Source organism: Rosa chinensis, chromosome 3, assembly GCF_002994745.2.
Source record: "Rosa chinensis cultivar Old Blush chromosome 3, RchiOBHm-V2, whole genome shotgun sequence".
Lineage (NCBI taxonomy): Eukaryota > Viridiplantae > Streptophyta > Magnoliopsida > Rosales > Rosaceae > Rosa > Rosa chinensis.
The window spans coordinates 26,220,227-26,292,315 of record NC_037090.1 but is presented as its reverse complement, the minus strand read 5'-3'; the positions used below and the strand labels follow the sequence as shown (position 1 = coordinate 26,292,315).

General features: G+C 39.1%; 5 protein-coding genes and 1 non-coding gene across 6 annotated transcripts; 4 read left to right on the top strand and 2 right to left on the bottom strand.

Moving 5' to 3' along the window:
- Positions 1–11,472: 11,472 nt before the first annotated feature.
- On the top strand, positions 11,473–11,579 carry LOC112195580. Its single transcript, XR_002934634.1, has one exon. It is a non-coding gene; the product is annotated as a small nucleolar RNA R71 (small nucleolar RNA).
- Positions 11,580–16,442: 4,863 nt separating this feature from the next.
- Positions 16,443–18,520, top strand: LOC112191494 (cytochrome P450 93A2). The gene is made up of 2 exons (XM_024330841.2): positions 16,443–17,426; positions 17,521–18,520. The coding sequence occupies exons 1-2, from the start codon at positions 16,515–16,517 to the stop codon at positions 18,148–18,150; spliced, it is 1,542 nt and encodes a 513-aa protein (XP_024186609.1). The 5' UTR covers positions 16,443–16,514; the 3' UTR covers positions 18,151–18,520.
- A 13,599-nt stretch (positions 18,521–32,119) lies between these two features.
- On the top strand, positions 32,120–34,527 carry LOC112191616 (cytochrome P450 93A3). Its single transcript, XM_024330999.2, has 2 exons — positions 32,120–33,227; positions 33,734–34,527. The coding sequence occupies exons 1-2, from the start codon at positions 32,313–32,315 to the stop codon at positions 34,364–34,366; spliced, it is 1,548 nt and encodes a 515-aa protein (XP_024186767.1). The 5' UTR covers positions 32,120–32,312; the 3' UTR covers positions 34,367–34,527.
- A 2,289-nt stretch (positions 34,528–36,816) lies between these two features.
- Positions 36,817–41,475, top strand: LOC112192604 (protein ABHD18). The gene is made up of 5 exons (XM_024332404.2): positions 36,817–37,538; positions 38,472–38,556; positions 38,658–38,827; positions 39,060–39,322; positions 40,065–41,475. The coding sequence occupies exons 1-5, from the start codon at positions 37,166–37,168 to the stop codon at positions 40,239–40,241; spliced, it is 1,068 nt and encodes a 355-aa protein (XP_024188172.1). The 5' UTR covers positions 36,817–37,165; the 3' UTR covers positions 40,242–41,475.
- Positions 41,476–41,642: 167 nt separating this feature from the next.
- On the bottom strand, positions 41,643–42,969 carry LOC112192605 (polygalacturonase inhibitor). Its single transcript, XM_024332406.2, has 2 exons — positions 42,388–42,969; positions 41,643–42,300 (listed from the first exon to the last, which is right to left on the bottom strand). The coding sequence occupies exons 1-2, from the start codon at positions 42,932–42,934 to the stop codon at positions 41,849–41,851; spliced, it is 999 nt and encodes a 332-aa protein (XP_024188174.1). The 5' UTR covers positions 42,935–42,969; the 3' UTR covers positions 41,643–41,848.
- A 12,079-nt stretch (positions 42,970–55,048) lies between these two features.
- Positions 55,049–56,691, bottom strand: LOC112194779 (polygalacturonase inhibitor). The gene is made up of 2 exons (XM_024335011.2): positions 56,102–56,691; positions 55,049–55,864 (listed from the first exon to the last, which is right to left on the bottom strand). The coding sequence occupies exons 1-2, from the start codon at positions 56,646–56,648 to the stop codon at positions 55,413–55,415; spliced, it is 999 nt and encodes a 332-aa protein (XP_024190779.1). The 5' UTR covers positions 56,649–56,691; the 3' UTR covers positions 55,049–55,412.
- Positions 56,692–72,089: the final 15,398 nt, after the last annotated feature.

The window sequence follows — 72,089 nt, the reverse complement described above, 5'->3', positions numbered from 1 at the left end:
CATGCCAAATTGAGCCCTCGATTTTTCAACGTCGGAAATTGAGACTCCCAATGTCATGGCCGATTCCACTATCACACGGATTCTGGTGGTCGCATTCTCCCTAACACCGACACCGACGCGGCACTAGATCTTATCCTCCGAGATATCAGCCAATTCTGGGAGGAGGCTTGCAAAAGCCATGAGGAAGTCGTGGCTGCCTACAATAGATACAAGGAGCTGGAGACCGAGAATACTTTTCTATGAACAACGTTGCAACGCCGCATCGACCATAACACCATATTGGATCAGGCAGCAGTCAGCCTGGGGGCATTGATATCGGGCGGTAGTCACCCTGGGGGGCTGGGGGCATCTATATTGGGTGTCTCCATGCCAGAAAACTTCGGCCCTACTCTGGGATCCTCTTCTTTCGGCAGAGCAGCGATTACTGTTACCACAACTAATATTGCTCCCCAACCCCTATCGTCAAGCCGTACCCCCTCCACTTTGGCCCAAGGTATAATTTACATGAACACGGAGCTATAGATCCACCAATTCACTGCGCATCCTACCCCCACCCTCGATGCCCACACAAGCAGAACAGACAACCAATGTACACACTGGTAACACTTCATAATCCCACTAAGATTTGAACACATAACTGCTACTCCAACTAAGTCGAACCATAGTGGGACTCCAATCTCGCATCGAGATGGCCGAGAGCAAGACCCCACTGGGGCTCACTCTCGGCTGCTTTTGAAGACAAACCTGGACTCTTCACACCAATAGTCCTGGTGCAGAAATGGCCACAGGATTCCAAGCCATTTAAAATTGACCGTTATAACGACACCGCTAATCCATACCATCATTTGGAAGTTTTCCAGTCTCATCTTCACGGCACATATATACTACAGTGACACCAAAAAAGAACATACGGAAACTAGATGAAAGCGACAACTTTATTTGAAAAATTACCTCGAAAAGAAGCTTGTCATAAGTTGGCTGGAAAATTACTGTTGCTGGCCGATCGTCTGCTGGAGTGTGGCCTAGGTTGGCCGGTGTTGGCTGGCTTCTGGCCGCTGGTGGTAGGCATGCTGGCGGGTTTTTGGCCGAGATGCTAGCCGACAAAGCTAGGGTTCTGAGATTTTTTTTTTTTCTTTCTAGGATTTTGGCTATCGAATTAAGGTTAGGGTTTCATGCTGATAACGTGTTGCAGAGAATCTCTATGATTATGTGCTTTAATTGATGATAAGGGAATCTTTATAGAGAGGATTACAAGTACATAAATCTGATCGTACAAGGAAACCTAATCAAACATTGATTAGGATATCTAGAATATTGTACCCTATTACAACTGCAACAAGTAATCGTTATTTAAGCCAGACACATATTTGTGTATCCTTCAACAAATTCTAATGTGTGTGTATGTATTTATATATTAAATAGGATAAAAAAAAAAGTCTTGGATTATCTATATAACCACTAAGCCACATTTTGAGGAAAAAAATGATTTATTTTTGTTAAACAAAATAAAGCTCATTTCGGCCTTATCGATCTAGAAGGCCGGCCCGGCCCTAATGGGTGGGTAAGATGTTAGTGCAATGTTTATTTGATTGGCATTTCCTAAGCGCAACAACCAAGAGTCATGTTTTCATGTAATAGCTTTCTACTCTTTGATCCTTAGAAGAATGGAATGCTTCAAGCTTCATGCACAAATCTCATCAATCAGGTATGTCTTGTATACATGTGCATGCTTGTAAAGTAGTTAGAACTGAACTTGTCTTTAAATCCTATTGTAGGATGCGAAAATCTTTTCAATCCTAATGTACCGATATGCGAATTTTTGGAAGGTTTTATCCAAAGCATTCAAACTTTCTTAAATTGGTTTATGGGCTTTTCCTTTCAAACGTCTGATTTTAATTCATGGATAAAAACCTCTTTTGAAAAGCCTTTCCGTAATAGAAACCCTAGAAGACCCTAGTTCATTCATATCTTATATATATGTGTGTGTGTGTGTGTGTGTGTGTGTGTGTGTGTGTGTGAGTGTGTGTTTTTCACGTTGTTAGGGTTTGTACACCAGAAGAGAAAAGATAGCACTGCTACGTTTATAAAGAGCTTTCTAATCTTTCATCCTTAGAAAGTATTGAGCCAAAATTATTGTTGAGAATTCTTCATGAGCTGTTCCATGTTTAGCTCTTGAAAGACTATCAAATCCCAAAACTTTTTCTGTCAAAAAGTTTTCTGGTTTTATGCTTCATGTGTGTTGGTGGTTCATGCATGATTTGTGCCTTGAGGTGATTGACAACCGAGGTGAGAGTTGTGCCATCCCAAGATTGACAAAGGATAATAAGTTCACTGATATGGAAGTAGCAAAGATGAGAAGACACCGCTGCCCACTAGATTGGTTCTAGTATATTTGTTGTGTAAGATCTTTATGTACTTTCCTATTCATATAGTGGATTGTTCACCGACATAATGCCCGTAGTTGTTTACCTCTTTGGAGGGTTTTACTACGTCAACAGATCTTGTGTCATGTGTGATGATTTTATTTTGGATGGTTTGGCTAATTGAATAAATCATAACATCATCAAAGATCTGCAGTTTCAATTATGATTCAAGTTATATTGCAATCCTGTATTAGGATGTGAACAGGCCTGCACTCCTAAGACTGATTTCTAAATTTGTTGACATATTGATCAGTTGCATTAGTTGGGAAACACACACACACACACACACACATATATATATATATATATATATTCTATAATTACATAAGGGTTAGTATATTTAAGCCCTAGCCTGACCCTAAATTTTCCTAAATTTTGTTGACTTTAATTAGGCCCGCCCGGACCCAACCCTAAGCCCTAAAAGTTAGGGTAGGGCCGGCCCTAGCCTGACCCATGGTGATCCCTAGTTATATTAGATAAGGATGTCCAACCTCATCCAATTTCCCGTAACAAACATGCCCTGAGTAGCTACCATGCATTAATATTGGTGTACCTTGTTATTTGCTCAACCACCTTTTGCTTTTTATTTATTTATTTTTATAAATGAAAACAAGGTGTCATTTTATACTCATAGAGAAATAACAACTCAAGTGGCCAGCTCTCGAGTCGAAACCCTAAGCCTAGGGTGACGTGCAAAACGGCGGTCATCCGCTCCGATCGCGTCCAGCACCGGCCACAGCTTGGTGAGACTGTTCTCAGTTGGTGGAGGAAAGCCTTGTGCGGTGTCGGAGGGGTTGTGTGAGGCGCGACAAGCGGTGGTCGTGTTGGTTGGGAAAAGCAGATCTTTGCGTCTGCTGTTGGCGAAGTATAGAGTACTCTGTCTTGTTTGGAGGCGAGGCAGTTCTCGGCGGCGGGATTAGATAGGCGGCGGTCCAGGGAGACAGAGCGTTAGGGGGCCGACATGGTGGATCCTGGTCAGATTACTGGGTTGTCAAGGAGGCTTTGCACCGGGTTGCGTCTCCTGATTTTCGACTTCATTTGAGAGGCACATCGGGTTTGACATGCCGCTGAGTATTGATGCAGTAGAGGATAGGCTGGCCGCCTGAGGGCCTAACTGCGGAGGGGGCGGCATGGCAGCAGTGGCCTACGGTTTCTGCCCTATTGGCTTGATTTTGGGCTTGGGCCCTTGGGTCTGGGTTCAAGCTTGGGTTGTTGGGCTTAAATTTGTGGGTTCAATTATGTGGGCTGATTTGGTGCTTAAATGCAACTTACGCGCAATAAGGGCACGGTCATCAAAGAAATGGGAAATATTTGGACCTGAAATTATCGTACCATGGGGATTGAAAAGCTAACTACAATCCTTGGTTATGCCGATTACTAAGTCACTAACAATTTAACAAACAAAACCTAGAAAAATAGCACCAAGCTATTTACATGCCCGGCTCGGAACAACCAAGCCTAAAATGGGTCAAGAGAACCACAAATAAATGCGGAATCTCACAACCAAATGGTATGGACAATGAAAGTGGTTTGTGAAATTTGATTTTTTTAATTGCGAAGAAAATAAAATTGACGATTGATAATTAAAATTAAAATTAAAAATAAAGATAATAGAAACTAATCAAGATATGGAAATTAGGTCACTAGGGTATCCTCCTAGCCAAATTTAATGCACAAATATGCTCCGACAATGGTCACTCAATTCATAATGGCATCAAGAACCGTACCCAAGGCTTTTCAAGGCTCATGGGTCTTTAGATTCCTTAAAGGGTATTCCTACTCCAGATCAAGGGTCGTAGAAACTCAATTGGGACAATCTAGAGTCTTGTTAGGGCCTCTAGTTGCACCAAAAGGCGAAGAGTCCTAGAATCAAGGTTCCCAAGCTAGCCAATACAGCAATCGAAATTGGTATTGTAACTAACCATGTTCTAAACAAGTGTCCTAGCCATAAATTAGAGAAGTGATTGGGTCCCCTAACTTGTTCTAGACATGCTCATCTACACATTCAAGAGTTAATCAAGCTCCTAAGCATGCATCTAAGCCAAATATTATAGAATAGAACATATGCCAAACATGAAATTGAAAACCATTAAATCAAAACATATTTATTACATTAAATTCATGCTAGGGCTCAAACCCTAGCTTCCTAAATAGACTACTCACAACCCATCCACAAATCAACAACAATATTCATCAATTAAATAGGTAAAGGTGAAGAAGAGTGAGAAGTAACAAGAACAAGTCACAAATTGCTATGGAGCAATTATAACAAGCCTTGATTGATGGCTTCCCACTATACCCAATCTCAAATCTTGATGCCTCTTGAAATCCCTTGACAAATTGATGAGGATTTGATGGAATTTTGGTGAGGTGAATCTTGTTGAGGTGATGGTGGATCTTGGTGAGGAGGAAAATAAATCTTAGTGAGGAAAATGGATCTTGGTGAGGTGGAGTGGATCTTGGTGAGGAGGAGAATGAATCTTGGTAAGGAGAAAGAAATGGTGTGGAGAGGTGGTTTTGGGTGTAGGGTTTCTGGTGGTTCATGCGGCAGAAGGGGTCTGCGGCAACTGTAGGGTTGAAGGTCTATATATATTCAAGAGGATGATGGCCTTGGAATTAATATGTGGAACATGGCTGTTGTGGTGTGCGGTCTTGAGAGAGAGAAAGGATTATGGCCACGTGGCAGCCCAATATAGGAAGAGAGGAAAATAAGGAAAGAAAAGAAAATAAAAAGAAAAAAAAGGAAAAGAAGATGAAGGACGTGCACGTGGGAGAGGAAGGGGAAGGATTCTGATGCTGACATCATCATGACGTCAGCAAAGTAATTATTATTATATATATATATATATTTTCTTCTTCTCTTTTTCTTTTCTTCTTTCTTCTTTTTTTGCTTTCTTCTTCTCTCTTCTCAATGCACTTCCGCATATGTTATCGGAGACAATTGGATTTCATTTCCTTGATGGCTTTGACCATGGTTGACCCGCATTGACAATTTCATCCTTTTGTCGGAAACTTCATTTTGCTCAATTTCCCACCATTTTCTCTTGGTTTCTGCAATTCCGCTTATTTCCTACACAACAAATAAAAATGGATTAATTACATAATAATTTACTTAAGGATTAACTTATTCCTAGTGTTTTAGATACAATTACATGCATATAAATGCGTGTAATCACACCCCCACGCTTGAACTTTGCTTGTCCCCAAGCAAACTAAATGAAATTAAATTTGAAAATCTAATAACTCATAAACATAAAGATAGTGTAGTATTAGCCTTTCCAACCATAACCCCTCAGAGAACTAATTATGTATATGACCATGAAGTTGACAAAGCACAACATAGGATTTTTGAATTTCTAAGGCAATTGAGATGCACATGTGAGAAATGCTCAAGTATATGCATGTGTTGACCATGTGTCAAATCAATCCACCACAATCAAATAGGAATATAGAAGACCCGACATAACCCACTAAACTCACATAGGTTCACTAAATATTACCGCTCAAGTGTTTAGGAGTTATATGTGTTTCACTCAAAAGCAATTTCACAACACGCGCCGCCATATGCTTGCTCTTCGATCTCATCTCCGCTAGGTAACCCACAACATTCAAGATCAAGAGGTCTTTTATTTGGTTGTAATGGGGCTAAGGGCAAGTGGCTAAAAGAAATGAAGGATAAGGAAATACAAAGTCCATAGAAGTCGATGAAGCAACTCTCTCTTGTAGAGATATATGACTTTGCTTTCAAATGCTAACTCACTCACTCTAATCCCAATGTACAATCCACACTATACTACATAATACTTTTTTTTTCTTTTCTTTTCTTCACACAACTTACTTCTTCTTCTTTTTTTCTCTTTTTTTTTTCTTTTTTATTTATTTATTTTTCTTTTCCTTGAACTTTGTTTCTATTTTCACAAACTTTCTTCTCTTCTTCTTCTTCCTTTTTTTTTTTTTTTTGAGAACTTTCTTTTCTATACAAATCACTCAACCCCACACTTATTCTTTTGTAACCTCACACTTTTGACTTATCTCTTCTTTTGAAGCACTCAAACATAAAGTCATTCTCTCGAATCGCTTCACCAACTACCACAGAAAGGTAGGATAAAAGTGTTTAGGCTAGGTAGGGATTTGTGGTGCAAATGAATAAAAAGGCTAAATAAATAAATAGGCTCAAAGTGGCAATCTAGTGGTAAATATTTTTGGGCACATGCTTCTTTGGCCATGGTGGTATTAAACCTAATGCCTCCATCCTTTCTATCATGTCGCAAGCTAAAAGTAGCCTCGAGAGGTCTCAAGCAAGTTCTAGATACGTAATGTCATGAAATTGTACACACATGAAAGAAAAAGTGAATGAACAATGCATACACTATGGATATTAGGCTCAAAAGCTCACAAATAAGGCATGCAAGTTAATCAAATAATCTATATGCTTCTCTAACTATGATGAACGAACCTAACATAGGCTATATGCACACATATAATCAAGCATAGATCACATATACACTCAATCACAAAACAAATTCAAAGGCCTAGATCATGCTTAATCTATCCACAATCATAACAAGTTAAGTCCATGTTTCGTCATTGGGGTTGGAAAAGGCATTAACCACTAAAATATAATTACATAAAGCTAACTAAAAAGGAAAACTTTTTTTTTTTTTTTTTTAGGCACCCGAGCCCTCACCCCCACACTTAAAACCAACATTGTCCTCAATGTTGTAAAGTGAGCTTGAAAGCTAAAATCTGTGTCGGATTTAGGCATGAGAGTGAAGTCCGGGCGAAGGCACACAAATTAACTATGAAAATAAAAATCTAAATGCGGAGAAAAGTTACGGAAAACCCCCTTTGTAGAACCTTCATTGCTCACGACCTTCGGAGAAGACTAATATAAGACACCAACCTCAAGGCGTAAGGCCTTGACTTCCTTAACATATGCTCCAAGGTAGCTCTAGGTGCTCATGAAAGATCGACTCCATTGAGAAATATATAGTGTCCAAAGAGCAATGCGTCACAAATAGGCCACCAAAGAATAAGGACCAGGTCCTTCATTAAGCACATGGCCTTGATCACCTCCAACACACCTCACAACGGCCCTACAATGGCCTCCATTGAAGAGTTGAAGTGCAAGAAGTCCAACCACCCCGAGTGAACAAAAACTAGTGAGTGCAGAAAACTTCCAGCAATGACCTTTATATATTCAAATACCCATATCTCAAACTCAGAAAGAGATAACTAAGTGAGACCACTTGGAATGGAAAGTAGACTCAGATAGCTTTCTATCCATATAAAGTAAGCCAACTATCTCCAACTGAGATGAAAACGAAAGCTGGTCAAAATTGCCAATCTGTCCTGAAGACTTCTGCTGACCCTCGGTCACCAAAACAGAAATATCTGAAGATCCAGAGGTGAAAATAGGGTGAGACCAACTGGATATAACACTATACTCATGAAGATACCGTTGGTTAAAATTTCACTTGAAAATCAATTATGAGTCAAAAATTGTTGGCCTCCAAACTCACTGATCTGTTCTGCAGTTTCTGCTTTGCCCTGTTTCTGACCTCTGTCACTTGGAACACAATATCTGAAGCTAGGAAGGTTCAAATCAAAAACTATTTTCTTCTGTATATAAAGGACATGTGAAGATACATCTCTGAAAAATTTTAGCTCCAAATAGCGTGATATGTAGAGGGTGTAGCTTCTCAAAGTCACTCTACAGTAGCTGTCTCTGTTCTGACCTCCATGCATTGACCATTAAATAACTTGAGTTCCAGTGACTGAAAGTGGTTCAAATTTTGGCACAAGACAGTAGACACCCAGGGATATATTTTCAGAAAATTTTAGCTGAAATTCGCATGTTTATTGGAAGTTATAGTCAACCAAATTCAACTGAACTTTCTGGACAGAAACTACTCACCACTACATTCTTGCTTTCTTCACACTTCCAACTCCAAACACCTCCCATCCTCCCAAAAAGATGGCTAAATAGCCTTATTGATGCAAAATGAACAAGTAAATTTCAAAACTACCTAGGGTTGCCTCCCTAGAAGCGCTTGTTTTTAAAGACCCCAAGCCGGTCTTCTTCACTCTTCGTCCTCAAGGTGGCTCAAAGGATGTCTTTTTACCACCCACAACAATTGTGCTAGCATCACTATCATTTCCAAAACATCTAGCAATTGAAGAAGCAAGTTTGTAGCTTGAACGTGGAGGCCAATCATACCTCTTAGATCCTTCCTTCTTCTTGACAACTCCACAAACCTCCCTTAACTTCTTGTTGGACTCCTTTTGTGCCTCACTCAATGGTGGACTCTTCTTCTCGTGTTGCTCATAAGTCTCAAGAATAGGGGTTGTTAGCTTTTCAAGCTCGATAGTAGGCTCCAAAGTAGAAGTAGGAACTACATCATCATGCTTCAATGGTGGCTCATTGTCATAACCCCAAATAGGTGAGAAATGATTTTGTGCACGGATTGTAGGCTTGGAGGAATTCAAAGGTCCAAAGATCCGCTCACTCTTGGCTTCATTACCCTTCACTAAATTGATAGAGAGCACACTCTTCACTATTTCCGGAGGATATATGGGTTCAAGACTCTTAAGTAATACCTTTTCTCCCAATACCTTCATTTTGATGGTGCCCTTTTGAACATTAATTTTTATTCCCGCGGTTGCCATAAAAGGTCTACCAAGAATGATAGGTATGTCTTTGTCACTATGAGGCCCATCATCCATATCTAATACCACCAAATCCGCCGGCAAGTAGAACTTATCAACCTTGATTAACACATCTTCAACAACACCCATGGGTCTCTTAATACTCCGAACCGCAAGTTGCAAGAATATAGGAGTAGCTTTAATAGGGCCAAGGTCAAGTTTCCGGAAAGTCTCAAAAGAAATAATGTTAACACTTGAACCAAGGTCCATCAAAGCTCTATCAAAGACTTTCTCACCAATAGTGCAAGAGATATTGAAGCTCCCCGGATCTTTGAGTTTTGGGGGAATCCGTCTTTGCAAGATAGCACTAACCTCCTCACAAATCTCGAACTGCTCATCATTCTATATCCTCCTCTTATGGGTGCACAAGTCCTTTAGAAATTTTGCATAAACTGGCATTTGTCGAAGGAGCTCAATCAAAGGTATATTGACATTGACCTTCTTCAAAATATCATGCACTTCGGACATTAAGCCAATTTTTTTCTTCTTCCCACCCTTCTTCACATTTTCCTTTCTTGGCACATTAAGGTAAGGAAGTTGAGGTTCCGGTGTGCTCAAATCAAGAGATGGATCAAAGGTGAGACTCCCGGTGGTGCCCCTAAGGGTAGTCACGGTCCCACTAGGGTTCTTAGCCCTCAAGGCCTCGCCTAGTGATGAGTAGATCTGACTACTCCTATCCCTAGAGCTACCGTGGACATGTAGGTCTTCCTCCTTATTTCTCCCCTCTTTTTCTCTAGAAGTAGATGGCTCAAAGTCATGAGTGGTGGGTCTAATGTAATCAAGAACCTTCCTAGAGGTGTCATCAGCCTTAGATGGGTCCCTAGCCTTCATGGCCTCACCATCTAATTTAGGGGCTGAAGCATCCTCATCCCTAGAAGTGTTCTTTCTCAATAAAGCTCTTTCCTTGCCACTATCAATCAAACCATATTTTCTAGCATCATTCTCAAAGGACAAGAAACCATAACCTTTGCCAAGAATAGCTTCTCCGGAAGGTACATTTTCTTCCCTTCCGGCTACCTTATCCACCCCCTTATTTCTTCCTTTTGCATTCAAAGTCACATCACCCACTCCATATTTACCGGAAGGTACATTTTCTTCCCTTCCGGTCTCATCCTCCTTATGATAAAAAGAATCATGATGTGTAAGCAATTGGTCATCAACAACATGGCCAAGAGGTACATTTTCTTCCCTCTTGGCCCCATATGAAGGCAAACCGACATCATCATCAAATAAAGGATTTGTATGGAGACTAGAAGATGTAGGCATGTAAACATGATTATCATATACCTTTCCCGAACGTAGGGTGGTGATGGCATTGCATTCATGGAGCTTTCCTCTTGGATTTGGCTCCGGTTGTGAAGGTAGGGTTCCTTGTTGACGTGTGCTAAGCTCCTTTGCCATTTGACTCATTTGCACTTCTAATAGTCCCATTTGTTTTTGCATGGTGGCTTGACCTTGGGATAGTATAGTAATGCATTGAGACATAGAAGAAAGAGCATCGTCACTTGCACTCTTCTTCTCCTCCGGTTGTGAGGCAATAGGAACACCTTGAAACTTGTTAGGACCATAGCCACCACCTTGAGTAAACCCGGGAGGAGCATTTTTAGCATGAAATCCTTGACTTGAGGTGGATTGACATTGAGAACTTGGCCCGTATGCTTGCTGTCCATGTTGACCATATTGTGAAAATTGAGTGTTGCCTTGGTGTGCATTGCCATAATGAGCGAAATTTGATGAATCTTGACCTTGGCCACCTCTAAAGCTTTGCTTTCCACCTTGAAACCCACTAGATGAACCTCCTTGGTCTCTCCAAGAAAAATTAGGGTGATTCCTCAAACCTGGATTGTATGTAGGTGAGTAAGGATCATTTCTAGGATGCCCACCGTAAGAATTCACGGCCTTTACTTGCTCTTGAACAAAATCCGGATAATTAGGAGTAAGATGACATTCACTAGTAGCATGTATAGGTGAATCACATAGAAGACATAGAGATGAAGACATAGAAGCGGCCTTGACATGATGTGTAGATGAACCACGCTCTTGAGCTTGAAGAAGTAAATCAAGCTTTCTCTCAAGCTTCCTATAATCGGCACTAGAGCTCTCTTGGGCAACCCTTGTCTCATGAGTGCTCTTGGTATCATAATATGGATCTTTCCTCACTCTTTCCCTCCTAGAATCATGATCATCCCATTGCCTCGATTGTCGACCCAAGTGCTCAAGTATATCCCATGCCTCGGTTTGACCATGACTATGAAGTGAGCCTTGTGCGGCAACATCAATCCTCCTCCTCTCATGTGGTAACAAACCACCATAGAAACCTTCAATCATCATAGACTTAGTCAAGCCATGATGCGGACATGCATTGCAAATATCCTTGTACCTATCCCATGCCTCCCAAAATGTCTCATGATCACGTTGAGTGAAGAGTAAGAGCTCATGTCTCATACTAGTGGTCTTGTGTGGTGGGTAGTAAGCATCCAAGAAAATGTCCGTCAACTCCTCCCATGATCGTATACTCCTCGGTTGTAGCTTCAAAAACCATCCCTTTGCATCATCTCTAAGTGAGAAAGGAAACAACCGCATCTTAAACTCACCCTCGGGAAGTCCACCCTTTGACATAGTGCTCACAATCGCCTCAAAGTCTTGCATATGGTTGATGGCCTTCTCTTCTAGGATGATGTCCCACGGAAAATAGGCAAGATGCTCAATTGTTGTGGCTTGATCTCAAAGTCCACCTCTCTAACCAGAAGTACCAAGCATGATGCCGTGTTGACCATGGAAGGTCTAGAAAACTCTCGAATAGGTCTCTCCGCCATCTCTCTAACCGGTGATCTAATCGGACTCGGTGAGTGATCTCTTGGAGGTACTCTTGGCCTTGGAGGTGTTCGTGAACGATTCCTTGGCCTTTGTCTAGAAAGTCTTTGCAAAGTACGACCACTTCTCAAATTGATAGGTAGTAAAGTACTACTCATGCACCTTGCAAAAATATGACCACGTGGTAAGTACTCAAGAATTCACAAAATAAGCACTTTGAATTTAATTTCACGCTTCACAATAAATAAGAGGGGTAATGAGAAAAGGTGAAACAACAATTAAATAAGAAACTAAAATAAGCAAAGCTAAGAATAAGTGAAAAACTAACAACTCAAGAAACTAACGACTAATTAGGAAACTTAATGAAAAGCTAGCAAACAAGTCAAGCCAAGTGACGATCGTTATCGATGCTCATGTCTTACATGTACTACAAAGTAAAACAAGGCCCGTCACTTCGATAGAAATAACCACAAGTCTCAACAAACAAACAAACAACTAGGAATTAATCAAAATAAAGTAAAACAAATAATTACAATTTTTTTTTTTTTAAAGCTAAACACACAAAGAAAAATTAACTAAACTAAGAAAAAAAATGCAAGTGACCTAACAACCGAAAACCAAGGGATTAAAGCTATTACACTTTAATCCCCGGCAATGGCGCCATTTGATTTGGTGCTTAAATGCAACTTAGGCGCAATAAGGGCACGGTCATCAAAGAAGTGGGAAATATTTGGACCCGAAATTATCGTACCACGGGGATTGAAAAGCTAACTACAATCCTTGGTTATGCCGATTACTAAGTCACCAACAATTTAACAAACAAAACCTAGAAAAATAGCACCAAGCTATTTACATGCCCGGCTCGGAACAACCAAGCCTAAAATGGGTCAAGAGAACCACAAATAAATGCGGAATCTCACAACCAAATGGTATGGACAATGAAAGTGGTTTGTGAAATTTGATTTTTTTAATTGCGAAGAAAATAAAATTGACGATTGATAATTAAAATTAAAATTAAAAATAAAGATAATAGAAACTAATCAAGATATGGAAATTAGGTCACTAGGGTATCCTCCTAGCCAAATTTAATGCACAAATATGCTCCGACAATGGTCACTCAATTCATAATGGCATCAAGAACCGTACCCAAGGCTTTTCAAGGCTCATGGGTCTTTAGATTCCTTAAAGGGTATTCCTACTCCAGATCAAGGGTCGTAGAAACTCAATTGGGACAATCTAGAGTCTTGTTAGGGCCTCTAGTTGCACCAAAAGGCGAAGAGTCCTAGAATCAAGGTTCCCAAGCTAGCCAATACGGCAATCGAAATTGGTATTGTAACTAACCATGTTCTAAACAAGTGTCCTAGCCATAAATTAGAGAAGTGATTGGGTCCCCTAACTTGTTCTAGACATGCTCATCTACACATTCAAGAGTTAATCAAGCTCCTAAGCATGCATCTAAGCCAAATATTATAGAATAGAACATATGCCAAACATGAAATTGAAAACCATTAAATCAAAACATATTTATTACATTAAATTCATGCTAGGGCTCAAACCCTAGCTTCCTAAATAAACTACTCACAACCCATCCACAAATCAACAACAATATTCATCAATTAAATAGGTAAAGGTGAAGAAGAGTGAGAAGTAACAAGAACAAGTCACAAATTGCTATGGAGCAATTATAACAAGCCTTGATTGATGGCTTCCCACTATACCCAATCTCAAATCTTGATGCCTCTTGAAATCCCTTAACAGATTGATGAGGATTTGATGGAATTTTGGTGAGGTGAATCTTGTTGAGGTGATGGTGGATCTTGGTGAGGAGGAAAATAAATCTTAGTGAGGAGGAAAATGGATCTTGGTGAGGTGGAGTGGATCTTGGTGAGGAGGAGAATGAATCTTGGTAAGGAGAAAGAAATGGTGTGGAGAGGTGGTTTTGGGTGTAGGGTTTCTGGTGGTTCATGCGGCAGAAGGGGTCTGCGACAACTGTAGGGTTGAAGGTCTATATATATTCAAGAGGGTGGTGGCCTTGGAATTAATATGTGGAACGTGGCTGTTGTGGTGTGCGGTCTTGAGAGAGAGAAAGGATTATGGCCACGTGGCAGCCCAATATAGGAAGAGAGGAAAATAAGGAAAGAAAAGAAAATAAAAAGAAAAAAAAGGAAAAGAAGATGAAGGACGTGCACGTGGGAGAGGAAGGGGAAGGATTCTGATGCTGACGTCATCATGACGTCAGCAAAGTAATTATTTTATATATATATATATATACACACACACACACATATACATATATATATATATATATTTTCTTCTTCTCTTTTTCTTTTCTTCTTTCTTCTTTTTTTGCTTTCTTCTTCTCTCTTCTCAATGCACTTCCGCATATGTTATCGGAGACAATTGGATTTCACTTCCTTGATGGCATTGACCATGGTTGACCCGCATTGACAATTTCGTCCTTTTGTCGGAAACTCTATTTTGCTCAATTTCCCACCATTTTCTCTTGGTTTCTGCAATTCCGCTTATTTCCTACACAACAAATAAAAATGGATTAATTACATAATAATTTACTTAAAGATTAACTTATTCCTAGTGTTTTAGATACAATTACATGCATATAAATGAGTGTAATCATGGGCCTGGGCTCCACCTTGTGATGATGAGGCAAGAAAGCCTTCCTGCTAAGAAGGATTCGATTTGGACTTGAGCCTACGGGCTTGGGCTCAAGTTGAGGCAAGCTAGGCCCTAACGTGTTAGGGTATTGAGCCTGTGTGAGGTTAGATAAACTTCTATGAGTCTTCTATGACGTTTCTAGTGTTTTGCTTGTACCACAATTGCGTGATTGGCAAGTGAATGCTAGTTGAATGATTTCTTTTCGTAGGAGGTGAGGTTTTTCATTTTTGTATGGGCTCGCTTAATTGTGAGCGCCCCAGAGATCTTTAATGATTTGCTTTAGCTTAGGTACGTAGCTTTAAATTTAGCTATATATTAACGACTTATCATCTTATGACAGTAAATTTCTAACATATAGTAAATGGATACTCTTTGCAATGAAGGCTTTCTCATTGTAATATTTCGCTTCTTTTGGTCATGATCCATGACATTTACGTCTTTTCAAGAATTATAAATTCCTATTTTCTATACATATGTGTCTAATACTCTGTTGCAGAGGAATTCGACAGGAAGAGCAAGACCAAACTGTTGCCGAGGTTGTTGGCTCCTGAAGAGGCTGAGGATGGTGCTAGCTCCAACCCTACAGGGATGGAACTAGCATTTTCTTAAGTCTTTCTGCTATTAGACATCTGGACCCAAGCCTTCTAAAGTTGGAGTAATCTCTATGAGTTATTTTAAGATGTTTCTAGTTGTTATTTGTACCACAAGTGCGTGCTGGCAGATTAGACTATATGAATGATTTTTCCTTAGAATATCGAGGTTGTTCTTGCTTGTTTAGGGTTGCTTTCCAGCGAGCGTCCATTTAGACTTTAATGAGTTTAGTATTGGCTTAGATAGGTTTATCTGGTTTTACCGGATTTCTTATGTAAGTTCTGTTAGACTCTGGCCTGTTTTCATGGTTTTGATATCTAATAACATCAAATCCTATTAAAAAAAAAACTACTCCCGAAATACCTAATTGCTTATGCATTATTTGTTTCCTACTAGAAATAATTGAAGAAGGACCAGATGACGTGGGGGAGAGGTTGGGATTTTGAAATTGATGTTGCACCTTGGTGATTCTTAATCAGAAGGACCAAACTAATCAGTATCCAAAAAAGGGACCACAAAATAAAACCTGTTATTCTAAATTGCATTATATGTACGGCTTTCATATGTATAATTTACAAGCTAGGGACCATTGGCTAAGATACAAGTATCCAACCACTAAGCTTATGCATAATTTGACTCTGGTTAGAAATAATTGTGGGAAGGACAATGATGGATAAAGAGAGATATGTACGATGTTTGTTGCATATCAACCTCTGTATTTTTTTTTTAAAATATTTTGGAAAATCACAATTTGTTGGTGACTTTGATTTCCCAATTGTTTACTACCTAAGAGCCGTGCTTTCCTTGAGTTTGAGAACCTTGCTTTAAGGGAAAGTTCTATAGTACATACTAGTATGTCATACTCACATTTACAAATGTGACAACAAATTTGTTGTCATTGTGGTAACTTGAATCCTATTTTGTGTAATTTTAGTTCTATTAATGATAATTACACCACCTACGACCTTATTACAAATTTTTGAACAAATTTGTTGTCAATATTGCAATTTTTGTTTAACTACATGTAAATAGTGTAAACGAATGTAGTGACTTTGTTCTCAATATTGTAATTTTGATTCATATAAATTGTAATTTTTATTCAAATAGATGTAAAATCAGTGTATGATAAACATCATAGTATCATAGCTTGTCTCAAATGGCATTTTCATCTTCATGCATGTCATGTTCTACCGGACCTATCTATAAATCCGATCGACCTAATCCAACAAGCATATATTTCGATCCTTATAAATTTAGTCATCTTATTCAAACTCCTTTATAGACACTCTTTTCCATTCAACCATTATGGCGAATTTCCATGAGTACCTTGTTCTTCTCCTCATATGGTTAGTCCCTTTCATCTTTTTCCGAACCATCTTCACCAAATCTCGAACTCACCATCGTCTGCCTCCGAGTCCACGGGCCCTTCCCATCATCGGACATCTTCACCTCCTTGGCCGAATCCCTCACCAAGCTCTTCACAAGCTCTCATCCCGACACGGACCCCTAATTCAACTCTACTTTGGCTCCAAACCCTGTGTCGTCGTTTCCTCACCAGAAATGGCCAGAGAATGCCTAAAAACCCATGAAATGTCCTTCTTGAACCGTCCCAAAATGACCAACGTAGACTACCTTACTTATGGCTCAGCCGACTTTGTCATGGCACCTTATGGACCTTACTGGAAATTTATGAAAAAGCTTTGCATGTCTGAGCTGCTTGGGGGCCGAATCTTAGACCAAAATCTACCAATTAGGCACGAAGAGATAGAGCGATTCTTACATTTCATGGTTAAGAAAGCTGACAAGGGAGAACAAGTAGATGTTGGAGGAGAGCTTGTACGGTTAACAAATAACATCATCTCGCGGATGGCATTTAATCGAAGGTGTTCGGATAATGATGAAGAAGCATACGAAGTGAGGGAAGTGCTGGAAGAGATGTGTGAGCTTGCCGGGAGGTTCAATTTCTCGGATATGTTTTGGTTCTGCAAGAATTTGGACTTGCAAGGATATGGAAAAAGGCTTAAAGATGTGCGTAGCAGATATGACAAAATGATGGGAAAGATTATGGAGGAGCATGAGGAGTCAAGAAGGAAGAGGAAGAATGATCCATCTAAATGTGATAACGCAGTGAATTTGCTTGATATTCTGCTTGATATATATGAAGACCAAAGCTCAGAGATCAAATTGTCAAGAGAGAACATAAAGGGCTTTATCATGGTAGCTAGGCAGTCTTTTACTTGCACGTTCATTATTTTCAGATAATTTTTTAAAGCTTTTTTAAGAAACCTAATATGTTATTCTAATCTTGCAGAATATGTTCGGTGCTGGGACTGATACATCATCGGTAACAATAGAATGGGCACTATCGGAGCTAATCAACAGCCCAAACGTGATGGCAAAAGCAAGAGAAGAAATTGATTCCATAGTGGGAACCAACAGATTAGTAAAAGAATCTGATATCGTCAATCTTCCCTATCTCCAAGCCATAGTTAAAGAAACACTGAGGCTTCACCCAACAGGCCCAATGATCGCGAGAGAGAGCACTGAACATTGCACCATCAACGGCTATGATATTCCGGCGAAGACCAGACTCTTTGTCAACGTTTGGGCCATCAATAGGGACCCAAAGCACTGGAAGGACCCGCTCGAGTTCGTGCCGGAGAGGTTTTGGAAGAGCACACTGGATGTGAGAGGCCAGAGCTTCCAGTTTCTGCCGTTTGGGAGTGGAAGAAGAAGTTGCCCTGGAACTAGTTTGGCTCTTCAGGTTATTCATGCAACACTGGCAGCTGTAATTCAGTGCTTTGATTGGAAGGTTGGGGATGGAGCTGCTGGAATTGATGGTACGGTGGGGATGGAAGAAGGACCTGGGATATCACTTCCTAGGGCTAAACCTCTGGTTTGTGTTCCTTCGGTCAGGTTTAGTCCATTTCCATCAACCTGATATTGCTCTTTCTTAGATCCCTATGTAGTGTCTTTTCTATTTGTCCTGCATCAAGTGTAGCATGCTGGTGGTTCTGTTGGCTTTGTCTTCACTCGGATCTGCTCGGTGGTAGTTTTTCTATTTGGTTATCGTACGGAAAGAATCAAAGCCAGTAAGGCATTAACTAGGTCAAAACATTTCTAGTTCAATAATGCGGTCTCATTGTCGACTGTAACAGTGTAATTAATCGTGTGCAGAACTGATGTCATACCCTTTACAGATGTGAGTGGAATAATTTGATCACCTCTCAATCAAAATCAATCATGTACCTATCATAAGACGTGGCATAGTTACTAGTTTAATTACATTATAACTAGCAACTTTCTTCTTATTGAGTTTGTCACCTGTAGACATTCCCATGTCTACTTGAGTATTTCTGCATCTCAATAGACATCTTGATCTATCTCCAAAATGTTTTATCAATGTCTTTTATATTAAAAAGGGCAATGATATGGGGCCTCAATGAGGCCTAAGATTTGTGGCTTCAAATCCTAGGTATCATGTCATGTAAGTAAATAAAAATTTATTTTCAATTCCATATAATATATCTTGCCACATCATACTATTTCAACACCAACTTTACCCTTTTACATTTCCTTTTAGATGTTAGGGGATAAATCAATTACATTAATGAATTTAATTAGGTGACAAAAAAAATATCAGCTATTAATTATATATTAATTTAAGAGATATGTCTACAGATTCTTTTATCAATATTTTTCTTCATTTAATTAAAGTCTTTCCTTTAATTTTTCTTCCCAAATGGCATTAATATATTGAATTATCTGTTAAGAAATAGACATTAACTTTTCTTTCCAAATATTGATTAATTTCATCCACAAAAATATAGCCATTAATTATGTCTAAATTAAGAGGTAAGAAAAAATTACACATTAGCAGCCATTAATTAACATCTCCAATCTAAATATAAGGGAAAGACAAACAAAAAATAATAAATTCAGATCTAACGTTTAAACCCTAGCTACATAAAGAGAAAACAATGAACAAAAGAATAAATACAATCATATGAATATGTATTTTTCACATTACATTTTCAAAATTTGCAGGAACCCAACAAAGGTTGAATTCAAATACATATGTTATACAAATCTATTAATCGAATGTACGTGCAAATCTATTGACTAAATTACATGAAAATTTTCTACTCTTGATTGTAGAAAAAAAAAATTGTTGTTTAAATCTAAGCATGAGTAATTGTTGTTTAAATCTAAGCATGAGTGTAATGGAAAAAAAATGAAAGAAAGCCAAAATTTTTTTTTATTTAGAAGAAAGCCAAAATAATTTTTGATGTAGAAAGCCAAAATAATTTAGAGTCAATAGATTTTGGAAGGGTAAGATAGTCTTTTTCTCAAGAACTACATGGCATGATTTGATAAATAGGTGATTTGTGTAGATGACATGACATGATACCTAAAATTGAGGCCACAAATCTTAGGCCTCATTAAGGCCACAAATCATTTTCCTATTAAAAACTATTAACAAAAGTTGTTGGGTCTAGTCAATGTGTTCGTATTACTATTTGCCAAAAAAATGTCATCCACCCGCGTATAACTAAAGATTAAAATATCGATTTTTATATGGCCAAATGATATAGGGCTTCAATGAGGCTTAAGAATTGTGGCCTCAAATCGTAAGTGTTATGCCATGTAAGCAAATACAAATTTTATTTTCAATTCCACATAATAATTTTTTTTTTTTTTGAGAGTGCCACATAATAAATCTTGGCATATCATACTATTGCAACACCAACTTTACACTTTTATATAATTTCCTTCTAGATGTTAGAGGGTGAATCAATTACATTAATAAATTAAATTAGGTGACGAAAAAAAAAAGATCAGCTATTAATTATGTATTAATTTAAGAGATATGTCTACAAATTCTTTGACAAATATTTTTCTTCATTTAATTAGATTCTTTCCTATAATTTTTCTTTCCAAATAGCATCAATACAGTCAAGAAATAGGCATTAACTTTTCTTTCTAAATATTGATTAATTTCATCCAAAAAAATAGCATTAATAAATTGAATTTGGAAAATACGTATGTCTAAATTAAGCGGTAAAAAAAAAATTCCAGCCATTTCAAACAAAAAATAATAAACTCAAATAGAACGGGTAAACCCTAGCTGCATAAAGAGAAAAAAAATGAACAAAAGAATATATATAAGGAGAGTGAAATTTGCACTTCCCAAATTGTAAACCACACTCCTACCTTATTTTTTATACTTTTATAATTTTCCTTCCATGTCTTTCCCATTCTACCCTTAGAATTCTGACTCACTCTCTCATCTACCTCTTTCTTTCATGGATGTTTCTACTTCTCTCCGCCATCTACATCTTCTCCATAGAGAACATAATATCTCAATTCCTAATCTCTAATTCTACCTCTAAATGAGATGGAGTCTTTTTAATTTGGAGTACTCACCACTTGCCAAGCCGAGGTGGCGATCAGAGGCCATGTGTGCCACCCAAGCATGGATTTCATGACCCCGAGAAAGCTCACATTTGATCAAGTGGAGTTGGAGTCCAACAATCAAAGTAGCAGCATCAAGAAAGTGGGTTCTGGTGGTAAGAAGAAGATGTGTACTGCTGGGTTTAATCTTAACTTGAGTGCATTGAAGAACAAGAAGTGGAAAAGCAAGAAGAACAAGATGGCATTGGTACCTAATGTCTCTTCAACTCCTATATATTAAGGGTAATTGTTACTCCATTGCCTCGATCAAAGGTACTGCAATTTTTCCTGGGTTTTGTAGATCTCTACTTTAGTTTTGTTTATTTGTATTATTTCAATAAATTGAGCTCTTTTTAGAAGAAATAATCTGAATTGTTCAGAGGTTATTACATCACTGGATTTGAGATTAGACCCATTAGATTTTATATGAACAATAAGGATTCAGGGAGTTCCATAAAGAGGGATGAGAAGCTTTTTCAAAATTAGAGTTTTAATGAATTCAGTAACTGATAGTCTTCGGTTTGATCTGTTATTGGTTTCTTAACTGTAAATGTGTTTGGTTCAAGTATGGAATAAGGGCAAAATCATGTATGGAAGAATCGAGAGAATCATCAGTTAGATTCTATAAATGCGGCGAGCAAGGGCTAGCTTCTGCAAATCTCGAGTCTCAACCAAAATGGATTTCTGCTTTCTGGGGAGGAACATTGGTTAACCAAATAGTATAAATAACTTTAAGGGTAATATTATTGAAAAATCACATGCCACAAAGATGAGGAAAATATTAAAAAATATAGAGGGAGTGTGGTTTACAATTTGGGGAGTGCAAATTTCACCCCTCCATATATAATCATATGAATATTTATTTTTCACATTATATTTTTAAAATTTAAAGGAACCCAAAAAAGGTTTAATTCATATACATGTGTTATACAAATCTATTGATCAAGTGTATGTGCAAATCTATTGGCTGAATTACATGAAATTTTTTTCTATTCTTGATTGAAGAAAAAAAAAATTATTGTTTAAATCTAAGCATGAGTGTAATGAAAAAAAAAAAACCAAAATAATTTTTGTTTAGAAGAAAGCAAAATAACTTGGATTCATTAGATTTTGGAAGGATAAAATTGTCTTTTTCTCAAGAATTACATGTCATGATTTGACAAATAGGTGATTTGTGTAGGTGACATGTTATGACATGACATCTGTACTTACATAAGCATTTGCAAGCATAATTAGCTATAATGAGCTACGCTCATGCTACCGCCAGCCGTACCAACCCCCGCCAAAGGAGTGACCTACGGGAACACAGCCAAGCAGGCTACTGCCTGAGCCCCAGCTTACCCCCAGATCACCACTGACGCGCCGCCATGCCCATGCGCCGCGCCAAGACAGCATCAGAAGCTCCAGAAGCTGGGGACTGAAGCATATCAGTCCCACATCGAAAACATGGAGAAGATCAACTCCCTCCTCACCTATAAAAGGTTCTCTCCTCTCTCCTTATTAATTACCCATTTACTACTTACCTACTGTTACTTTGTCAACATAAATACATTGACTGACTTAGGCATCGAAGAAGAGAAGACCGCCCAACGCGGTCTCCCTCTGACGCCCTGTGTATTTTACTTGACAGGTAGCGGAAGCTCTGAAAATATCACAAGTCGCGATCTGCCCATCGGATCAGCGTTAACCAAGGTTTAGCTACCACTGAATCTTAGACATTAATAACATCTAAGATTGAGGCCACAAATCTTAGGCCTCATTGAGACAACAAATCATTTTTCTTTTTATATATTTATCAAAACTTTGAAAAAATGAGATTTCAGAAATATCGAAAATATTATGAAAAAGAAATTTCTTACCATAATCAAATTATTAGATTTACATATAAATATATATGAATGTCAACTTCATCTACATCCAAAAAGAGACTGTATGTGGTTTAAAAGTCGCACGCTAGTCTACGGAAATACAACAATCAAACAAAGACATATGAATATAGTACGGATGAATCCAATTGAATAACTGGTCATGTACTTCTCCACATTGATTATATCCATAAGTGTCATAGCCAAATTGATTGTTGACTTCATTATAGGTGGTATTTGAGGTCTCACTGCGCTCTGTGCCTAAACTGATAGAGTCAAAACTTAAGGCAACTGTAACAACATCAGATGTGGTACTTTGATCATCAGTTGCATTTCTAGTCCTCCTCCCATAAACAATATTCTCTTGAGCACCATGACCAATTGTTCTAACTCCGTGGTCTTCATCTTAGGTGGCATGATCAATATAATCAATATAATTGAGAAAGATGAAGTGAGTGAGTTCTTTTTGAAACATCGCTCAATCAAGTTTGTTTTCTTTCGTTGAAATTGCTCCATCATGATTTCTCCTCACCCGGATTTGCCTTGACATGATTTTTTCTCACCTGGATTGGCCTTGAGGGGAGTACTCCTTATCCATATTCGCTTTGAGGAGATTACTCCTCACCCATATTCGCCTTAAGGGGATTTCTCCTCACACAAGTCCACCTTTTGGGAATTACTACTCCTCACCAAAACTACTCTTCTTCCTTATGAAGTATGTCTACTTACTTAGGAGTTAGGACAAGAGTTTGTCACGTCATAGTACTGTATCACAGAGGTATCAACAAAATATATTTTAACTAAATTTTGTCCCAAATCATCCTCAGGATCCGAGCCCGCCATATCACACTACATCAACATAACATACTTTCACTAATTTTGTCCCAAATCACCATCTGGGCCCGGGCTCACCACATCACACTGTAATAAAACTGTATCAAAATTGTACCAAACATGCATTTTCACTCAAATTTTGTCTCATATCACCCTGGAGGCCCGGGAAACCATCAATGTTATATCACACTTGTATCAAAGCTGTACCAAATGTATATCACAAAAACACATTTTCACTCAATTTTTCACAAAATCACCCTTGGGACTGGGGTCATGACATCATGTTGTTTCAAAGTTGTATCACACCTAATCAAGGTTGTATCACCAAAATACATTTTCACACAATTTTGTCCCAAATCACTCTTGGGTTCCAAACATGCCACGTCATGCTCTATCAAAGCTGTATGACACATGTATCAAAGTTGTATCAAACATATATCACACCAACACATTTTCAATCAATTTTGCACCAAATCACCCTTGGAACTCCGGCCCGCCACGTCATGTTGTATCAAACTTATATCACATATATTTTTACTCAAATTTTATACCATATCACCGTCGAGACTCGGGTTCACCACATCATTCTGTATTACACATGTATCAAAACTTATATTACAAAACTAAAATTTCACTCAATTTTGTACCAAATCACCCTCAGAACTCGGGCCTCCATGTCATGTTATATCAAAGATGTATCACACATGTGTCAAAGCTATAACACACCTGTATCACCAAAATACATTTTCATTCAATTTTGCAGCAATTCACCTTCGAGATCTGGACTTGCCACATCATGCTGTATCAAAGCTGTATCACACATGTATCAAACATGTATTGCACAAATACATTTTCACTACACCAAATCACCCTCGGAACTCGGGTCTGTCATGTCATGTTGTATCACACATGTATTAAACATGCATTATAAAAACACATTTTCGCTCAATTTTGCATCAAATCACCTTGGGGATTCGGGTCGTCACGTCATGTTGTATCAAATTAAGTTGTATCATTAAAGCTGTATCAAATATGTATCATCTAAACACATTTTCACTCAAATTTTGTTTCATATCACCCTCGTGCTTGGGCCTACCACGTCATGTTTTATCAAAGTTGTATCATGACGAATTGAAACCCAATTATATACATTAGCTTAACATGCATGAGCATGACCATCAATTTCTATAAGCTTAAAGACATGAATTGCATAATCTTTAACAAATTATACAAGAACAACAAGGACGAGCTTTAAATTATGTATCCAATAGTAAATTTTTATATAGGCATATCCACTGTACAATATATGCATTATAGGCATAACATTGTATATACACTACACAAACACTTTACCGTGTCAACTTATTGAGATATTCAGCATAAAAGGTTCCGGCTCTTCTAAAGTGAGAATTCTGTGAATTTACTTCAATTTCATAAAATCAGGATTCTCTATTTAATCTAAGGATTATGAAAATTGACACATCACTTTGTCATCAATTTTTAATTTTTAGTCTAAACTACTGTTACCTTAAAAAAAAAAAAAAAAATCTGAGATTTCTCGTCAATGTTCTACCCTGCGTCAAGTTCCTTTAACGTGCAAGGATACTTCTTCATTTTATAGTTTAAAGAGTGAATTTGATCAATCCTAAATTAAGAACCGAGTTTGGTCAAAATAATTAGTCATATAGGGAATAGCTTACAATCATCGTTAAAGAAGCCTTCATGAATCAACTTTGGGATACACAATTTCAACACCAAAGTTGCAACTGCTGCAGGCCAAAAGGCAACCACCATCGTAATCTTCATTTTTCTTGCCACTTCCAGTGCCTACTCACAACTCTCATCAGCAATTAGGCAACTGATTTTTCCTCCTTCCCCTTGGTTGATTTTCTCAATGAGCTCCTCCAACTTTTGGACATGAATTCTTGCATTACTTTAGGTAACCAACGTATCAAATTCTTATCCTCCCTGGGTTCTAGCCCATCTGGAATTGCAACCAACACTACTAGAATTATACTCATAGACATCATGACAATTAAATCGGTGAGAAATACACGTGATGTAAAACAATGTCATTAACATCGATTCCTCAAAAACCGATTTGTATACATATAACTGACATCGCTTTTTACTGTTGACCGATGTCTATATTTTCATTCTAAAATTTTCAAAAACGCGCTGAAAGACTAAGTTAAAAATTTTCAGGAACGCGGGGAACAAAATTTTCATTCCCCACACTTATTATTTTTCCAACTCACTAATTCCCCGAACCCTAGCCCTCTCCTCCTTCCTCTCCCATTCTCTTTCCACTGCCACCACCACGTACCTTTCCTCCACTCACTCCCGCTACTATCTCTCTCTCTCTCATTGACTGCCTCCGCCCCCTTGCCGGCGCCATCACCTCCATGAGCAAGCTCTCTCTCTCTCTCTCTCTCTCTCTCTCTCTCTCTCGGATCTCGGAAGACTGAAAGAAGGCAAAGAACCCTTCTCTCAATCTCTCTCTCAATTGGGGAAATCTATTGCTTCTATGAACCAATCCTTCTCTCAACCTGTCAGTCTAATATCAGATATCGATGGATGCTGTGAGGGTTGAACGCAAAGATTTTCACCGACGGCTACTTCTCCTTGTACCCCTGCAAGCTCGAAGAGGTCAACATCGAGTGCGGTGAGATCTCAAAATTTCCAGATCTCAAATCAGGCAGCTGTTCCAGTCTCACGCTGAAGAAGGTAATTTTATACATCGAGGTGAGGAATCTTGTTTCATCACTTGTCTCCTTAAAATTTGTATGGGTTTTCTTAAATTTGACTTCTTTATACTTTAGCTATCCATGTAATTGGCTCTTCATAGCTGCTTCAATATATTCTCAATTAATCATTCATCCCTTTGTTGCAAGACGCATCTACTTGAGTTTTGATAAGAACCCATATAGAGCTCACATTGTACTAGTTGCTATATTCTATCCATGGCAGCGGTCTCTCTCTTTTCCTCTGCGACTAGTCTTCCCACCCTTTGAAGCTCGCTATCACCGCCATTGCCTCGAACCAAAGAAGCTTTCTGTACCCTGTAAGTGAAACCTACTATGCTTTTTTGTTACCAGCCAATTTCTCCACAAATTGTAATCTGATATGTTTGTCCTGGTTTTGTGCATGTAAACGTGTTGCATATCTCATATCCACGAACACCCGGTAGAACTCGTTTTCTGAATAAGTGTTCAGTTTCAACAAGCTTTTCTGTACAAGCTTCCTTGTCAGAGAATAACGATAGATTTAAAGTGGAATACACTCCTTGGATGATTGTTGGATTAGGTAACCTTGGAAATAAGTACCATGGAACTAGGCACAACGTAAATTTGCTCATGTATTTATTTGTTTAGTTATTTTTCGATTATGTGCTATGCAAAGACTAAGCTTTTTCATGTGGTTTTTGCATCTCAAGTTGGTATTGAAATGATAGATAGTATTTCCAAAATGCAGGGCATTGTGATGAATACAATTAAGTCAAAGGCACTAGTTGGAATAGGTCAGTCTTCAGTCCTTGTAACTTTTATTTTCATACTCTTATACGTGTTGGTGTTCATTCAGATTTGTTGGTGTGATCAGTACAGGTTCCATTGGAGAGGTACCAATTTTGGTGGTGAAGCCTCAAGCTTACATGAATTATAGTGTGGAAGCAGTGTGTTCTCATCATCTTTGTTTGCTATCTTGAGTTAATATAGGTTCATTTTGGTGTTATATACGTTTGATCGTGTCTTATTACTTTATACCTGAAACTCTGGAACATCCCAAAGGAAATAACTGGGTTTACTTGACATATTATTAGAGTTAGAGTCTTAAATTGTTGTTGCAGTAAATGGTATGACTCAGTAAACTTGAAAATGGCCCCTTATTGCAATGATTATTTCTATTTTCCTCAATGCCATAATCGGTCTTTGGTTACCAACAATGGGTTAGTAGAAATAGTCAACCCCATGGTTTGTTCAGTTGTCGTTGGTTGATAGATTAACTTCACTTCCTTTAACGGCTGCAGGTATAGTCTCCCTGCTTGGTTTTAAACTTTCAATGCCTGATGAGCAACCAATTATTTGCTGAAGGATATTGTATAAAATCCTAGTGAATTCTGTTACTCATATATCTTCTATCAAAATGTTACTCAATTGTTTTATTTGGAAAGGCAAAAACTGATTGCGGCGTAGAGTTGCTTGTAGTGTGTGTTGAGGAAATTTTTGAAGGCATTTCAACTAATTCTTGTGAGTCATGCACTTTCCAACTCATAAGTGCATATTCTTTGCAGTAATCGACTTTGACAATACTGATACCGCTTGGAGAAAATATGACTCAAGTAAGGATCTCTATCACTAGAAGTAAGTTTCAGCATTTGGGTTAATAATTATCACATATGTCTGAATAAACAGAAGTTATTAAGAGATTTGATGGAGCTGATTCTTTGTTGTGGACTGCATAATCAGGTGAGCATTCCAAATGCAAGCAATGTTTGCTCAGGTTTTGATGATTCGTTTAGGTGGTCTTTCTTTGATTTGAATGTAATTCATGATGACCACAAAGATAGAACAGTAACAGTGCTACAAGCTGATTTTGTGAGTACCAATGCTCCTGCTTTTCTTCTAATTTTGTAATTATTAATTTCATAAGTTCAACCGGACTTCTGTCTGATCCAATTTTCTTGTGCAGTATCATGCCAATGAGTTGTTATTACTGACAGATAAGCAAATAGTTGCCAAGGTGACATCTTACCTATCAAAGTGCATCAAGGACTTCGAGAATGCTACTGTGATAAATAATGAGATTGGAAGATTTCCAAAATCCCTGACTCATTTCTTTCCAGGTATCAAACTTCATTGCATGATCTATGGCATCTTTTTATTGGACCTTGATTGTTTAGGCTACCACATCGATATAATACCACATCGATTTAGTATGGTAATGTCTTTCTAATTCAATAATGTGAATACATAGGGTGTACCTAAACAACCGGGTGGAATTGAATGTGGCTATTATGTAATGAGATACATAAAAGAGATTATAAATGATGACATGTTTTCGTTTCCGACTAAGGTATATGCATTATAGTTGATATAAATTTTAGTTTAATTATAAATAGCGCGTTTACCCTATGACTATGACTTACGTTATGAAATACATTCTTAGTGGGCAACAAAGACTCGGAAATGATACACCCAACAGCAACTTGATGAGGTGTGCATTGAGGTGGCTGACTATTTGTAAACTTTGCTATAGATGCTGACTATTTGCAAACTTTGCTATAGATGCTGACTAGCAAAGTGATTTTGAGCAAGGCTAGCTAGATTTTTTGTGAACCATTTTGGAGTAGTACGTTGTACTGTTGCAGCAACTGTGAACAAAACTACATGTACACTTATTGCAATGGTATGTTTTAGGCTAGCCTTGAAGTAGGTTGAGGTCTTTTTGCCTATTTTTTGAACTATTAACATCTTTGATGTTGGATACAAATTAATGCAATGCCCCATATTCAAATTATTTGGGATTTCATGTTGTCAAATGTGAATTAGATCGATTTTGTAGCAGCAATTACAAAGTTAGTGGACATCATGCTCATGTAAAGGACATGATGTATATACGTCTATTTCAAATCAGTATTAAACTTCAAAAACAATGTCATTAAAGAGATGATACATCAGATTATAAACAAAAATCGATGTCTCTTTCTTCAATGCACATCGAGTTATTAAGTAAGAAGCGATGTATCATAACCCATTGGATATTGACTTTTTAAGTAAGAAACGATGTAACACAACCTAATGGACATCGACTTATTAAGTAAGAAACGATGGAAAACAACGCAATGGACATCGACATTGTGTAAGAAACGATGTAAAACAAATCAATGGACATCAATTTATTAAATGAAAAACGATGTCTAGTATAAGTATGAACATCGGTGCCAACCTCAAAAACTGATGTTTAATAGAAAAATGGACATCGCTTCATAAAAGGAAACGATATTTAATAGATTAATGAACATCGGTCGCGTAATACAAAAGAATGTAGATTCAATCTTAAATAGTGTGATATATGGCAAGTACCCGTAAAGCTTATAAACAATAGGAAACTTGGAAAACACCGATGTGTAAGAGAATATAACACATCGTTTCTAGAATGAGTAACGATGTTAAAATGAATACTAGTGCTGTTGGACCTATATTTCATTAAGCATTAAATGCATAAATATGAAGGTTTAATAATATCTAAAAACACCACTTTGTGATCATAATAGCAGTTCAACATTGATTCTGGAACATAATCCGATGTTTATTCTAATATGGGACATCGGTTTTTAACCGATGTCTATTTTTTTACGATCTTTTACATCACCCACTAACACATGGGTACAAATTTTTTTTACATCGGTTTCTGGCCGATTATATGAGGAAAATTCTAGTAGTGCAGATACATATGATCATCCCCTATGTGACTTTCATTAGCCATGTAATTAATGAGAACCTGATAGTTTCTATGCCATCTTGTAATCATGGGCAAGTTTTCATGGAAACATAGAGAAACATCACCGCAGCAAGAAGTGAATTTTGGGGTTGAGACTACGCATAGAAGAAAGACAGTACGTGAAGGGATATAACTCTTTTTTTTTTTTTTCCTGCTGAAGTTAAAGATAATTAACTGCAGAGTTAACCGTGGTTTAGACTAAAAATAAAAAATTCATGAAAGAGTGATGTGTCAATTTTCATGACCTTTATATTAGATTAGATAGAGAGTTCAGATTTTATGAAATTGAAGTAAATTCACAGACTTCTCACTTTAGAGGAGCCGGATCCTGTTCTTAAAACTCTTAAAAATGAACTTCACAATACAATTTCGCTTCACCAGCTTACCTCTAGAAAAGTAAGTTAAAACCATTCTGAAAAAACCGAACTTCGTAATTAGCAAAAATTAAAGACCATGAAAAACTGAAGTTCATCCCGAAAGCCCAGCCCAGCCCAGCCCAAAGCTAAGTGAAAAGGCAAAAGGAGAACTGGGCCAAAACTAGGCCCAGATCACTAGGTTGCACAGAACCCAGCAAGGCAGAGGCCGAAGCCCACTGCCACTATCCACCTTCCTCCCACCAGCCGGACCAGACCAGCCTTCCCGGAAGGCAGCCCCACCATTCACCGTTCCGGCGGCCTCCACCGCTCCTCCACCATCGCTGGGTCCTCCTAGAGGCCGACTCGAGCGCCTGTTGCAAAAAAGACGATCAAACGTCGCCGACTAAACTGCACCCGCTTTGCCGAAGAACTGGCTTGGATCAAAATCCGAAATAGCCCAAGAAAGAAGCCGCTGTAGTTGCCTCTACAAGTCCGACAACACAAAAGCTACCCACTCGAGCTCGCACCCTCAACCGCCGCTAACACTGCCACGATCGGAGCCTCCACTGCCTCAGACTGAAAGCCGAGCCCTACAACGGAACACCAACGTCGCCAGACGCACTGCCTCTCCACACCCCCGTCGTCACCGTCCCGCCACTACACGATCCGGGGACCGGAAGGTCACCACCGCTGCCACATGAAACCCTAGGGTTTCACCTCTCGAGGTTGCTCCGTAAACTGCGGAGACCTCCCCGATTCATATTTTTAATATTTAAATGCACGAGTTACCTTCGTTACACGCCTGTGGTTTAAAAGAGACTTCTTGAGCTTAATTTTGATCTAAAATGCTTAAATTCATACATCTTCAACAACATTACCATCTGCCGGCCAACATGTCTCAGTAGAACTAATGAGCTTAACACCGACCTTACACTATGATCCAACAAGAAGTGAACAAGTTTGACCCCAGTTTTGTAGAGCCCTCAGTTCTGTAGCTAAACCAGAAGAGTGCGTTTGAGCACCATAATACGTCTAGCTTGAGTAGCTTCAATCCCAACTTATATTTCAAGAAGAGTATTACAAAGCCAACAGATACAGGAGACAGGATATTGGGAAACATGTTAAGCAGTACAGTGTTCAGCTCAACCAAAAAGTATTGCACGAGAAAATACTATGATAGGGCATAACAGCTATACAAAAAACCAAGGGGTAGTCTAATTCTCACTCAGTCACTCATATTTTTTGTCATCTGGGCTTCTATTCAGTACAATATTATTCTAAAATTAAAATGTAATCTTATACACTTCAGGATGATCGACAAACTGAGAGTGAAAAATATATACAAAAACAAGGCCAATTTTTGGTAAAAGTTGGTTTCTTAATAATAGCACAAATAAATGAATAACTACATACATGTATGGTAGAAAAATTGCTTTTCGAAAGAAAATTTGCAGTACTACTTGATGAGAGCAATGTCAAAAAATTCTGTAGCCTATAATGATGTTGGCCGGCTTCGGATCAACCAACAACAAATGGTGTATGTCTTTGACCTGATCGATCAGCAACAATTGCAAAAATGACCAAATGCTTAGTTGCTTGCTTCTAAAATCTAGGGGATAATGCAAGGAAGCTAGGACAAGGAATATGAAACAGAAACTTAAATTTAAATAGCCTGTTCTAAGCCTTTTAATAATTGAAACAAATAAGTTAGGACAAGGGATAATGTCGAGAAAAAAGATATTATAACATGCATTTGGATTGCTATTTGAACTCCCATGACAGACGGCTGCTGACCCAGTCTCTGCTCTTCACCCTCAAAACATTACATCAAGCTTAATTTCTAAATCAGTTGATTAGCCATACCAAGCAACCAACAATTTAAAATGCAAACCAAAAAAGCTGTCTTAATCAAATGAACATCTTCCCTGATGCTCGCTTTTTATAAAATGTCTTAAGAGAATGGATGTAACTCTCAGAGTATGCAAAGTTCAATTCCTGAGGAATTGAATTTCTGCAAAAATAAAGTGCTTGATATTCTTATATAGCACCCCAAAAACCACATATTTTTCTTTCATTATTACAAACATTCAACAATGGAAACAGAGTTCCAAGGCTACATCATACTCTTCCTTGTTTGGCTAGTGTCCACAATCCTTGTCCGAACCATATTGGCCAAATTTCGGACCAATTCTCGCCTTCCACCAAGTCCAATGGCCTTACCAATCATTGGACACCTTCACCTCCTTGCCCCAATACCTCACCAAGCTCTTCACAAGCTATCAAACCGCCTTGGACCTTTAGTTCACATCTTTCTTGGATCTGTCCCTTGTGTAGTTGTTTCCTCCCCGGAAATGGCGAAAGAGTTCCTCAAGACTCATGAAGCTTCCTTCTCCAACAGACCACACATGGCTGCTGTTGACTATCTCACATATGGGTCAGCTGATTTTTCGTTTGCACCTTATGGACCCTACTGGAAATTCATGAAAAAACTCTGCATGTCTGAACTTCTCGGTGGAAGAACACTTGATCAGCTCCTTCCAGTGAGGCGTGAAGAGCTGGCGAGCTTCATAGATTTGATGCTAAACAAGGCCAAGTCAAATGAGGCAGTTGATCTTGGAGCTGAGCTTATGAATGTAACCAACAATATCATATCAAGAATGCTTATGGGGCAGAGTTGTTCTGCGGACGAAAAAGAGGCTGATGAGGTCAGGAAGTTGGTCAAAGCTGTTGCTGAGCTTACAGGGAAGTTCAATTTGTCGGACTTCATTTGGTTTTGTAAGAACTTGGATTTGCAGGGATTTGGGAAAAGGCTTAAGGAAGTGCGTGACCAGTTCGACACTATGATGCAGAGGATCATAAAGGAGCACCAAGAGGCACGAAAGAAGAGGAAGGAAGTGGGTGAAAGTGATGATGATGTTAAAGATTTGCTTGACATTTTATTTGATATATCTGAAGATGAGACCTCAGAGATAAGACTGACCAGAGAAAACATAAAGGCCTTCATCCTGGTACATTATTCTTCTTACCACAATACTCTCAGTGCGCAATGTTTGTTGCTAATTCACTGATATGAGAACTAATCCCTCTATGCACATTACAAGAAAAGCTGTTAATTCGTTCATGATCTAGAATTTGTTGAATGACAACTAGAAACTAAAACTTTGAGGTCACTGCAGAAATGCATGTTAAAAATATGAAACAGTAAATACTTTTGGCCTGCAAACACTAATATAGTAATATTCTGTGGATGACTAATTTACTGATAATATCAAAAAAAAGATCTGGATATTTTGATAGCTTCAATGTGTCAGTTATATATAAGGCATCTCTCATAATATGCATGTGGTATCTCATTGTCATATGTAGCAGATCTTATATGCATAGCGTGAAACAAAGGTTACATCTTATATACCAGGCATAAATAAATATTTACTACTCGGAAATGATTACTAAATGTTATGAGTACAAATCAAGCTAGTCATGTTTATCAGTTTTCCCTGGATATTCATCACAGGACATATTTGCTGCTGGTACCGACACATCTGCAATTACAACAGAATGGGCACTAGCAGAGCTAATCAACCACCCAGATGTGATGAACAAAGCAAGACAAGAAATCGATACCATAGTCGGGAACAACAGATTAGTAAAAGAATCAGACATTGCAAACCTTCCTTACCTGCAAGCTATAGTGAAAGAGACACTAAGACTTCATCCAACAGGCCCATTAATTGTGAGAGAGTCAACTGAACCCTGCTCAATTGGGGGCTATGAGATTCCAGCAAAAACCAGATTATTTGTCAATGTGTGGGCTGTCAACAGAGACCCCAATCACTGGGAGAAGCCTCTGGAGTTTGAGCCAGAGAGGTTTACACGCAATGAAGGTGATGGGAAGAGCCAACTAGATGTGAGAGGACAACATTTTCATTTGTTGCCATTTGGTAGTGGAAGAAGAGGTTGTCCTGGGACCTCACTTGCACTGCAGGTTGTGCAGACAATGCTCGCAGCTATGATTCAGTGCTTTGAATGGAAGGTACCTAATGGTACAGTTGACATGGAAGAGGGCCCTGGATTAACGCTTCCAAGGGCTCATCCCTTGGTTTGTGTTCCAGTTGCCAGGCTCAATCCTTTTCCATCTTTCGAATAAACGTAAAGAATGAGCAATTGATTATGCTATATCAAAAAGGTGTGTACTGGGGAGTCTGGTAAGGACAGTGATACATCTTTGAGGGAGGAAGAGCTATAATGTTTTACAAGCTTAACCTAATGAGGAATTTGTTGCTAAATGTTTCTCCATCATCACTTTCATGAGTGTGTTTTGCAACCTAATTATTTCTTTTTTCTTTTTTCTTTTTTCTTCAATATAGAGCAGTCTTTCATGTGATATATACCCATTTATATTTTCATTGACATAATACAAAACAGTATGATATCCTGCAAGATCTCAGTACATTGACTACATTGTAGACAACTTCAATTCTGGGGATGCCAATTTCCAATACCTTTACATCATATGACCGCCACTGAGGACACGCTATATCAATCTAATGCAAATTGCAATCAAAATTTTCTGAGTCACTGGAGAAATTGTGTTAAATTGAACTAAATAGACCAATTGCATTCTTAGCCATACGTTTCTTTTCAAGCCAGTACTTAGTTCAAAGTTTCCAAATTCTAAGCATACTCCAAAGGAAGTTATTATAATCATACTATTAAGAAATACCACATGATCATTTTTTGGTTGGTATTACAGTTCATGCATGTTATATGTACAGATATTCTAGCTGATTCCTAATATGTAGTGTGAGAATGTCCTTGGTCTATATGCACATAATCACACACACACAGCAGAGATTTTGTATTTCATCTACCTACTGCAAGATTCCAGTAGGCCATACAAATATAATTATGAAACCAAATTGGCAATCAGAAATCACAAGCAGCTTTATCAGCTTAAGATTTATGTAGTAGAGACGCTCTCTAGCCTGTGGGGAAGATTATGTAAACGCTAATAATAAGTAATATCACTTTCAAACAAACCTAATACAAGATCATGACAAGTTATCTGAGAGGGCTATTTTTATGGGAAAAAATATTTTAACTGGGTTTTTTCGATGCTTGTCTGTAATTTTAGCAAATTCAGTTAAACTAGGAAATGCTAAAAGATGCAAATATCGACTCACATTAATTCCTGTGGCTCTCACAAATCACCTAACTCCGTCAGAAGCCATCAAAATCATGTAGGGACAGTAGGGCAGCTTCCAGTTCTCAGTTCTCTGTTTTCCTTTGATCGGTTCCTGGTTGCTATCACAAGCGATCAGGGCCATGAGTACAGTAGGTTAATATATGACTAGAAAATTAGAGAATGGAATCACAAATGGGAATACCCAGATACGATCAACTTATATTCAAGCGCAAAAAAAAAAAAAAAAAAGGTGCAAATGATTGCTAGGGAGACGATTTTGCTTTTTGTTTTTGTTTTTGGCCTTAATTGCCAACCACAACGATGATACTGGTGGTATTCCAAATTTCAAAACCAAAACGGGCCATAAGTTTTCATAGTATACATCTAGGTGTCGATTTTGGTGTGATTTTGTTCAGTCAAAAAATTAAGGTTAACGTCTATTAATGTAGCTAATCAAGACCACTCTTTTAGGTCACTTTTAATATGAGAATCTTACAAAGTTCAGTCAATTTAAAAATCATTTATCTACTTAATTAACCACTTTAACCATTTCAGTTCTATCCACCGGCACTTTATATTTATCTATCATATTGGATGACCAAATGATTACTAACATGGCTAAAATTTTGTATACTTTACTAATCAAAGAAGAATCAAAGGTTCCAATTGTTAAAATCCATTTTGTGATTATCAAATTGACATTAACCTTACTTTATTAACCTTAGAAGAGAACGCGCGTGTGTGTGTGTAAAGTGAGAAGTTTGTGTTGCGTAACTGTACATGTGTGACATACTTCTAGGGCAGTAAATAAGCTCTATACAGCTCAAGTTTGATTCGTATTCGACTCATTTTTAGCTTATTCGGCTTGTGTTTGTAAGATAAATGAGCTGAACTTTAGCTCAATTTGGTTGTCTTGGTTTCATGGTTATCATTATTATGAATTCATGATGTCATCTCCAGGGACTAGTTGCTTTAATTTCAATACTTTCTTGTTGTCAATGTAATGAGAAGATGCCCATGCATGTATACTAGTGGTTTTGGTATATGGTGTTGGAGGAGGTTAGTCTCTTCTTAAGTAAGGATGTATCGGAACTCCAGGAGTAAATTGATTGTCTATAGTCGAGAAGAAATGGTGATTCATGTTGTTTGAGTTGAGCCCCTATCAGCTCATGATATCTATAACCGCTGGTTCTACATTAGGAGTATGGGTATGTCATCTTCTCTAATTGGAGTAGCATGGATTTTACGAAATACACGTGATCGTAATCTTTTGGATTAATTAATTAAAAAAAAAAAAGCATAAAAATATAATGAAAAGTGGATAAAGCCTGAGGTGCCTCGTGGACCCAATCCAGCGTGTCGTTGTGAAGTTGTTATTCTGAAGCCCACAGTTTATTATGTTTGGTTGTTTCTGCTGCTATCAGTCTCTCCCCTTCTTTCGGTTTCATCATATTTTGGATCTCCCCTCGACTTTCTAACGACCCTCGTCTCCTCCTCCTCTCTCACCAACTTCACCCTTGATCTCTTCGCTATCCACCATGCCTCCATATCCCTAGTACCCATCTTTTCCAAACCATTCAAATTCTTTTCTATCCAATACATTGAGCAATTTTTCACAATTTCGATTTTTATTGCATACTTTGGATTACGGGTTTTCTTTCTCTGTTCCTAGGATATCGAATACCATCTGGGTTTTGTTCGAATCGATTCATTATTCTTGCAAGCTTTGTTTTTTGGGTCTGTGGGTTTTGTCTCAAAAACATGGCAGCGAAGCTGGGAATGCTCCATTATGTGTTGGACCATGTGTATGGTGCATTCATGCACAGAACCAAGATAAGCCCTCAGTTTTTTTCAAGAGGGTGGGGTGGCAAACAGCTTGAATTGCTGGAGAGGATGATTAACCAGCTATTTCCAGTGGCTGCAGCCCAGAATTGGCCGCCCATTTTGGTCCGGCCCACTTGGAAGACTGTTTGGGAGAGCAAGAACGCTTGTCTTCGAGAAGGGGTGTTCAGAACTCCTTGTGATGAGCAGCTTCTTAGTGCATTGCCTCCTGAGAGTCACAACGCGAGAGTTGCTTTTCTTGTTCCGAAATCGGTTCCCCCTCAGAAAATGGCTTGTGTGGTTCATCTTGCAGGTATCCGAATATTAATATGGTTTTCGGCTTTAGGAATTGATTGTGATTGGTAATTTGGATTAGTCTTTTGCTGATTGCACAATGTAGTATAGCAAATCATGATCTTTAACTAAAGAGAGATGGGCTTTACATAGATTGGTCTGATTCCTTGTCTATAGGAATATGAATTCTGAGTTTGGCTTATTGATGACCTATTTCGATTGAGACTTAAATTTTACTATTAGAAATTGAATGCTACAAAATTGAAATGAGACTCTGTAGCCTACATGTGTATTTGTTTTAAAGGGTCGATTTATAGTATAAATTGTTCTCCAGTTTTAGGAATCCATATTTTAAACTGTTCTTTTTCTTGAAAGATTGGTCACTTTAAACACTACTAAGCTGCACACAGGATCTTACAGGTTTCGTCCCCTTTCGGGAACAACTTTTACTAGCAGGGGCTAAGCCCGAAGCAAATATACTGAGAAAAGAAGATATCCTATGGTTGATTCTACGAAGAGTAGATTCGCTCTTTGTGCTATGGCTCGTCATGGTTTTGCAATATTCTTAATTTCTTCCTTCATCTGTTGGGATTGAATTTGGTTCTTGTTCAGGAACAAGGTATCAACTTGTTGGCGAAACAATGTGTTGTAGAATACTAACTTTGTTTTATAATTGAGCTGACTTTATAACTTTTGATTATTCATGCACTATCTATGGCCTTTTCTAGTGTGATTGATTTCCGACTTTTTTTAATAAATTGTTGTTCTTTGAGGTAGCCACTTTGTGATTAACTTACAAGAGATGCTGTAGTAACAAATACCATTTCAAACGCTTGATGTGATATATTGATAGTCATAAATTGCAACTTCCTGTGGAATTGTTTTGCAGTAACATTTAACTAAATCAATTACTTTACCTTTTGGATTTGAACATGTGATCTCGATTTTACAGGGACTGGGGATCATTCATTTGAACGAAGGTTACGACTTGGGGCACCATTATTGAAGGAAAACATTGCAACTATGGTGCTTGAGAGGTATGACTCAATTCAGCATTGTCAGAACCGTTGTAATTGAAATCAGGGTTTTACATGGTTACTATATGTTGTCTTTGATTGAGGTAGATATGTTATTGCAGCCCTTTCTATGGACAAAGACGTCCTATGATGCAGCGTGGTGCAAAGCTATTGTGTGTTAGTGACTTGCTTTTATTAGGAAAGGCAACCATTGAAGAAGCCCGCAGTCTTTTGCATTGGTTAGACTCTGAGGAAGGGTTTGGGAAGATGGGTGTTTGTGGACTTAGTATGGGTAAGACTCAACTAGATCCTTTGCCACTATATTATTATTAATTTACTTCTTTTTTTATTTTTCAAAATTTGAATTAGTTTTTTTTAGCTGTACTTATGATAAAAATGAAAGATTAGTTTAGAGTTGTTAAAGAAATTAAATGATTTAATGGTTTTATCCTGGAAGTGGAATCCTCACCCTAAATTTGATAAAATATTATTTTGACCCCATATGGTACTGCTATGAAATCCAGGAGGAGTACATGCTGCAATGGTTGGATCACTGCACCCTACACCTGTTGCAACTCTTCCTTTTCTATCTCCACACTCTGCTACTGTGGCATTCTGTGAGGGAATATTACAGCATGCTACTGCATGGGAGGCACTGAGAAAGGATCTTGCAGTAATGACTCTCGAGGAGGTCAGAGAACGAATGCGCAGTGTTTTGTCTCTCACAGATGTGACACGCTTTCCAATTCCAAAAAATCCCAATGCTGTGATATTTGTCTCTGCTACTGTAAGTATTGGATTTCAATATCAACTTACGAGTGTGTTGCAGAAATAATATGAGGAGCAGTTTCCTCCATTTCCTATTAACCCATTTTCATGGTTCTGTGGACAATTTCGCATTCTTCGTACAATTTTTTCTCTCATTTGGTGATAAGTAGATTATACATGCTGCTCCTAGCAGGAACTTGTTAGTATATATTAAATAAATATAAAGAAACTGAAGTATATTCTGAGCAGTAAGTAAATAAAAAGAAATTGTCGTTATGTACGGAAAAAAAATGAGTAAGCATCTTCCTCTTTCCTTTTGTTGTCCCATATATCCTTGTCAAAATGCAAAATGTTTCACTTGAAAATGTAAAGGCTCTGCAGTGCTCACTTAAGAGGCTTCTAGTTCATGCTGTTTCAAAACCTTTACATACACTGATATTGTAGACAAACTGACATGTTAAACAAGCTGTTTGTGTAGCTGGTGATAATGTGCCTTTGTGATAATGTAACAGTTGCTTAATCTCAAATCTCTGTGCGTGCGCGCGCGCTTTTGTTTTTTGTTTTGTGGCCTATGATGTTTGAACTACCATTCTATTGAAAGATCATTTTTTGTGTCTAAACTGGATTCCTCCTGATTCCGTGTGGAAGCCATCCTTTCTGGACAAATGCATATCATCACTACATTATTTATTGTTCTTTCATGTGCGTAGTGCAAAACTTAGCTTTAAAGCTTGTTTCCTTTAATTGTATTCATTTTGCAGGATGATGGGTACATCCCAAAACACTCTGTGCTAGAGCTTCAAAAAGCTTGGCCCGGTTCAGAAGTAAGATGGGTCACTGGTGGACATGTCTCATCTTTCCTTCTCCACAATGGCGAGTTCCGCAGGGCCATTGTTGATGGACTTGACAGATTAGAATGGAAGGAGTCTCCTTTGTGACATTGGCATCACATGTGAAGAAGTCCCTGTACTTGGTCTGAAATGGTAAATCTACACTACTAATTCTGACCATACTTGTAAAAATGGATATACTTGATGTCTGGAACACCTCCAAATGGAAAAGAGGGGGTATTTTATGAATCATCTATTGATGTTCTCTCATAAGATGTATTTCTTGTTGTACTCTAATCTGCAAGTTTACAATGATGCTGGTATGTAGAGATATTATCATTGAAAATTTATAATGTATATTTGAAAGCAATTAACATCCGAGTACTCAGATTGGCCTCGTTTATGATTCTACTTTTCCTCTCTCGCTGGGTTTTCTCTCAAACCCATTGAGAGTCGGTGGCTTCACTCCTTGCCCTTCCTGGGCAATTTTCCCTGGGTTCTATCCCAGATCTGAGGCTTCGTGCCTCTATTTTCGGCAATTTTCTCTTTTGTTTCCCTCCTTTGTTTGCTCTGTTTTATACTTCCTAGTCTTTGGTTTCCTTTTGTGTTTGTTTTCAGACCTGATTGATTTCACCCCAGTTCCTTCCAGTCCAAATTTCAACTTCTTTCTCCTCTCAAATCTTTGGCCACCTTTGATTGATGCTACCTCTAGAGCTTTTCCTTCTGCCATGGATTGTATATATGCTCCTCGGAGTACTGTTTTAAACGGGGCTTACCCGTTATGGCGCGTAAATCCGGTGAATACGGTCGTGCCTCAAGGGGGGACTGCACACTCTTTGTTTGTCTGTCCCTTTGATCCCTGTGTGGATCTCCTGTCTCTTTCTCTTGTTCTGGTTTCTTTGTCGGCAGAGGGCGATCTCCTCCTTGGAGATGATTTGGGTTTTGTGCCTCTATTTCTTGATTTTGGCTGGAATTTGGCTGGGTTTATCTCGATCGGCTCCGCCATCGGTGTGATGCTGTCCACATGTGTTGTGGGTATGAGTTGCTGGGTTGCGTTTCAGGTGGTGGTGTGTGTGGGCTCGCCTGGTTTGGGCCTTGGTTGTTTCCGTTTTCAGTGTGTGCTTCTTGCTCATATCTACGGGGCGGTGCAGATCTTTGCGGCGGCGCTGCTCTTCGCGACGGTGTTGCGTTGGATCTTCTACCGTTTTTCGGGTTGTAGTATAGTTTCTGGGCTCGTTTGTTGGGCCTTTGTTTCTGTTTTTTCTTGGTTGGCCCAATTTGGGTCTTTGTATTTTGTTTCTGTTTAATATAAGCTACTCTTTTCTGCCAAAAAAAAAAAAAAGATTGGCCTCGTTTATTCATTTTTATTATTATATTTGGTACTTAATTTAATTTAACTAGTTGAAGAATAATACATGCTTTTCTGTTTGTTTTTCTGTATCGAAAAAAGTGCAGTTTTTAGATCCATATTTCTTTACTTCACGAAGTGTCAACCTGAAACCCTTTTACTTTTGGTACAAGTCAACACAAGCACTTTAGAAGGTTCTGATTGAAATTAAATAAAGCTTTGTGCTGTCTTATAATCAACATGCGTTTGTTAAATTTCATGACCATTTTAAAGTAGGAAAATTATCAGCCAAAGCCGAGGGTTGCTTATTTGCATTAGGCACCTTTATTATTGAACACAGCTGCCAGATCTTTCATGCAGCGGGGCATTACTTGCAGCTTGGGAGTGGGGTACCGCAGAGACACCGGTTATGGAAATACGACGTGTTGTCGAAGTTCTGCAAGTTCCCACCCACCGGAATCTGACCACACAACCTGTTATAGCTCACATTGAAGAACTGCAACTTAACTTCAGTCAACTCCACCGGGATACTCCCTGTAAGCCTGTTGTGATTCAGATCTAGTAAAATCAGGCTGTTTGTGAACTCCGCCTTTGACAGATCAAATTCCAGCATGTTCCTGGACAAATCTACAATCTCGGTTGTCTTGTTCAACCCGAATAGGAAGGATGCATCACCTTCGAGCATGTTACGTGACAAGTCTATGCGATTGAAGTCCATTTTGCCCAATGAGGTTGGTATCTTGCCTGTGAGCTGGTTGTGGGAGAGGTAGAGATCTGGAATGACACCAACGAATTGTCCGAATGAGCTCGGAATATGACCTGTGATCGAACAAGGCATTAAATATAGACATTAACCGAAGAAATGTTGTTAAATGAGAATACACAAGTGAAGTTTCATTTTCTTACCCGTGAACTTGTTACGGTCTAGACGAAGAGAAGCCAAATTTGGTAGCTGAGAAAGTGAGCTGGGGATAGAGCCAGTGAGGTTGTTGTAGTAGAGTTCAAGGAAGGTCAGGTTCTTGAGTTGGCTGATGAAGTCCGGGACTGAGCCTGAGAGGTTGTTCCAGCCGAGTCTAAGCGTCTTGAGATGTTTGAGCTTGGCAATGGAGGGTTGGATAGGACCGGTTATATTTGGTTGCTTGCGAATCACGAGAGTTTTGAGGTATGGCAAATCACCAACTTGGGGAGGGATTTGGCCAGAGATTTGATCGTAGGATAAGATGGTGAGGGAGTTGATGCGGTTGGTGATGGGATCACATTCGACGTTGTTCCAGGTAGTACAGCAGTCGACGTCGGGGTTCCATGAAATTAAGATGTAGGGATTGTTGAAGGCTGTCTTGATTTCCAAGAGGACTTTCTTGTCCTGTGGATTGCAGAGTTCGGAGAGAGTTGGGATAAGAATGGTGCACAATAATAGAGTGAAGCAAAGGAGGGTGGAGAGCTTGAGGTCCATGATTTTGGGTTTTAGGTGAGAAGTGGGGATTCACTTTGGATTATTTGTAAGTAATGCACTGCATCTCAAGGATAAGTCAAAGATTATGAATTTGGGGTCGCATATCTCGACGGAAGCTTCTGACAGCTCAAGGCGGCGAAAGATGTTGGAGTGGTAGGCCGCCTTCCAAATACGTAATATATGTTACAAATTCTCAGAATCTACATCTTTACTAACTGAAGATGGTTTTATGTTGACATTTGTCTCAGGGCTCCATTAACCAGTGTTCTAAAGGATTGAACGAGGTCAGTACATAAACAAAGGAAATGTTAATTAACTGCAACACAACTAATTAGTTTTGATAAAAACATGATAAAAGTACATTGTCCTCCCCGAGTTTGTACCATAGGACATTCCTCTGCATTCCTAGTTTCGACTATGCAGTATCCTAAAATTTGATAAAGGAGAAAAATTATTGTTGCTACCGTTAAATATTCTATCCACTCATGTTTGAAAACATATATTCTATCTATTTTTTAGTTAAATCTAATTTTTCAATTAAGTATCATGTGACACCTTTTTGGAGACGTCTATGTGTCCCTATAAACACCGGCGGAGCCACACACAGGCGAGGAAAGAAGTGCCTTAGCTGGGTTTTTCTCACCACCACGTTAAATCTATTTTTTCAATTAAGTATCATGTGACACCTTTTTGGAGACGTCCATGTGTCCCTATAAACACTGGCGAGGAAAGAAGTGCCTTAGCTGGGTTTTTCTGCTTCTTTTAGCATTAAAATTCTTATATACAGTAGCCGCACCACCACGGTGCGGCTGTCTAATCAAAACCCATTAAATTTTACATCTATTCTGAAATTGCCCCTGATTAAAGTGAAATACCCAAAATGCTCCTCTGCTAAGAACCTGATTGGCCAACCCGTACCACGTGTCCCCTACGTCGACCCAACGCAAGGCTTTCTCTTCTATGTATATGACGTCTAAATGTAGATTTTCCCATATATTTGTTTATTTAATTGCCTTGATTATTGATGAAGATTGTTGTGGGAAAATTGTAATTGTGTTTATTATTGATAATAGGAGCCATTTATATAGGGAGTTACAAGGTACACAATAGGTAATAGAATCCGAATACAATTGAATACCTAGAACACTTTCCTATTACAACTCTAAACCTTAGTTTGTAGAGGCACACATTATGTCGACATCCTTCAACACTCCCCCTTGTGCCGCTCAAACTTGGTGATGACGCTTTGATTGTTGCCTCGTTAAAAACCTTGCCAGGTAACAAAAACCCTGTGGGACAAAAATAACCCTGGTCGAAGGACAAAAAGAGCACAACACGTCCTTCACTCTTTGAGATCGAACATGTAGACATCATGCCTCCCCCTGATGTCAATATCTCCCCCTGATTGCTACAATCATGGGAGTTCGGATAACTTTCTTAATCCGATGCTCTCCACATGTTCCTCGAAGGTGGATTTAGGTAACAACTTAGTAAATAAGTCTACTACATTATCCTCAGATCGGATTTAGTTCACTTCAATATTTAGAAGTGCCTGTTGTTGGTGATCGTAAAATAATTTAGGCGATATATGCTTAGTGTTGTCGCCCTTGATGAAACCTAATTTCATTTGTTCAATACAAGCTGCATTATCTTCATAAATGCATGTAGGTTCATCTGTTGTAGACTTCAAACCACAAGTTCCTCGAATGTGTCTAATTATAGACCTTAGCCATATGCATTCTCGCACAGCTTCATGTAGAGCAATAATCTCTGCAAGATTTGAGGAAGTAGCAACAAGGGTCTGCTTTGTAGACCTCCAAGATATCGCAGTGCTTCCCATGGTAAAGACATAACCTGTTTGGGAGCGACCTTTGTGAGGGTCAGAGAGATACCCTACATCAGCAAACATCACCATCGTTTTGGTGTAAGGGAGGAGGATGACGCCGGCCACCCTTGGCAGTGGCAGCTGTGTTGGTCATGGCGTCTTGGACGGCGCCTCTTGGGCTAATGAGATCCGTTCTCATTCTTCCGTCATTCTTTTCTCTATACAGGGATAGAACAAGCTCATATCTATCGTACATTTTAAGTAACGAAATATTGTCTTTATACCAGTTCAATGACGTTACGTTAGTGTGGGGTTATATCTAGCCAACAAGTTCATAACAATTGAGGTGTCCGGTCTTGTATTGTGATAAGTACAATAATGCGCCTATTGTACTCAGGTAAGCAATTTTCCTATTAACACATTTTCGTCATCATCCCTGGGACGAAACGGATCCCTTTTAGGGCCAAGACTACGGATCCCTTTAATTTCTTGTTCATGTATGCATCTATGTATGATCTTTTGCAGGATGCCAGGATGGAAGTACTTCTGGTCTTCTGGACTCCATTATTAGAGTAGCTACAATCTAATGCTTTCCAAGGTACTTTTTTTCTTTTCTTTTCATTGTGCATACAAAATTGTGGCTTATATTGTGGCTTTTGTTTTTGTTAAATTAGTTATTATGAAAAGTAGTTAATTCAAAATTAATTTCTTAATTTATAGGTGTTAGAGACTTACAGTAAAATGTCAAATCATGAGCCAAAACCGAAGCGATCAAAATTCATTGACACATGGTTTAAAAGAACAAATGTTGAGTCTTCAAGTTCAAATGTGGTTTCTGACTAGGTGATTGTTGATTTTGTTTTTTAGTTTTGTATAGATATGCATTTGAGGGGTAAGGCTCACTACGTCCCCCTTGACTAGCCTTTTTTTTTTAAATTAATAAAATTCCCTCGCACCGTCGAGATTCTCCATAATATATATATATATATATATATATATATATATTTTTTTTTTTTTTTTGTTTAAGAAATCCATCCCGTCCAAGGTTCCAATCCTGGATCCGCCACTGGTGCTATGCTGTACATACCTCCAACAATATGGAGTATTTACTACATCACCAAGCATAAGTAACACCTACTTAGGGACATCCACAAGACATGGCAAGGCCCAACCGAGACATGCATCGTGTAGCCCTATGTTCAGGCTACGCGGCGGTATCCGGAAGTCACAAATCCGCCACCGGGAAGCCACCTTTCCGCCCTTGCCAAGATGCCCCCATAACATAGCTTTCTACATGTTAAATAGACTAGAATAGTAACTTTGCTTGTCCCACATCGAAGAACAAGTAAATGAGAAGCATTCCTTCATCTATAAAAGGAATGCCTCCTCCCACAATCAACACATTCATTACATCTCTTGTAATCTTGTTAGGCCGCAAGGCTCGACACACTAGTATAGCTTTCAAGTGGACGTAGTCTCCCGCTCATGCGGAGGCGAACCACTATACTTCGCTTGTGTCATTCTCTTTCTCTCTCTCTCCCTCCCTCACTAAAGCTAACTAGAGATCCCAACGGATCCAAACGTTAACATTGGCGCCGTCTGTGGGAAGCCGACACAAAGGCTTCGTCACCTACCACGAACTTTGACCCGAAAATGTCGAGTCGACGCTCATTCAACATCAAATCATGGCTGGTCAACGCCCGGCGGGTTCGGTCAACGCCCGGCGGGTCCGGTCAACGCCCGGCGGAGCCGGTCAACGCCCAGCGGAAGTGGTCAACGCCCATCAAGGCTTGATCAACTTTTGGTCAACGCCAGTCAAGGTTGGTCAACGCCCAACCCATGAAAGTCAACGCTGGCACCACCCAAAAAAAAAAAATAAATAAATAAATAAATAAATCTGGGCGGCAAACTTCTCTGGACACCCAGAGATTTGCTCTGGACACCCAACCACCTCCGCCAAACTCTTCTTCTCTCCTCCGCTCCGCCCAACTTGCAGCTCCGCCAGCTCGGAACCTCCGCTAGCACTAGCGGCTCCGCTCCGCCCAACTCCATCGAGTGCTCCGCTGGACTCCACTGCCAAGCTTGGGAACGTGGCAGCGACCCAGCGGTATTTATGGTCCGTCAATATTACGCCCTCCGTCAATGACAAGCTCGTCAACTAGCACACCAACGTGCCGGCAACAATCAGCGGCAACCTCAAAGCTTCCTCCGCTGAGTTTTTCCGCTAAACAAAACCTCCGCCAAGAACCCATGTTCTTCAAGCACCACGGGCCAAATGCTCCGCCCACTGCCGCGCACGTCTCCGCTGCACACCCCGCTGACCGCTAGCAACCTCCGCCGGCAAAGCTCCGCCAGCCACAACGCCGCTAGGAGAAACCGCTAGACTAGGCTCCGCAGGCCTCCGCTGAGTTCCAGGACTGCCGCCAGCCACCCCCGCCGGCATCGAGCCTCCGCCGCTAGCAAACAACATTGCCGTCTCCGCCGGACTGTACACCGCTGACCCCCAAACTCAGCCATCGCAAATTCCAGTCCGGTCACATCTCCACCATCCTCCGCTCCGCCGAGCTCTAGGCCTGCTGCGAAGCTCCGCTGAACTCTTGAATCTCCGCCGACCTCTTGAGTCTGCTGAACTTCCAATCTCCCCTGAGCTCCTCCGCCAGCGACTGGGCAACCTCCACCGAGCTTCTCTGCTAAGATTTACCGCTCGGGCAGAGCCATCTATCAGGTCCAGCTATCACTGCGATCCGAAGATCTGGTCTGAGTTCATTTGCAACTATCACGATAAGTACTTCTTATCTCATTATTCTGTACACACAGAACTGTGCCATCAACATGCTTTTTGTTTAAGTCATTCACGTGCCTGCATGTGAGTTGGTTGTCAGCGTCAACTGGCGGCTAAGTGTCAGTACTCATGCATACTTTTACAGAGCGTACCCTTCATCCACATGTTTACAAGGTCTACCCATGTATATGCAAACTCATCTCATGGCCACTTTGAAATTCACATTAGAAGGCACACATGTCGAGCATGGCTTTCTCAGTACATAGTTGTTACATGCAATATCACACGGATACATTACCATGAAAATATCACATGGCTTTCTTATCACACATGTCAAGCATGACAGGTACACGTACTTGGTTACTTATAGCATGATTTCATCAATTGTCCTTATCACATTGCCCAGCATCTCTATGACAATTCATAGATACCAACTATCATACCAAGTATACATGGTCAAGCATCATCCCGTGCAAATATCCACTAGCGGATGTTACACAGTAATCTAGCACATTTGTTTCATTTCTATATCCAGGCTATTAGAAGGGAGTACTCACCATGCCTCTGGATATCCATGCATGTGTCTGCATGCATCATTGACAAAAAGCATAATTGATTAATTGTTGTCGTACACACTCTTAATCTTTTGTTCCATGTGCCCACCGACACAAATGCTATCTACTAGACACATCAATTACTTTCTCTAAGTAATTATCATATGCATGCACCTGTGCACATTGTAAAGAGCTACATATCTTTTCTGAGCATTGTAGACCATAAGTTTACTATTTTTTAAAGCTTGCTGCCATGGTTTCATAACCACTTCACCCATGCCAGGCGGGTGGGTAATGACACTGTTCCTTTTGTGAAATAGTAACATCACTATGATCACCACCGTGACATTCTCAAATATGTGTACATTCAATCTTTATTGTACATATTTACTCAATTTTATTCCTCGGTCGGTTCATTGATATGGATAAATTGCTAATCATTTACCTTATGTTAAGGAGACACAACCACCGAGTACCGCTTCAATTAACGAGCCTCCTACTATGGTGCTTCGCCGGGACAATAGGAGCGTCATGCTTGGACAACTCCAATATAATTTTGATACTTATATCAATTCCACCTCCAACCTGCTCCAAATCGACATAAGATAAGTAACTATATCTTATCTTTTACGCTCTTTCAAATTGAGCTAATGCCATGCCAATCACATGCTTTTACTACTTCCAAGCATGCTTATAGAATATCACACTTGGTGTATCTCTACATGTTTCCATAACTTTTAAGCATGCCAACAACATTTTGTAGATTTGGCAACGCCTTCTAGGCCTTACATGCTAGATATGCCATGCTTCACATACCGATCTCAATGATCCATTAGCATATCTACAAAAATGCAAAAATGATATTAGCATCCACATTACAAGTACATGCTATACACATATGACATGCTTCTATTTTAATTGCAAAATTAAATAAGTATGGGACACTCAAACAAAATATTATTACTTGCTCTATGTGTTTATCATTTTTCATTCAACCGCCAAGCGGTAAGGCAACGCCTCATAATGACAATGACCGCTACGCGGCATTGCAGTCAAGTTTCTCTTTCGAGAAAACAGCTAGGGACTAGTTAACACAGCCCACGGCAGCCATTGATCCGGCAGTTAACCCCGACGCTTGGGTATCTAAGATTGGGCTCGCTACCCAACACCCTCTGCTCCGCGCAGCTCCCCTCATCAAACAATTTTCCGACCATACGGAGGTCTATAGCCAGGAGTGGGGGACTCCCTGGCGGGCCTAGCAGGGGCCCACCCGAAAGGGCAAAAGCGTTCGCTCCAACAATTCTAGATGGACGACGCACTCGCACTAATTATGCTTGATATACGGCACAAAGCTACGCTTTGGTATCAACCCGCAAGAACACCCTCCTTGACTGGGGACTTCGGGGACTTGTACATACAGCCTAGCATAATTAGCAACGGTCACGCTCATGCCTCAGGGCATCACCTTCGAGCTACCCGTTAAAGCCTCATGGCAACGCCAGGCTTTCGCGCTCGTGCCTCAGCGGCACCGCCAGGCTTTCGCGCTCGTGCCTCAGCGGCACCGCCACGATTTCGCGCTCGTGCCTCAGCGGCACCGCCAGGCTTTCGCGCTCGTGCCTCAGCGGCACCGCCACGATTTCGCGCTCGTGCCTCAGCGGCACCGCCAGGCTTTCGCGCTCGTGCCTCAGCGGCACCGCCACGATTTCGCGCTCGTGCCTCAGCGGCACCGCCAGGTTCCGCTCATGCCTTCCCGGCACCCCCGAGCTTCCGCTCACGCCTTCGCGGCACCCTTGAGCTTCCGCTCACGCCTTCGCGGCACCCTTGAGCTTCCGCTCACGAGCTCCCGCTCACGCCTTCGCGGCACCCTTGAGCTCCCGCTCACGCCTTCGCGGCACCCTTGAGCTCCCGCTCACGCCTTCGCGGCACCCTTGAGCTTCCGCTCACGAGCTCCCGCTCACGCCTTCGCGGCACCCTTGAGCTTCCGCTCACGAGCTTCCGCTCACGCCTTCCCGGCACCCCCGAGCTTCCGCTCATGCCTTCCCGGCACCACGAGCTTCCGCTCATGCCTTCCCGGCACCCACGAGCTTCCCGCTCATGCCTTCCCGGCACCCCGAGCTTCCGCTCATGCCTTCCCGGCACCCTCGAGCTTCCGCTCAAGAGCTTTCCGCTCATGCCTTCCCGGCACCACGAGCTTCCGCTCATGCCTTCCCGGCACCCCGAGCTTCCGCTCATGCCTTCCCGGCAACCCCGAGCTTCCCGCTCATGCCTTCCCGGCACCCCGAGCTTCCGCTCATGCCTTCCCGGCAACCCTTGAGCTTCCGCTCACGAGCTTTCCGCTCATGCCTTCCCGGCACCCACGAGCTTCCGCTCACGAGCTTCCGCTCATGCCTTCCCGGCAACCCACGAGCTTCCCGCTCATGCCTTCCCGGCAACCCCGAGTGTTTCGCTCATGCCTGCCCGGCAATCCTCAAACTTTACACTCATGTCTACTCGACACACCACACGTTAATGGAACATTGAATTCTTCTACCATTTGTCGCCCGTGACAAATTGAATTCTTTTCGCGTTCCATTAGTATGAGCGACAACCAAACAAACTTAAGCGTTCACGTATTCATCATTCACGAATTACAAACGTTTACCTTCGCAGCGCTCATACAACTTACATTTATCATATGCAATCCATATGCTCACACGACCATACGCGCTCTCGAGTTTGTACGTCATATTTGATCGTACTCGGCGCCATTCGCATGTATACATCAACATGTATCACGCACCCCATACGTTCATATATGCCAACGCATATCATTGCAACTCACATTTGTTGCCCAATGCAACGAGCATTCTACATATGCCTGTTTTTTGTCTTTGTTGTGCAGGTTAACGAGTTCCTTCTTGCTTACGGAGTTCGGGGACTTGTAGGGGCTCCGTGCCGCCCGGTTACTTATGCTTGATGACTTCGTGGTTATAACTCCCCAACCAAGAAGCTCCTCTTGCTCGGGGACTTCGGGGACTTGTACATACCTCCAACAATATGGAGTATTTACTACATCACCAAGCATAAGTAACACCTACTTAGGGACATCCACAAGACATGGCAAGGCCCAACCGAGACATGCATCGTGTAGCCCTATGTTCAGGCTACGCGGCGGTATCCGGAAGTCACAAATCCGCCACCGGGAAGCCACCTTTCCGCCCTTGCCAAGATGCCCCCATAACATAGCTTTCTACATGTTAAATAGACTAGAATAGTAACTTTGCTTGTCCCACATCGAAGAACAAGTAAATGAGAAGCATTCCTTCATCTATAAAAGGAATGCCTCCTCCCACAATCAACACATTCATTACATCTCTTGTAATCTTGTTAGGCCGCAAGGCTCGACACACTAGTATAGCTTTCAAGTGGACGTAGTCTCCCGCTCATGCGGAGGCGAACCACTATACTTCGCTTGTGTCATTCTCTTTCTCTCTCTCTCCCTCCCTCACTAAAGCTAACTAGAGATCCCAACGGATCCAAACGTTAACATATGCAAAGGAGATCGAAGATGTGGCAAAGAGGTTAAAACAGCGTCGTACACTAATTTTTCTTTAGAAGGCAGCACACACAGAGATGACCAAAAAGAGGAGTGGTGGAGTGAAGATCGAAGAGATGGATCATTTCATGTAAAGAAGCTTGTGACTATGCGCTATGGATTATTATTACAATGAATTATGATTCTGCATGGCAATGTAGCATATATGCAGGAGCGGCCCTGGAGTAGTGTCGTCGGTGCCACCGCACTAGCCTCCGATTTTAGAAGACCTCATGTTTGTAATTTGAATATAGGTGAATATATATAAAACAGAAGAAAAATGATTTGTGGCCTCAATTCTAGGTGTCATGTCATGTCACCTACACACATCACCTATTTGTCAAATCATGTCATGTAATTCTTGAGTAAAAAGACTATCTTATCCTTTCAAAATCTAATGACTCTAAATTATTTTAGATTTCATCTAAAAATAAAATATATTATTTTGATTTTCTTTTTCTTTTTCTTTTTTTGTTATATATATAATTATATATATATATATATATGTTTGTGAATATATATATATATATATATATATAATTCTTAAAAAAAAAATTATATACATATATGTGTTTGTGTGTATAAATATATATATATATATATATTCACAAACATATATATATATATATAATTATATTATATATGTATATATATAATTCGTACAGAAATTTATATATGTATATTCGATGTAGAATTAATATGGTGTATATATATATATATATATTAATGTCATAATTCTAACCCACAAAATTTAAAAAAAAATTGATTAAAAAAAATCAAATTTAAAATTGATTCCACAAAAATGGAAAGAAAATATATTAATATCTTAATTATAACCCATCAAATTTGGTGAATTAAAGTAATATTCAACTCTTTTAATAAATGAATATAATAAAATTAATGGAAGATTAGTTTACCTTACACTAACAAGTTAATTAGAAAAGTCAAAAATTAAATTGGATCCACAAAAATGGAAAGAAAATGTATTGAAATCGTAATTAAAACCTATGAAATCTGGTAATTGAAGAGGTAAGAAAATATCATTAATAAATTGAATTGATAAAATTCTAGATTCCATCATTTCAAAATTTCTCGATAATTTAATATTGTCGCGTCCAAACTCAACATTAGGAAGTGTTCCTTAAAGGGCAAGTGAGACTTCATTAATACAACTGTTCGTTTATTTTTACATGAAAAAACAATCATAATGTTATTAATATTATGTAGAAATTCAATGAACAATAGGTGTATAACACAGCAATAATCAAAGAAAAAGTGCAATTAAGGAATGTGTAAAATAGAAGTCATCGTCCACATAAACATTAAAGTCAACTAACATGTCTTACACGAACAAATAAGTAATAAATAGCTAATAATGAGCCAATAAAGTTTACTGGGGACTTTTCCCTAATGGCATATTTACACTGAAATAGAAATCATCATCCACACTGAAATTTAAAGTCAGCTAACATGTCTTACAGTGACAAATAAGTACTAAGTATCCAATGACGAGCCAGTAGAGTTCACTGGAGACCTTTACCTAATGGCATATTCACACTTAAATAGAAGCCATCATCTACTGAAACTGAAAGAACTAACATGTCTTGCACGAACAAGTATTAAGTAGCCAATGATGAGCTAGTAGAGTTCACTAGAGACCTTTACCTAATGGCATACTCACACTTAAATAGAAGCCATCATTTACTGAAACTGAAAGAGCTAACATGTTTTGCACGAACAAGTAAGTATTAAGTAGCCAATGATGAGCTTGTCAAGTTTACTGAGGATCTTTTTCTAATGGCATAATTACACTAAAATAGAGGTCATCATCCAAATTGTCTTACAGTAACAAATAAGTACTAAGTAGTCAATAATGAGCTAGTAAAGTTCACTGGGGAACTTTTTCTAATTAATGACATAATTACACTAAAATAGAAGTCATCATCCATATTGAAATTTAAAGTTAGCTAGCATGTCTTACACGAATAATAACCAAATAGCTAATAATGAGCCAGTAAAGTTTACTGGAGACCTTTCCCGAATGACATATTCACACTAAAATAGAAGCCATCATCCATTGAAACTTAAAATAAGCTAGTGTGTCTTGCACGAACAAGTAAGTACTAAGTAGCCAATAGTAAAGTTCAACGGGAATCTTTCCCTAATAACATATTCACACTAAAATTGTAGTCATATATCATTCACGTTGAAATTGAAAGTCAGATAAGTACTAACATGTCTTATACGAACAAAAAAGTACTAAGTACCTAATAATGAACAAGTAGAGTTCACTGGGAACTTTTTTCTAATGACATATTTACACTAAAATAGAAGCTATCATTCACATTTAAAAATCATTATTGTCTATTAAAAAATTTGGGATCAACAAAACAAGTATACTTTCAAAAATTAATTTCCTCATGTGCAATATATTGTATTCCATATTAAGTAATTTCTTTTCAGATATCAACTTCCCAATCAATTTAGATATCTAGATTTTCAATCACCAGATTTTATGAGTTAAAATTACGATTTAAATACATTTTCTTTCCATTTTTGTGAATCCAATTTAATTTTTGACTTTTCAAATTAACTTGTTAATGTGAGGTAACTAATCTTCCATTAATTTTATTACATTTATTTATTAAAAGATTTAAATATTACTTCAATTTACCAGATTTCATGGATTATAATTATGATATTAATATATATACACACACACACACACACACACACACACACCACATTAATTCTCCATCCAAAATATATAAATTTTTTGGACGAATTATATATATATATATATACACCCAACTTTTTTTGAATATGTATAATGAAAAAAAATCTAAAATAATGAAAAAGAAAGAAAGGAAAAAAAACCAAACAATATTTTTTTTTAGAAGAAAGTCAAAATAATTTAGAGCCGTTATATATTCAACAATATATATATATATATGACGAATTATATATATAATAAAAAAAATAAAAAAAAAAATATATTTTCTAGAAGAAAACTAAAATAATTTAGAGCCATTAGATTTTGAAAGGATAAGATAGTCTTTTTGTTCAAGAATGACATGACATGATTTGACAAATTAGTGAGGTGTATAGGTGATATAGCTTGGCATCTAGGATTGAGGCCACAAATTTTAGGCCTCATTGAGGCCCTATATCATTGCCCAAAAAAGAAATACCTATAAATTGTTTTCCAGTCTAGTTGGCAAAGTGTAAAATATGCTTCTCTTTAGACTGACCAATATAAATTGACAAGGTCAACTACCACTTCAAAAAATATGGAGGTGGAAATGCTCATTTTATGAATAGAATTATCCTATTGAAAATAGAATGGAACAATCTCAATATAGGCAATAAGCCATTACAATGAAATAATTAAAGCATTTATGTGCTCAGTTTTTATTTCTTTTTAATAACTTTGTACTTCTTTTTTCATTACACTTGAGAAGATCATGCTCTTATGTAGTTATTAGAGCTGTAGCTCTCTAGAATCGCCAACCATCGTATCATTCTCTTAACGAAAGGATGCGACCGGAAAGATTCATAAAAAAATATTATTAAGGGATCCCTATTATTAACTCCTTTGGACCAAGCTACACAAAGCAGTAGCTTAACGGGAGTTGCTTATTTGCTTTAAGCAATGAAGCCGTCGTTTTATGCAACACCTTTACATAAAATACCAACTATTCAAATTGCCAGCCTACTTAAAGCTTCCATTCCGGCGTCCAATACTAGCAACTTGGGAGTGGGGCACCACAAAGGCATCGGTTATGGAAATACGACGTGGTGTCCAAGCTCTGCAACTTCCCACCTACCGGAATCTGACCACACAACCTGTTGTAGCTCACATTGAACAACTGCAAATTATCCAATTGTGTCAACTGCTCCGGAATACTCCCTGTGATCCTGTTATGGTTCAAGTCCACCGAACTCAAGCTTGTCGAAAACACCACCTTGGACAGATCGAAGTCCAGCATGTTCCTCGACAAATCCACAATCTGGGTCGTCTTGTTCAACCCGAATATAACTGACGCATCGCCTTCAAGCTTGTTGCGTGACAAGTCTATTTGATCAAAGTTCATGTTAGCAAATGAGGTTGGGATTTTGCCTGTGAGCTGGTTGTGGGAGAGGAATAGATCTGGAACGGTGCCAACGAATCGTCCGAATGAGCTAGGAATATGACCTGCAGTCACATTATTAAATATCAACATTTGTACTTACTTACCATTTTCTATTTTACGATATCAACATTCCGTTACTAACAGTCTAACACCATTACCTTATTAATTAGTCCAGGCCACGGCACCACTAGACCCTAATTACCCACTTATTTTCTGACAGATAGAGAGTTTAAGCTGTAACTAAATGAGGAAATACTGTATAAGATTGATATTTGGGAAAATTTTCATTTGATATATACCTGTGAGCTGGTTGCGGTCTAGATGAAGGGCTAATAAGTTCGGTAGCTGAGAAAGAGAGCTGGGGATGGAGCCTGTGAAGTTGTTGAAGTTGAGTTCGAGGAAGGTGAGGTTCTTGAGCTGGCTGAGGAAGTCAGGGACTGAACCTGAGAGGCCGTTCCAGCTGAGCCTGAGCATCTTGAGGTGCTTGAGCTTGGCGATGGAGGGCTGGATGGGACCGGTGAGATTGGGGAGCTTGCGGAGCACGAGGGTTTCGAGGTAGGGCAAGTCTCCGACTTGGGTGGGGATTTGGCCGGTGAGGCGGTCGTCGGTGAAGATGGTGAGGGAGTTGATGCGGTTGGTGTTGGGATCACACTCGACGTTGTACCAGTCGGTACAGCAGTCGGCGTCGGATTTCCATGAGGACAAGATGTAGGGGTTGTTAAAGGCTGTCTTGATTTCGAAGAGAACCTTTTTGTCTTGAGGGTTGCAGAGCTCAGAGAGAGTTGGGATTAGGATAGTGGAGAAGAACAGGGAAAAGCAGAGGAGGGTGGAGAGCTTGAGCTCCATGATTTTGGATTTTCGGTGAGATCTGAGATTGAGAAATTGGATCTTCAAGAATTTATAGGTATGGCATATGTCCGATAAGTCAAATAATATGCGAATTGGGGTGATGTATATAGTGACGGAAGCTTTGGTTTATTGGATATATATCCAAAGACCAAAGACTAATTAACATGGTTTGCTGCATATATTAGTCGGTAGTGCATTCAAACATACAATACATAGTTGTTATTTTAATAGCCAGAATCTATCCTCATTACTTCATTAACTTATATATAGTTCTGAAATAAAGATAAGCAGAGCTCCAAGCACCTTCTACTTTGGGGTGTTATTTGGGGAAGTGATATGTACGTATTCTAACATATGGGGTATGCTTTTATTTAATTAACCAATGCTTGACAAAAGGAAAGACTTGGGCATAATAACAACACAAAGACGATTCATCCGAAGTTTCAAATCATGGATATAATCTCAGCAATCAATGGTTAGAAATACAATAGTGTTGCAACTTTAACACTACACTTAACAGTAATTTACCAAAATGAGATGGTTGAGCTTGAGGGTCAATAACCAACCTCACTTACATCTATTTATCTATAACAATTACTTGCATGTTTTGTCACATCACTTACCACGTACTCTGAAACTCATTTAGATTTGGATTGTGTAATGTAATATTAGGAAGAAATTAAGTGACATGAACTCATGAAGCACGAAAGCTAGGGAGTAAAAAGGTCACAGTTAGCCGCATAACTTAATTATTGAACAAGTCAAAAGTGAGGGCTCTACTTCAGTAATCCTTATCTGTGTGCTGGATCCTGCAAGCAAATTGATGAAGATGACTTCGAAAAGAAAAGCAAAGAAATTAATTTAAACAACGGCATTGCAAATATAATCAGCATGTATGCTTAATCTAGCTAAGGTACGTTGCTTCTTTCTTTCGTCTCTCTTGTTTAAATCCCACAACCCTCCACCGCATGGAGCTTCCCCAAGTGCCTGTTTTCCTCAGCCAGCAGAGCATTGACATTCTTGTGCAGAGGTAATAGGTAGAAGTAGTGAAATATGCTTCGACTTAATGAGCTTCCAATTCTTTTAGGATTTTTAAAACTTTATTATATAAACAGTTAGGAAGAGATCTTAATTTTCGTTTGACTTCATCCATCGGAATATGCATCATTGATAAGAGATTTATGACCTAACTTGATTAAACCCAAGATTTTGTAGAGTCAAAGTTGTCTGCTTGCTTGTTTGTAGCTAGTTTTGGACAAAGCCACAAAGGAGGACTAGAAATGGTTTTCGTCTCTGAGCTCTGAGCGCGCACCTCCCAGAGGCAAATTAGGGATTGGGACGAATATGATTGGCTTTACCAGAACCAGAGACCCTCGACTGACTGTACCCTACCAATAATAATTCTTGTATTGTAGTAAACGAAGATAAATGTTTGTTTGTTTGTTTTTTTTTTTTTTATGGGAAAAATGACAAATTAATATATGACTATGAGTCTTAATTATTTGAGATGTCAGAGAATTAGGCTTTTGCATCATTTTGCTGGTAAGACTTATAAATTCTGGTGTCACAACGAGGATTATGGATGTCGATAAGTTGTGACATATTGGTTAGCTAGTCTAACTAACACCGTGGAGATCATGGGTTCAAATCTCACTGATATCAGGAATGAGAGGGGTGGGGAAAAATTGTCGTCTAGAATAAAAATAAAAATAAAAAGATTATGGATGACTGCTACGTTACATTAATACGTGGTAGACTGGTAGTCTGGTTCAATATAATAAGCATAAATAAATAATAGGAATAGATTGAAAATTCTTCTATTTTTCAATGTACCGACGATCAGGCCCGGCCTTGCCCAAGGGCAACCTTGGCGACAGTCCAGGGCCCAAGGGAAGGTGGGACACCACACACATATATATATATATATATATATAAAATATAATTTTCAATAATATATGTTGCAGAATATTATAAAAAAAATCTAAAATTTTAGATGCAATAATTTTATAATTGTGTTTTTCTTCTTCTTCTCATTCTTCTACTATTCAAGTCATCGAGAACTGTAAAAACTCAAGCATCATTATAATAGAGTCTCTCACTCTCTCCAAAATATTAAAATCAAACAAATTTCTCTTTAAATTTGGGGTTTCAATGGTTATTCAATCCCTCAATTCATTTTCATCATTTGTCCCTCTAGTCTTTCTCTTGTAAGTTTTTCATCTCCCAATCTTTCTTCTCTCTATTTCTTTAGTTATTCTAACTTCTAAGGTGATTAGACAAATTTTTTGACATTCCATGATGCAGGTTGAAGTATATATCAAAATAGGTATTGGGTGTTCTTCAATTTTGAAATTAAGAATAGTAGAAGTTATATTTCTTGTTTTTGTGGTTCTAATAATTATTCTAAAAACTTGTTAATTCGTAACTTTACGGAGCCAAATTAATCTCAGAAAGTCATAATCATCATAAAAAAATTCTCCAAACCAGCCCTGGACACCAAGAAAAAAAATTCGCCCTGGGCATCAAGAACCTCAGGACCGGCCCTGCCGACGATGCAAGTGACTCAATACTTATAAAATAATCTCAACGCTTGATATTTATATTCAATCTTTTTTGTTAACAAACAAAAAGTGTATTTAATGTAATCCAACCGTCTATTCATATTGGTATAAATGTATGTCGATGCTCTTAATCCTTTTCCTGAATAGATGGGGTAAACCATACAAGATATGTCAAGTGGACCAATTATCAAGTTTCAAATAGACGAAGCAATCAGATTAGTACAAACCATGAACACGTGGTGGCATGGTTCGAGATTATATTGTACACAGTTTAACTCAAGAGTCTCAAGTTAGACTACATGTGGAAGCCTCTAAGAATATAAAATGTTATTTAGAATAAATGAGTATCGTATCCAAAACTTTTTAAGGTCTTGTATCTCTCTACTCATTGATAATGATTCGATGTTATAATTTTTATAATTAGTTAATTATGTACAACCATTCCGTGTTTCACATGCACATCACCCAATTAAAAAAAATCACAAGATAAATGGCTTAAAATTTCACCACATATCTATGGTAAGGAGTAACGTTAAGACTTAAAGCCACGTTTGGTTCGCTGAAAGGAAGCATCAGGAAAGGAAACTTGTTCCTTTCCTGCATTTGGGATGCAAAAGAAAAGAAAATCGTTTCCTGAAGGAAGGGAAAATAAGGGGGAAAGTGGTTCCTTCCAAATCTCAAAGGAATCACTTTTCCCCCTTCTTTTCCTTGCATTTATTACTCACAACATATTATTTTATTACATTATTTACAAAAATTTTAACAACTTTCCTGATAACTTTCCTTATGTTTCCAAACATCGGAATGGAAAGTTGTTGTGAAATTTCATTTCCCTTCCCATAGGAAAGACAAAGGAATTACTTTCATTTCCATGAACCAAACAAGGCCTAAGAGTAATGTCCTGGATTAGAAATTAAGGCGTGGCATATATAAGTTCTTACAAGATACATATGTAGAACCATTCTCCATTGCGAAATATATCACGCAAAGAGTCACGCGAGAAACCTACAGTGGAATTGCGCAACATGTACCACCACAACGCCTCGAGCATAGCGTTCAGATCTAGAGGACGTGCTTCTGTCTGAAATTGTTGAGCCACCACAGTAAGAGCCTAGATTCATACACCAAAAGAGAAGAGGAATAATGTGAATTATATTCGTCTGTTTCAGTACTGTAGTTTTAAAGTTTTAGTTTTATATTCGTTCGATAGCCTTTGGGCTTCGGGTTCCCCTTGACAAAGTTAAAAAAAAAAAAGTTTTAATACTCTTTAATTATAGGGCAAAATACTGTTTAGTCCCTGAAGTATGCTTTCATCCTCGTTTCAGTCCCTGCTTTTCTAATTTAATCTGAAAAGTCCCTGAGGTCACAATTTTGTGTCTAATAGGTCCTCACCGTTAAGATTCCGTCAAGTTGGACCGTTATGTTGCTGATGTGGCACTCCAAGCCAGACCACCTCAGCATTTGCAGGCCATGCAACCTGTAAATTGTCCAAAATAACCCTTCTTCTTCTTCTTCACACCCAAACCACCATAACCACCACCAAGCTCTCTCTCCGAGCCCAACCCCTTGCCGCTTTCCTCAACCCCTCGCTGCCTTGTCTGAAACTAAATCAACCAACCTCTCTCCCTCCACTCTTACTCAAAGAACTCAAACTTGAATTCCCTCTGTTGCTGCACCACCAAAACTTGAACAGTCCGAGAACAGTTTCACAGTCACCATCTCCAAAACCACCTTCTCACCACCACTACTTGCTGCTGCACCACCTCCTACTCCATTTGTCACTACACCCAATCCGACCACCCTTACCGTCCACCACAACCATTCCCAGACCCACTTCTCCAAGCCACTGCCTCTCAACTCCTCATTTCTAATCCCCCGGATCCCTACCTTCACCACCACCAAAACTACCACAACCTCCACCGAGCTCAACCAACAATTCCATTGCGATTTATCAACAAATTCCAATAACTACACCTGCATAGTCAATCAAACCAACATATCCAATCCAACATATAGGTATTTCCAAGTTCATAAAAAACCAAATTCCACCTCAAATTAACCCCAATTCTTTCTTTGAAACCCAAAATTAGTAGAAAACAATCAATCCGAAGCAATGAGATTGAGTTACCTATCCCAATCCTCAGCCTGCTTCAGCAAAATCGCAACCACATGCAGCGTCGTCGCCATCACCGCTTGATTCCGTAGTCTAGTTCATCTTCCATTTGGATGGAATCGAACCAAAGTCGTGGTCATTGAAGCTGCCTCCATGGCCAAACTCTGATCACAAGATCTAAACCATAGCTCGATTCTTTGAGAAGCCTAACAGTGTTGGTCAATCGGAGGCCGAGGCCCTCACTGGCCTCACCCCTGACATGAGATCGAGTTCTAAACCACCGCTCCGATCTCCATCGCAGCAGTGACGCCAGGTTTCATCGCCAGCAAGCCACGCTCCAGATCTGCACCTCGCCTGTCCTTCACGATCCAGGAAGGACATATCGAAATCGATCTGTCCACACTGAGTACGACCCATCATTCTCCATCCATGAACCGCGCTTCTGCTGAGAAACCAGACTACAACCCCATAACAACATCCTCTCCCGAGCCGGAACGCAGCGGCGGGAGCGCGGACGGCGTTCAGCCAGGAGAGATCGGAATAACTGAACTGTTTTCCTCTCTCTCTCTTCCCGCGCGTTCTTCTCTGTATTTTTTATACTATGCAATAAAGATTAATGTTATAAGAGGAAGAAGAGATTGGGAGGTTGGATTTGATGAAAGGAAGAAGAAGAGCTAGGATGATGAGGCCTGTGTTTGGGTAAAGGAACAAGAGGAAGAAGAGATTGCAGCAAGAACAAAAAAGAAAAGAATTAAAAAAATTAAAAGGGGAGGCTAGGGTTATTTTTTACATTTTAACATCCACCATGCTTACGTGGCGTTGAGTTGGCGTCTACTGATCTGCCACGTCAGCCAGTTAACGAAGGATTTAGACGGCGAGGACTTATTAGACACGAAATTGTGACCTCAGGGACTTTTTAGATTAAATTAGAAAAGCAGGGACTGAAACGAGGACGAAGGCATACTTCAGGGACTAAACAGTATTTTGTCCTTAATTATATGTTTGTATAACTTAATTTACTATATATATATATATATATATATATATATATATATATTATCAAATAAATAAACTTTCATTAATAACAAATGGTCAATACAACCTTTGGAGTTAAGGTGGCCTCATCAAAAACTCGGCTCAGAGCAAGTAAAAAGAGCACCACCCCCCCCCCCCCCCCCCAAGCATTAAACATAACAATCAGCTAATAGAATTTCAGCCAACCATGGTGGCCCTACCTCCTTCCAAAAACAATCTTCTGTAGCAACTAGAGCTTGTTTAGCCAAGAAATGCGCTACATTATTACCATTTCTATGAACTTTCTTCGGCATGACTACATCAAAACTAGAAGCCAAGAATCTGATATCATCAAAAACTCCTCCCTCCACATTGAGGTCTAGTTCTTTCTTACTCAACGCAGAGACAACTGTGATTGAATCACTCTCCACTTCTAATTGCTTGAACCCTTCATTTAAACACATTTACTATATTTACTATGTTTCCAATAGAGTGCTCACCAGGGTAGCTTGAGGAGAAACACCTTCTTCAACCTCTCATGACACAAACTATATATAGATATAACTGATAGCCTTGCTTCAAGCTTGCATTGGTCGAGTCTACTACTGTAGACCATATGATTCCTGGGTATCATTGGTTTTGGATGATGAAGCTTACCTTCCTTGTTGGTCACTTTTTGGACATCCTGCGAAGCTGGACGCTTTTCAAAGTACCATGGGGAGTTTGAGGTATCAATGGCTGTGTTCAAATTCGTGAGGCTTTGCCTAAAACTTTTCTTTTTCTCACTTCAATTATGCTAGACTGTGGTAGTTCGACACAGCCATGGTGGTCATTGCGCCATATGATTAACTCTTAGATAGGGATTGTTGCCGCAAACTATTAGAGAACTTGTGCGTGGCGCGGGCAGACAAAGTATCTTAGCAATCTTGCTCATGGCTCTAGTGGTTAGGGTTCACATTGAACTTGATATTTCAAGAATATTGCGAAATAAATTCAATTTTACACCAACAATGCAGGTTAAAGTTAGCATCATATGTATGAGAAATTGGTAAGTGTTTTTTTTAATTTTTGGTAAAATAGAACATACCAATATTATGCCCCGCTTCATAGATCAAGAATAATACACAAGACTACTCCAATAAAATATTTATGCTCAGAATAGTCTATACCACATAACAACACCTCGCCTTGCAAGCAATCTAGTTTACCTAACCTTACATGCCGAGCATGCAATTGTGGTACGTTAAATCTAAGTACTTCCACAAGACTCATAGTGATATTCTTACAAGCATAGACAATTATTGCTAGAAAAACCTATTATTGGTTCCTTACTGTTGGATGGGTTAGAACCATTGACAACGTCGACTATGGTAAATTCCGGCAAGCTATTCACCAATTTCTCCTCTTTTCTTGGAGTCTTAATCTGCTTTAATAGGGACTTCTTCATATGGGAATTTTGAACAAGCTTAAGCTCCTTGGTCTTGTTCTTTGCACCTTTCGCCCTACCCCTTTTCTTAGACACTTCTTTGATCTGTTTTCACATTGCACAAACCCATTGTCATGGCATCCAGATTAGTTCTTCCAACTGCCAAGCTCAATCTCATCTTCTTTGGAGAAATCTCATCCTCCTCTACACACTTCCAGCGCATTCCACAACTAGGAGAAGTCACTACATTTCTTGGTATATGCTCTGCCGAGCTATCAAGTCCAACTGCACCTTAATCTGAGCCACCAGACTTTGGCTCGCTACCACTCTTCAACCCATAAGTATTCAATTATGTCTACACACCAAAGCTACTCTCTCCACTACCAGTAAAAAATCGCCGTTGTATCTCCTTCCTCATGTTAAGCTTAGCAGCCGACAAAAATTTCTCCAAACCGACTTAGAGAGTAGTCTGTGCCCTAAATACCAACATCGGTCCACCATGTGGTGTCACGTCCACCCTATTTAGAGCAAGCTCCAGATTTCATAGTGCTAGGGAAGGGTCAGTTCCTATATCCTCCGGCAATGGAGTTCCAAAATAAGGTAAGCCTACATGAATGACAACGTCACAATCCCTGCACCTGCCATACAGATTCTCAAAAAAAAAAAAATCCAAATCCACATCAATATCGTCGTCCACCGTAAAACTACACCGGAAGATGATAGGTTGCAGCAGATCCTTTTCAACTCAGATTCGGATTCTCCCTACATTGAACTCCGTTGTGTCCTTTTGAACTTAACGACCCATTGCGCTGCCAATCCTTCGAAGACAACAATTAGTGTGGAAATCCAGCGGCAATCCACGCACCTTGATCCATAAAGCTAGGGTTGTCACGCCCCTGATTTTTAACACAAAAAAAAATCGATATATAATCCCATAATTACATATGCGTGAACATTCAGCCATCAATACAAATACCTAGAAACTTTTTTTCCTTTTAACCCAAGTACATATTGATGCCCTAAACCCACTATGTCAATAATGACCCGTTCCACAGAGTCATATATTACATAAGCTTACGAATTAAATTGTCAACAACAAAATAAAACGTAATTGCTCCTCAGAGTTTACTACATAGCGGAAGTCATAACAATGGCAAAGCCAATCAAAATTGCTTCTTACCCGTTATGCTGCCAACAAGCTACCTCAGCTTCAGCCACGATTACCCTGACCTGCAGAATTAACCCCTACACCGTTTGAATAGTGCAACGGGTTGTCACACAACAAACCCGGTAAGCTTTTGCAAGCCCGTATGAGTAACTCAAAACAACTCACACAAAAATCACGGGATAAACCCCGCACGTTTCAATCAAGAAGCCAAATCACGCTTTGATCCTTAAAAACATGAAATAAAGGAGAACAACTCACACTTTAATTTCCTTTCAAATCGAAATAAAAGAAAGCAACTCACACCTTGATTTCTTTTCAAACGAAACATAGAAAACAACTCACACTTGAATTCTATCAATAAAACATAGAAAACAACTCACACCTTGAATTCTATCAAATGTACCATAATCGTACCATAGAAAGCAACTCATACCTTGATTTCTATCAATAAACATAGAAAACAACTCACACCTTGAATTCTATCAAATGTACCATAATCGTACCATAGAAAGCAACTCACACCTTGATTTCTATCAAATCGTTAATAAGGAAAACAACTTGCACCTTGTTACCTTAAAAACCACGTAATGTCATGAGTTATCAATAACCAGTTCCCGTTACCCCATGAATTACCTATATGGCAGACAGATTAGATCTCTAACTGAAAACGTAACCACTCGTCCGGCCAAAGACATGATTACCTGATATTCTGCCCAAGGTCATAGACCTTCAGTCCTAGGGCCGCACAGTCCCTTGGAGCAAAATATTAAAGGAGTCGCACTGGACCCAAAATGTTACACAAATCTCAATGCTTTTGAAAACAATCGAAATCAACATTTCCATAATCATTGTTTTCCAAAAAGCTATAACACAAAACAATAAAAAGCATCAATTCATGAATATTGTTTTCATACCCAAATCTCAATGCTTTTCAAAACAAATCGAAATCAACATTTCCACAATCATTTGTTTTCCAAAAGCCACATCCCACAACAATAAAACGCATCATTCACGCCTATTGTTTTCATAAATCCACAAAACCCACAAATACATATATATTTCACGTAAATATATATATATATATATACGTAGTCATCCGCTCAGGAATGTCTACTAATACCAACTATAGTTTGCAGTTAAATCAATAACTCTTAAAACGATAAGGGTATTCCGTTCATTAATGAACCTTGTGAGATTACTCACCTCGAAACTCCCGCTGCGTCTTCAATACAGAACAAAACAGCCTAACCACCAACTAACCGTCCAAGAATACTTCATCAAGTACCTAAGGAAAGTACAGCCTCAATTCAGTCACTGAAACATAAGGAATAACGTTCGAAACCCTAAATCGAGCCAAAATTCCCAAAGTGACGCCAATTGAGGCAAAACCACATCCGAGACCACCCAATGTCTCCGGAATACTTCTACGATCGATATGACCAAACCACAAGTCGATCGAACGCTCGGATCCTCATGGATTGAATAAATCAACCAGTATGAAACGGTAAAAATCATAACAAATTCATACGAACTCCAAAATTTGCATATTATATATCGAAATGCTCGTATCAACGAGTAGAACATATATAATACCAGAAACAGTCCCTTACATGGCCGGAACACCTCCTGAACGCCGCCACAAGCGGCGGCGCACCTCCGCCGGCCAAAACTCATTATTTCCCAAAACTCCCAACAGCAAAAAGTTTCATCTAAGCATGCTTGTGAATTTTCATAACTAGCTCGAAGTCAGAAAACAAGCATAAAGGATCGAAAACTACCTCACAAGCTTTGAATTTTTGCTCAATCTGAGTTGAACTGATTTCCACGTAAATTGATCCAAACAAACACCAAGGATCGATCAAGGAGGCTCCCACGAACCCAAAGATGGAAGCTTGAAGCCATGCTGTCGCCGTAGCTAGGATTTCCGGTCGGGTTCGAAATCACCTAACTTGGTCGACTTTCAGCACCGCCATAGAGGAGGATCGCTACTAGAGAACACCACAGAGACAACCAAACGGCAATGACGAACCGATCTGGAAAGTTTCACCGCCGGAAAAGCCGGGTCGGGTCAGTCGAAAAACTTTGATACTGAAGGTGTCGACCGAGAGAGAAAGGACCTTCCAGAAATGGAAATGGAAATGGATATGGAAATTATGAAAATATTTCCGGAAAACCTCTATTTATACTAAAATGGAAACTTTTTCTAATGGCCATAACTTCCTCATACGAACTCCAATTGACTCATTCCACATATCCACGAACACGTATCGACGCGCTCTACAACTTTCATGAAGGAAGTTTTCGGAGAGTCCTAACGAATAAAAAGTCAACCTTTGGCAACCCCCCTAAAACCATATTCTTCAAATAATTATTCTCCCGAAACACTTCCGCTCCATCCACGAGCCACGAAACCGTCCAATAACCACAATTTATATTTCGAAAAATTCTCGGAAAATAAATAAGAATTTTTTGGGCATCACAAGGGTGGTAAGTGGGACATCCTTGATCGCTCTAACCCCATCATATGGTGCCAGGACAACCGAGACCCTATCAAAACCCCACCGACCACCCTAGAGAATCTGATTACGATCAGTTGGGTCTGACAAGGGACAGAAACCGATCCTCATGTTCTTGAATGGTGTAGCGGCCATTTAACTGCCATGCTCACTAGAATATCCCCATAAACTACCGCTTATTGAAAGCTCTGGTCGTTAACAGTTTTCCAACGAGATACGTTTGAGAGAGGCGCAACCCTTTGCCACAAGCGGGCCACAAATCCATTGGCCATCGTACATCTGCCAGTCCCAGAGATGCAGCCAGATGAACGACCATTTCATCGACGTCCTCCATGTAGTCCGAGTTAGGGTTTTTTTCCTCTCTCTCTTATTTATGCAGCTAGTTGAGAAATTGGTAAGCGTTTATTATAAGTGTTCAGGGTCAGAATATCTCTCTACCACTTATTCGATTTTGACAAGAGCTATGACTTATTGTCAAAAGGGTAGTACCCTCTCAATGTGGTTTCATTGGGGTCAGTGCCCCTTACCTCCACTATCTTCTCTCCCTCCACCGCCACCCCCTCCCCCCGGGGGGTTCTTTTTTGGGTTGACTACTCTAGGCAGGAGGCTAAGGTAGTGAATGTGCATTTCGAGATCCTTTTAAGACTCAAGTTTCAAAATAGCTTCTAGCAACCAACATTTAGGACCAATAAAAGATCCAAACACTCAAGTAGATCCATAACTCAGAATGAATCGAGTCAGGGTTTCTAAACACCCAAACAAACCACATTAAAATTACCTTCTGGGGAGGTCCGTTTGATATCCAAAAACTGCTCAGCAACAGTCGGACAAGTGGGGAATGTAGGGGTGAACCAGAAAAGTTTGGGTAAAGCCGGAGCTAAATGTTGGCTAGGTAAGCGTCCTGTAGTAAGAAGAGTAGTTATGAACCCTGTAGACCATCCCCATGGGGGTGGTGAGGGGAGGGCCCCAATTGGTAGAAAAAAAACCCGCAACCCCTTGGGGTTATCCTGCACTTGGAAGTACAAAAATAAAAACAAGGTAGAAATAGATCACCTGGCTTCTTTTGAATCGAAAATGGTTTGTCAATTACCCAGATTCGTTGAAAGTGAAAGCGATGATCATCATTTGCTTCAAATTTCTTGCAAGTCAGAGGCTTGCCTAACAAATAGAATTAAGTGGATTTTTGAACCGAGCTGCCTCAAATTCTTGTCAAATTCACTACGCTACCACCCCTAGTTAGAACGAAGGAGGCACTGAAGATAATGGTGATGGAATCCATGGTTGTCATGGGAAAGAACTCATAAAGAAGGAACTAGAGTTAGAGTTTTGTTTTACCTTAGACGCTGTAGTAGATGATAGACTTTTTCTCTCTTGATTTTTTTCTTCTTCTAGAGGTTTCTTTCTCTAGTAATTTGTGAGATCCTGAATTTTAAAGTTGGTCAAATTTTATTTTTGAGGTTGGAAGTGGAAAGTAGAGATCGCCACAAGTTCGCAGCATTTTTCGGTGAATTTTTCAAGTTCCCGAGCTGTTTTTAAGGAATTTTTGAAGTTTGGGTGAAAGTGACGTAGCGCCTTCTCATTGATCAAGGGGTTAATTGACTGACCAAGAGTAGCAACCAAACGTGTCAAATGCAATCCCATAGTCATTTGGACATTTGCCAAGTGGAAGGAAGAAAAGTGATGGAAGCTTGACAAGTGTCACAAGTTTCTTGGTGGTTTATTAAGAGTTAGACACTTGGTCCATTTCCATCCGTTCTCTTTTCCTATAGGGTGGTTCTATTCAGACCTCTTAATTTGCTCTTTGGACCTATCTAAATTTTTGTCAAAATTTAATCCATATTTTAACCCTCTATTATAATTTTAAAAAAAAACTGAATATATAGAATGAATATTATTGATACGCAAGAGTCATTATTCTAAAAATACTCTCTTCCTTCGCAATTGTTTTTAGCCAATTGACAAATATGAATCATAGAATTTTTATTTTTTTTATTTTTTTTATTCAAAATTTGTAATGCACTTCATAACTCCATAGCCATGAGAAATTAAAGAGGAAAAGAAGAACGAGTAAAGAGCATATTACATCACTTGAAATATGCATGTGGTTTTAAATTATGCAAGAACCCAGAAATTTTTGTGGGTTTTTGGGTTGAGAACATAGCCTCCAGCTTGGCCCTTCTTCTGTACTCCAACACAATTGCACTTGTAGTTCTCAATTAAATACTCTATTGTTTGCATGTATTTATTCCTTTTGACGAAACTGTCGATAGCCCTTCATGCCATGTATAGAGTTTAGACTTTAAAGTTGGCAGTGTGGTCATATATTAATCCTTCATCTCCTCTCTATGTATATAGTTCCTTACCGGACAAAGATAAAAAAAAAATTGATGTTCAAAGGAATTGCATGTATCATAGTAGGAGGAATAAAAATAAAAATAAAAAAGTAAAATACAAACAAGGACAAAATAGGAAGTTTGTTGAAAAAAATTGGGATGGGAGGTCCAAAGAGTAAATTAGGAGGTTTAACTAGAACCACCCTTTCCTATAAATAGGGACCAGCCCCCATCTCCGATACATAATCCCATTTTGCCAAGAGAAACTCTCTCTCTCTCTCTCTCTCTCTCTCTCTCTCTCTCTCTCTCTCTCTCTCTCTCTCTCTACTTTCTTTCTCTCTCTAGCTTCTCTCTCTACTTTCTTTCTCTAAACTTCGACAGATCATAACTTTTGATCCATAACTCCGATTTAGAATCTGCGAAAGGCTACAGATTGTCTTGATGTCCTCTTTCTATCCATAAAGGTTGAGTTAGATCCAAAGGTGATTTCTAAAAGGCTCGTTTTAGGAGGCTTAGTTTACGATTGGTATTCTAAAAGGCGATTCGTATTATCGAGGTGAGTGGGTTGTGTAATATATTTCAAATATTCTTCTTCACTATACAAAAATGGTGGAAAAGCATGATTTTAGCTATTTATGAAACATCTCTCTATTTTCAAGTGAAACATGTCTATTTCCAAAATATGCGGAGTTTATATGTATTATGTGCTGGATCCATTGTTTGACTAGTCATTAAACATGAGAAATTCTTGATTGGTTATGCCGAGGTAAGGATGTGTCACACGGTGGTATAGGGCTAGAGAAGGTCATTAGGGTGCCCGTGGTGGTCACTAAATTGCAGGATAATCAATAAGAAGGGATGATGCAATGTGATGAATTGTTGTGCATTGATGTGTATACGATATACGACTTTCTAGCATGTGTAAAATGACATGCCTTTATTGGCATATTACATGATCCACTTACTGAGCATGTAGTTTTCCTCACCCATCCATCTCTAATACCTTTTGCAGAGAACTACTTAGGTTTTGACAAACCAAAGTGGGTTGGACGAGCCTAGAATGAATAGCCTAGAAGGAAGAATTTATTTACATTGCTTTGTAACACTCACACCTCGAATTCGGAGTCAGGTGCTTAAAATCCACTGACACCGAATCTGGGGCGTGACATAATTATAACAAAAAAATCATGTGAAAACTGATTTCACATTTTTAGATGGTTGTCCAATAACTCAAGAAATGAGGCTACGTATAGTAAGTCTGGTTATTTAATTATAACAAATTGAATTATTATTTTTTTTTTAGTAAACAAATTGAAATTGGGTGGTTCTAGTTGGACCTCCAAATTTTCTACACCTCTAATTTACTTTTTAGAATACTTGAAAAGCTAAATGGACCTCCTTATTTTTACCAAAACACCCTTGAACATGAGATACAATAATCTGTTACTCTACTTTTTATCTCTATATTCAACTATGAGAAAAAGAATGAATCAAAATTACATGATATTGTTCTCCTATAAGTAGATCTCCCCTCCAGCAAAATTAATCAGAGGGTTGGTTCTCGATCTTGATATGTTCCTGGAACTCCTTTGAATTTCCTAAAAGAAGGATTTCATGGGTTTTGGGTTGAAAGATCGAGTAATAACTATATCATAATATTCAATAAATATAGTTTAAGGAAATTCAAATCATATTGTTTTGAATTTACTTTTGTATTAAATGTGGGCCGTGTATAGAAATTATTATTTTTACTTAATTGTTTAGGTAAATTATAAAACTATATGACAATATAAGGAAATTTTGGATTTTTTTTTTTTTTTTGAGGTGAAAAAGGTCACGCTTTTATAAATTTCAACAAGCAGTACAATAACGGCTTACCCATAAGGCCGTCAGAAGAAGGCATTACATAGAGCACACTACACTAGCACACCTCTCACACAAGCGTACTACTCAACACACCCCTAGCACACCCACCTTTTTGAATTAAGCACAGAAACAAGAAACTAAGTAAACTCCAAAATCAATAAACTACCTACGAAGCCACTTATTTCTCCTTTCCCCACTCAAAAAAAGAAAAAAGTAGATCCACCTTCCTTTCGTGAAAAAGGATGGAGACCCAAAGCTAAAACAAAAAATTGAAAACTAGAAATTCTACAAGCCCAAAAGACCGAAGCCCACTTAGGAGAACCATAAGCCCAGCCTTGAGAAACCCTAGTTGACACTCCAGCCCACCAAGCCCAATTGAATCATAATGGCATTGTGCTCTCCTTCACCCCAGCGCCGTCACAGTCCCTGGAGAATCCGCCG

What these genes read in the sequence shown, in the direction of transcription:
- LOC112191494 (XM_024330841.2), top strand. Translation starts at nt 16,515, where the DNA reads ATGGCGAATTTCCATGAGTACCTTGTTCTTCTCCTCATATGGTTAGTC. An exon ending in ACATAAAGGGCTTTATCATG is followed by an intron (nt 17,427 to 17,520) that starts GTAGCTAGGCAG and finishes CTAATCTTGCAG; the next exon opens with AATATGTTCGGTGCTGGGAC.
- LOC112191616 (XM_024330999.2), top strand. Translation starts at nt 32,313, where the DNA reads ATGGAAACAGAGTTCCAAGGCTACATCATACTCTTCCTTGTTTGGCTA. An exon ending in ACATAAAGGCCTTCATCCTG is followed by an intron (nt 33,228 to 33,733) that starts GTACATTATTCT and finishes TATTCATCACAG; the next exon opens with GACATATTTGCTGCTGGTAC.
- LOC112192604 (XM_024332404.2), top strand. Translation starts at nt 37,166, where the DNA reads ATGGCAGCGAAGCTGGGAATGCTCCATTATGTGTTGGACCATGTGTAT. An exon ending in TTGTGTGGTTCATCTTGCAG is followed by an intron (nt 37,539 to 38,471) that starts GTATCCGAATAT and finishes TCGATTTTACAG; the next exon opens with GGACTGGGGATCATTCATTT. An exon ending in TGATATTTGTCTCTGCTACT is followed by an intron (nt 39,323 to 40,064) that starts GTAAGTATTGGA and finishes TTCATTTTGCAG; the next exon opens with GATGATGGGTACATCCCAAA.
- LOC112192605 (XM_024332406.2), bottom strand. Translation starts at nt 42,934, where the DNA reads ATGGACCTCAAGCTCTCCACCCTCCTTTGCTTCACTCTATTATTGTGC. An exon ending in AGACCGTAACAAGTTCACGG is followed by an intron (nt 42,301 to 42,387) that starts GTAAGAAAATGA and finishes GTTCGATCACAG; the next exon opens with GTCATATTCCGAGCTCATTC.
- LOC112194779 (XM_024335011.2), bottom strand. Translation starts at nt 56,648, where the DNA reads ATGGAGCTCAAGCTCTCCACCCTCCTCTGCTTTTCCCTGTTCTTCTCC. An exon ending in AGACCGCAACCAGCTCACAG is followed by an intron (nt 55,865 to 56,101) that starts GTATATATCAAA and finishes ATGTGACTGCAG; the next exon opens with GTCATATTCCTAGCTCATTC.